Here is a 72089-nt window from a genome sequence, read left to right as displayed (position 1 = left end):
CAAACCTCCCTGCAGGGATGCTCAAGACCAGCAGGGGGCGGAAAGGACACATGGAGCACAAGGGACCAATTTTGAAGCAGTTGAGAAATATTAAAGGGTTTTCTTTCATGTGTTTGTCATCAATGGGGCGTGGAGTTTCCAGGAACTCTCCTGTCTATGAACTTACAATATTGTGTATTCATAGAGGAAGTCATTTCATTTCTTAACATCTAGCTCAAGACAAAATGCACTTAGTATTTTTCAGTGAAATCCATGTTTAAGCCCCGGGGTCTACACCGTGTGACTCACGGTTTGGTCTAGAAATACTTAATGGTTAATGACCCCCCACCCTGTTAAGTGCATCTCCGCCATCCAACATCAGCCACATCTCCATGCCATCCAGTCCTGGTTCATGCAGAGCCCTGTTGCTCAGCACGTTGTGTAACAGTCTCTGTGCTCCATGTCTGCCCACACACGGCTGTAGGTGCTTTACCTTCCCCTGAGGCCTTGACAGGGGACACCGAGCACCCTACTGAGGCAGTTCACCTGCTGCCTCAGGAGCATCTTCCCTGCCCTTCCCGAGCTCTCTCTGCTTCCTGCCTCCTTCCCTGAGTCCTGCTCCTCCTCAGCCTGCTGTTCAGCAGTGAGAGTGTGGAGCCCGCTCCATCTGCTCCTGGCCCCACTGCCCTGTGCTCATGGTCAGCACTGGAGGGGAATCATCCAGACTCTCCCTCCACGGCACATGCATGGGGGAGGACGACAGTCATTTCAAGTTAATTCAAAATTGAAGCAAACTTCAAAATGTCGGTGTATTTCCAAGTGTGGTTCACTGCAAGAAGAGAAAACAATAAGACAAAAAATTTCAAGCAGCATGAATTTCATGAAGAGGATCGGCCTGAATTTGTGACCCCAGAGCCGATGTGAAGCTGCAGCTGCTGTCTGGGGCAGGTGCACAGACCGAGCTCGGGTAGAGAGCATCTGGGAGCCAGGGCTGTGTGTCAGAGAGGGCAGTGGGTTGAAAGGCTGCTTCTGATGGCAGGGTGGGGTCTGCATCGGCACGGTGAGGCCTTGTGGACCAGGGTTACACTTGTGCTGCTGCCATAGGGCTGGGTATGGTGGGCATGACAACAGCAGCGTCATCTTGTTCCCTGTCCCTTCAGAGAAACAGATGGAGACGTGTGTGTTTCACGGTGAGGATCTCCTCCCCAGGTGCCTTTCTGAGGAGAGCTGTAGGAGCCAGGCCCTGGGTAGGATGTATATGTTTTAATACTTTCTCTTTTTTCCATTTTTCCATTAGAATCATACAGGTATCACCTCAAAGAACATGTGATGACTCCTAGATGTTAGTTCCATAATCTCCTGATTTATGACCTGTGACTAGAGGGGCACAGAAAGGCTGAATGACAGGATGAAGTTCACAGGCCCTTCAGATGCAGAGCTAAAGTATCCAGTGCAGGTACTGCGGACACAGATCTGCCCAGAGTGTCTGGATTAGTCTGCTGTTTACACCTTTATTCTGCAGGGGACTTGGTATGTCCACTAATTCCCATTCACAGTTCCTTAGTAATGAATAGAGAAAACATTAAAAAAAATTCCTGTGTTATAGAGATGGGCCAAAAACACAAACAAACTTATCGATAAGAGGGCAGAGCAGGGTGTGATCCATGGTTATGTTTGTGGAAGAGGAAATGGAATAATCTGTTCCTACAGAGTCACTCCTTGTGGCCAAACATCCTCTTGATACTGTTAGTAGATTTCCTCTTGGTTATATTACTGAAATGGAAACATAGATTAATGAGCAAGAAATGCACTAACACGTGATTTCAAAGAAAACCATAGAGGACAAAGGGCAGCATAAGAGAGGGACAAACTTGGGTGTTACAGTTGCAGATCTCCCACAGGAAGCCCATCTCACCCACCGAGGACCTGTGGAGCTGAACAAGCTCCAGGATTTTAGACTTGAGAACAGGGGCTGGGCTTTCACCCCACTCCGATCCCCCACTCTCACCACCAGGGACCGATGTCAGACTGAGCGGGACATGAACATTGGGCGGCTCCCTCAGCCTGTGCATTGTCCCCAAGGGGATTCACTGGAGATTTCCTGTCCTGACACAGCGCATATCCTGGTGGTTCCTGGACACAAGGGCAGTACTCAAGGCCCCTCACTGTGTCTGCTGTGCTCCGAACTGGATATGGCAATGGCACTGTGAGTGTTCTTCATGTTCTTCTGGAAGGAAACAGCAGAGACTTCCATGGAAATTGGCTGAAATAAGGCTCTGACCACTTAGCTTTGAGTCAGAAGTTATATGAATCTTAATAGTGAGAGTCTTGTCCTGGAATTTCTTGGATGTGCTGACCGCTGTTTGTCTTGTTTTCAGAAATTCATTAACTGGCTCTCGGATCTCCATCCCTGATGAAGAATAATTTTGTAAGGTTTGTCACAAATCCTGACGATGTTAAAAATGGAATAGAAAATATGGAACATAAAAAATTAAAATCAGAGGAAGGTCTCTGCAGTCTGGAACTAAATTTCTAAGCATGGGTAAAAGAAGAGGGTCACATACCAAGGACGCCAAGGAGATTTAAATTATATACATTTTTTTTGTTTTTTGTGTTGTACTAGGAATCAAACTTGGGCCCATGTGAGGCAGGCCGCAGAATCACTGAGCTAAATCCACAGCCCACAGATACTTTGATATTTGCTGCAAATGATTAAGGAACAACCAAAGCATATGTGGATAAGCACAACATTGAAAACACAGGACAATTTAAATCCACTCTTCGCAGGTTTGCAAGGCAAGAGCATTCTGACCTTGGGGACACTGAGCCTGCATTGTTCATATATTTCATTTTGAAAACTCAAAGAATTGGTAAAATAATTTTTAACTTCAACTTCCAAAAATATGATCTTTCCTCAGTTGACTTTAGACAAGCTCTCTGCAGAAAAAAATTGAACTACACAGTGTAAATATTCCTGCGTGAGACACAGTGAAGGGTCATCAACACTTTTCTTCCTCTAGACCTCATCAGGTCCTTGCCCTGCTTTTCATGTTTCATGTGCTTCTTTTCTTTTTAATTAATATTTACTTGCAATACATAAAATTAAATTCAATGGTGGGAACTGGTCTATTTACACATTGAGTCTTAATCATTTCTCGGCCCTTCTCCCCCAAACTTCTCTGCTACCTTCTTCTTCAGACACCCTTTCCACCTAATGGAATCTATCTTGTGATATCTAAAATCTCTATGCATTTTGCTTTTTCAATTATTTATATTACTGGTCTCTCAAATTAAAGATACTATGTGATATTTAACTTTTTGTGCCTGATTTATTTAACCTGAGTATTACAATCTCAAGATGCATCCATTTTTCAAAGATGATGCAAGTTTTTCTTTCTATAAGGCTGAGTAGTACTTCACTGCACACACGTACAGGTGTGTGTGTGCACACACACGTGTACATTTTCTTTTCCCACCCCTGTGTTGGTGGCCACATAGGCCACTTACATTATTCAGCTATCGCGAATTGCACTGCTATAAACATGGGCACATACGTGTCACTAATACAATGACATTAACTCTTATAAAGATATCCAGAAGAGATGAATCTGAGTCAAATGGAATTTATATCTTTTTTGTTGATGTTCTAAATATACATTTTATAATTATAAATATCATAATGACTATTCATTGTATTCACACCACTGACTTTGATTCTTTCTGCTTTTCTTCTACCAGTTAGAAGCATTTTTCAAGTGTTAAATCAAGGAACTTCATCATGACCTTTACCCGTTGTTTGCTGTGAAACCCAAACCCTGGACTCTCTCTTAAACTGTTAGTTGCTCTGAAGTCCCATTCTCCTTTGTCCAAATGCAAGAAGTGGAAAAGAAAACCTAAGGTTGGATTCCTTAGTTTCTCTACACAGCGTCCTCTCCCTGGGAAGGGAGACATGATCTTTGGATTTCACACACGAAACAAGACAGCAAATGGTTCATATTATTCCCAGATTTATCAGACGCAGACCTGAATTGTCGAAACCAAATCCCTATCAGGACACAGCTCTGATCAGCATGGTTGGATTAACATTGCGTTTACACCACTCATTCCCCCGGGGGTGTTGACATGTCTCCTAAATTCACATTTCACAATGTCCTAGTTACATACAGGAGAAGGATTAAGATGTCACCTGTGTCACAATGATGCTGAGTACGTATGTGGAGTGACCCAGGTAAAGAAGAAGAGCAGGGTGACATCCATGCTCAGATGTATTAGATGAAATAGTGTTGATTTTGGCCTTGTTCTTCATGACTTTGACTTCATGGGGAACCCCAACAGAAGGCAACATTTTGGGATTCTAGAGAGGAAGAGGGCCCAAGAGATCCTGTGTAGCAGAATCTCCTCCTCTCCTGCTTGGGGGGAGCCTGGTGGAACACACACAAGTCTAAACTGTGGTTGGTCTCCATGTTGCATCACTAGAGTAAAATGACCCTTTTCACGTAGCCAGTACCACCAGTCAGCTCTCCCCTCTGTCAGTGGCTTCATATCCTTGTATATTCCTCATAGGTGAGTTTGAGATGTGTATTAACATACAAATAGCATATACCATGATAAGACTTTCTCTGACAGAATTTTTTTCATTGAGTTTATTGGTACATTTTAGGTGTACAGTACAGTTATATTCATTATGGGGATCTTGTACCTTTACATGACAGTCTTGGTTCTCATTTTTTCCCCTTGTCCCTGCCCTCCCTTCACCCCCTCTTCTCCTCCCCATTTACCAACACTTTATATTCATTTTCTCATATTTTTTTCTTTTCCAACAGAGTATTTTAAAGACACAAAGGCAGCAATTCACACATAGAGAAGAAGGCTGACACAAGCACGACCACTGCAAATTCTAAGATAGCAGCCCCATTGCGCTCACAGAGGAACTCTGGAGACTCACATTCTCAGTATTACCTAGGATAGCGAAGTTGGATTTCACTCACCTGGACTCACAGGATAATTGCTCATCCTGGGCAGGTCATTAACCACAGTACTCCTGGTTTGCCAGGACCGGTAGGCTCACACTTAGATTTTCTGCGGTTTCTCTACCAAGAATATCATGGCTATTGGTCAGCTTTCCTTTCACTGAGACAGACTATCCAATAATCTCATTTTGATGGAGGAAAAGTTTATTCTGGTGCATAGTTTTAGAGGATTCAGTCTGCATAGTTGTCTCTATAGCAAAAATAACATGACAGAAGGGATTGTAGAAGACAACCCTGCCCAGTACTAGCAGGCTATGAGGGGCCCATGCGACTTGGTTTTTGTAATTTGGCTATACTGTTTTATATCAGGAGTTAGACGGAAGCCCTATGTGACTCAAATGCGCATGTCAGCTAGCAGAGTTGGACTGGTATTGGTAATGGCTGTCACTGAGGCCTAAGTCCTTGTCTGTGAAATGGCAGGGCCCTGCTGAATTACATGCAGCTGAAGTCTGTGTGACCCCAATTAAAATCCTTTCCCCTGAATTATCGCTTCTCACTGACCTTGTGGATTTCTTGATTATTGTGGGCGGTCCCAGTATGGGATTCTTCTATCCTAGCAAGATAAGTAGTGCTGATCCCTGACAGCCCTGCCTGGCCCCATCATGCCAGGTGTTTGGCAATAATTCACGAGATAACTTTATATCTCCCTAGCTCCCTATTCCTTCTCACGATTGTATTCAGTAAATACTGGATGTGCTTGGGGACCTTGGTCTTTGCTGCCATCAGCAGCACTGATCAGGACCCAAGACTCAGCTTCTTCACTCTAAGTCTCGTTTCTATCTGTTTTTAAATTCGCCTCGGGCTGTGGTGGTTCACAGGCCAGGACCCCAGGCAGAGATGTGGATACTATCCCCTTCCCTAATCCCTGCAGCGCATGGCTTAGGGAATCTGCTCATCTCATGGCAACCACAAAGCACAGAACAGAGTAAGAACATAATGAGAAGGAGTTAGGACCCAGATAATGTTCCTAAATCCATTCCATTATGACATCAACCACTTCCTCCTACTTCATCCCACATCCTGTTAGATATTAGTGATGATATCAGCAGCAGCAGCTTAACTCATTTGTTAAATGAGCATTCCTAGAGTCTGTTAACCTCCTCAAGAAGCCTGTTACCTATCAAAGTGATGATCAACATTAACTGGCACAAGTCTACCACTTGTCAACTTGGTATCTAAAGACATTCCTATAAGCCACACTTAACCTGTTAATAAACAGGATAACAAGATCATTAATCTGTATTTCAAGATAGAACTATCCTATGTCTAAAAAATGTAATACTCCCTTCCTCAAAATCTCAATAGCTCCTGCATTGATAAAAGAATATAATTCTGTTAAGTGCTCATAGGCCCCAGCCAGAAGCCTGCCTGGTCATCAGCAGTGTGGGTGGGCAGGCCTCAGCTAGGATCCATCCTGGACAACAGCTTCTCAGGTGAGCAGGCCCCATTCACGGCCTGCCCAGACACCACTGATAAGTGTATGCAGTCCTCTGCAAGAATCCTGCCTGGATATTGAACAGGAGCGGTGATAGTGGACATCTTTGTCTTGTTCCTGATTTTAGCGTGAAGGATTTCAGTATTTGAACATTGTTACGATATTGGCTGTTAGTTTATCATAGATGGCTTTTATCAGGCTGAGATGACAATTGATTCCAATTTTCTGTAGGGGTTTTTTTTTTTTTTGGTACCAGGGATTTCTGTAGGGTTTTTGTCATGAATGGGTGTTATATTTTGTCGAATGCTTTTTCTGCCTCTATTGAGATGATCATATGGTTTTTGTCCTTGGCTCTGTTGATTTAATGTATTATATTTGTAATTTGCATGTGTTGAAATATCCCTGTATCCCTGGGATGAATCCCACTTGGTCAGAGTGTAGGATCTTCTTGATGATCTTCTGCATTCTGTATAGCAATATCTTTTTGAGGATTTTTGTGTTTATATTCACTGGGGAGATCGGCCTATAGTTGTCTTTTTGGTTGGGTCTTTCTCTGCTTTAGGGATCAAGGTGATGCTAGCTTCCAAGAATGAGTTTGAGAGTATTGCTTCACTTTCAATTTTATTGAAGAGTTAAACAGTAGTGACAACAGTTTTTCTCTAAATATCTTGTAGAATTTAGTAGAAACCCTTAGCCAATCTCACAAAAAAAGGAAGAAAAGGCCCAGATCCATGAAATTAAGAATGAAAAGGTTGAAACTAAAAGAGAACCAGCAGAAATCCAGAGGATTATCAGTACTTACTTTGAGAACCTATATGTCAATAAGATGAAAACCCCAGAAGGAATGAACAGATTTCTAGATACATGTGATTACCACAATTGAATGAAGACCTATTAATCCTAAATAACCCAGTATCAATCAATGAAATTAAAAATGTAATTAAAAACATTTATTCTAGATGTTAGTCCATCGTTTGAGGAATAGCTGGGAAAAGTATCCATATTCTGTAAGTGAAATAAATCTATCACAAAAGTTTAAACATATTTATTCATTTATTTATTTTGATACTGTTGATTGAATTCGGGACCTTGCGCTTGTGGCGCAGGCGGCGGAACCACTGAACTGAGTCCTCCGCAGTATGATTCGTTTTAGCGGGCAATATTTTTTTTTTGTCTCACTATACAGCCCAGGCTGGTCTGGAACTCACAGCGATCCTCCTGCCTCTGCCTCCCGAGTGTTGGGATTACAGGTTTACGCCACCACGCCTGGCCTCGGCAGTATGATTCTTTTTATATGAAAAAATTAGAAGTATATTAAAAGATGAGAGATAATTTTGCAAAAGAAAGAGAGGCCACGCCTGCTATTAGAGGATTGTTCCTCGTCACTCAGCGGGGGGAGGGGCTGGCAATGGAGCAGGAGCCAATCAGCGATGAAGGAAGGCGGGGCTGACTGAACCATCCAATCAGGTGGGCTGAGGGAGCCTGGCGGGCTCTTCCTGTGTCATGGCGTTGAAGTGTGCGTCGTGAATGGGCCGCCGAGATTCCCCAGCTAACTAAACCGCCTGTCTCTGTAATTTCTACTGGCTGCGAGCTGCATTCAAAGGACCCCGTGGGACCCACAGGCCAGGCAATGGTGATGTTGTGGGACGGAAGCTGAGAATGGGATGGAATCGGGTGGGTTTTGAAAGAAAGTACCCAGAAGCAGCTGTGAGAATCTACAGCCTCCCTGCTTAGTTCCAGTCACCGAGGTCTTTCTAGTCTTTGGTTCTGCATCATCTGTCCCTTTTCCCTTTTATTCCGGCAGGGACAGTTTGAAGTCCCCAGCATCTTGTAACTGTGACACTGCCAGCGCAGAGTGCTTCCTTAAGCAGCCTCAGGCAGAGCTGTTTCTCCACCAGTCTGAGGAGAACAGGGGCTTTGGGGAAACCTTGGGTTCCATGCTCAGCAATAAAAACTGTCGCTTTAATTATTTACGTCAGACCTCTGCTCACAGTGGCATCACTGCATGAACAGAGCTCGTGGTCTGGTCACACATATAGAAGAATGAGGTCCTGAACCAAAAGAAAGATATTAGAGATTTTATTAGAAATAAGAATAGCTTGGGCCGGGGATTTAGCTCAGCGGTTCAGTGGCCTGCCTTGCAAGCGCAAGGACCCGAGTTCAATCCCCGGTACCAAAACAAAGAAAAACAAAACAAAAAAAGAAATAAGAATAGCTCCCAGATTGCCAGGAAGCTTCCCAAGAAGGTAGCCTTGTAGCTGCTCAGTCGAGAGATAATCATAAACAGGTGGAACACAGTTCTAGCTGAATTGTTTAGAGGTCACCTATCACAGGTGGGTCTGTGGATTTAAAACAGACACTTCAAACTCAGGCTCTAACCCATTTCCTTAGCATACAGGGTTCAAAGGAAACTGGGATTTTAGAGAGACCCTTGTTATTTTTTATTTTAAGTTCCTCGAAACTCAGGAGCTTAGGAGTGGCTGTAACTCCTTTTATTTGGGGGCGAGGCTGCATTCTCTATAATGCAGAAATTTCACTCTCATTCCTAAATCCTAGGTAATTGTCTGTTTTCATTTTAATTCCTTGTATGTATGTGTGTTTTCTGAGACAGACAGGGTCTCACTGTTACTGTGTAGCTCAGGCAAGCCTTGAGCTCTATGTAGCCCAGGATGGGCTCAAACCTATGGTGGTTGATCCTTGTGCCTCAGATTCCCAAGTAATACAGGTACACTCAAGTTCACCTGGCTTCTCATTTTAATTGTTCTCAAATGACTAATTACCCAACTATATCTCGTGCCCTTTCACTAGCTAGGTGCTTTCTTTATATGGTAACTAAGTATAATATTTTTTACCATGAGACTGTTTAAATTAGGCCCTCCATAGAATGTAGAATTCTGAGAACGTTGGAGGGGAGGATAATGTGCTAGCAAGGGAGGGAAAATTGTTCTAAGAACAACTTTCTACAGAGGGTGCACAGTGAGCCCACATTGAGAAATGCATTGAAGTAGGGGACCTGCAGGGACATGCATGAGTACTGGTGTGATTCTAAATGGAAATGTGTGTCATCTTTGAAATAATTGTGATTCTAAATGGAAATGTGTGTCATCTTTGAAATAATTGCTGTAATCCATGGGCTATGTCTAGACTTTGTTTTAAAAATTAAAACCCTGATTGAGACGGACCTTGTATAAAACAAGTACTGAAGTAGGGGTCAATTCCCATGGTTAAGGTCTTTGAGCATAGGAATGAATACAATAGAAGGGTTTTTTGAATAGGCAAGAGCAAAGGGGAGTAAAAAGGCAATGTGAGAACGGGGGATTTTGGAGGGAGGCAAAATCAGCAAATACAACAGGAAACTTCTCCGGAAGTCAGAGAGTGCTTAGTGTGACCGTCAGTGAAGCACTGACTGCAGGCTGGGTCTGAGAGAGGGTGAAAGGTCACAGGCCTGAAGAAAGGAAGGGGACTTTGTAACACATAAATATTTCTTCTGTTACCTCTGATCAGCCCACCTCGTCACTTCTGAGGGATAATTGGAAATTAGGAATTGATCTTTTTCATTGTATAGGGACTGAACTCTGGAATTTTGCCCTGAGCTTTTTTTGTTTTTTTAAATTTTTGTGCCTAGATCTTCCTAAGTTTTGCAGGCTTGTTAGAAGTTCAGATACTGTTTCCACCTCCTTGATAGTTGAACACACAGGCATGTGCTATCTTACTGGTTAAAGATTGGGGTTCTGACTCACCATAATTTACCAAGATTTCAGTGCTTGGGTAAAGTAAAATCACTGAGGCGTTGTGTTGTAAACCTCTAATTCCAGCCACTTGTTAGACAGACAGGAGTGTCAAGTCTTCAAGTCCCACCTGAATAAGATCCTTTTTCATTGTGAAATAAATATCATGAGTATACATCCACTTCAACCTAACTTGTCTAAAGTGCATGAGGCCTTGTATTAGGTCTCTAGAAATGAAAAGGAAAAAAAATTTTTTTTAAACCTTACATTTAATTTTAAATTTCACTCATTTTTCACACTAGTGGTCCATGGCACAATATAACGTATTTGTTCCTCATGATGAATCCTGGTAATGAGTCACTGCTTTCTTAGTAACAGGATGATCAGCCAGTGATTTACAGTATACTGTATTAAATAAGGTACATGCTTTGTTTTGTGTTCTATTTTAAATTTGGCTTAGTGTCCCATTAGAGTTCCTAAATACAGATCAAGGTATGTGTGGTGAGCAGGTTTAAAGGATCCAGGGCTTAGCGATGATGTTTGCTTAATTGCGTATGTTTTCTGCATTTCCACTACTTTTTGTCTTCAGATATGTTTTGGTTGATCAAGATGTTTTCCTTTTCAAACTCAAGTAGTATCCATTTACTCCTTTATTCCACTCTTCGTGTAGTCCTCTATAGTATAGGACTCACCCACCAGATTGTTTCTTGTTTGTCATGCTGTATTAATCTGTTTCCTCTGAGCAACTGAATCAGGAGAACAGTATAATACTGTTTGGAGAAGGGAATGCTACTTTTTTCTTTACTTGTTTGCTTGAATTTTTATTATTATTAAGAAGTGCCATACTCATAGTATTTGGCTTCTATCAGCAGGAAAAGGGGATAGAATGGAAATCTTTAATTAGCAGACAAAGGTGTGAATAGTTACATTTTGGGTTAGGGTTAGGGTTAGCACCACCAAGTTTGTAGTATACATCTCAAATGTCAGTATAGGTCCTGTAAAACAGCTTTAAATTTGTAATTTCAACTGAGTGGTGTGATTCAGCCCCAGAAGAATAAAACTTAGAGCAGTTACACTTTTTGAAAGGGAGAGGAACTTCTATGGTGCTTAGTTAGGATTTATTATAGGACTGACTGCATGCATTAATTGTGTGGGTGTACAGAAATGGTTTTACAAAGATGACTAGAATGTGTGAATCAACTGGGAATGGAGCTGCTGGGGTCTGTACTAAACTGGAGTGGTAAGGGAGGCAATGTCCAGAAAAAAAACGGACTATTCACATTTGATATTTTTGGATAAATTTTGTCTTTTAAAAATAAGTTTTTGACATCTTTGATTTATCATGACAAAAATTATTTAATGTTTTAGATCCTGGATCAGCGTGAAGTACTCTTGACTATGACAAGCTGCAGAGTGTAGGAAAGCAGGAGTCTCACATACAGATTATTTTGTGTGTGTTTTCTGTCTGAGGATGAGTCTGTTTGCCATAGGGCTCTTATTGGAAAATGTTTTCATTTTCATCTGCAAAGATTTGATGAGATCAGAAACTAATTACTATAAATGAAGAATATCTGTGAAGGCCATGTTTAGCAAAAACAAAACAAAACAAAAAGCAGTATTTTGCGATGATTAATTGTGGTATGAACCCTTGATGAGTAAGAACCTAGCCATTTGTAAAGCTTTGCGTTTCTCTGTGGAAGACTGGTGTGTAGAACAGGAGGGATGGCCCACCCTGTGTGTGGTTGACAACAACCCATAGGGTTGTACCCTAGATGGAATAAAAAGGGAAAAGTCTTATTTTTCTGTGGATGAGCTCTGGTATTTGCCATTGCCTTTGGATGCTGGTCTCAAGTTTCTTCAGGCTCCTACCATAAAGTCTTCAGCCTTCCAGTGGAGAGGCTGCAGCAGAAAAAGAGGGTGAGGGGAACAGGCCATGCACCTGATGTCATCTCATAGTCATGAATGCTTCCTTGCCTCTGCCAGACACTTTCAGACATGTCTTTACTAACAATCTAGGTATCTCTCTAGCCGACCAATGTGACAATCAAAGTCATCCATCAGGTGACATCAGGTTTGACTATTACTTTGGTGAAATGAATATGCCAAAGGAGAAATACTTTCATGCTGTGAGGAGGAAAGAACCTATTTTGGAAAATTTACTGCATTAAGTTTTTACCTTTCTTTGCCTCATCACAGAGAAGTAATTGAGGGAGGTGCTATATTACAGAAATCATTCTAGGCTTCTTGCTATGATTACTGTTCAAATATCTGGATTCTGGATTTCCTTGTAACTTATGTTAAAGTCCCTTGGCTGTCTGAGGCACTTGAACATTTGAATTTCATCTTGATTCCTTTGTGTAATACTACTAACATATTATGCCAATTTGTTCATTCAGTAAATACTTACATTCCCTGTTGGCATGCTTTTGTTTTCTTTATTGATGATGATTAGATTAAGAGATAATGTGTGAGAAAGTCTGTGCCATGCAGTAGAATGTCTCCTTCTATTTTCTACCCTCTGATGACCTTAGTACTTCTATTGTATTGTGTTCAACCTTTACCTGGGCACAGATTCTTTGGGCTTGGTGGTTTTCTCTACGTGTCATTGAATCTGGAAGTACAGTCACAGAGATGTGATGCCATCGTCTAGGACAAGAAATTGATCCCCCAGAGTACAGTAAGTAAACAGACTTAAGGAGTTCTACAAAGCTAGGAGCAAATCCTACTTCAAGTCACTGATCCAACAGGCTGGGTCAAGTCAGTGATCCAGGAGAAGCTTGGGCGGGCAAGTGTTTTGTTTCCAGTCTATCATTTGTACACTATTAAGCAGGTAGTGTTTTCCCTTTGGCTCAATCAGCAGAACATGGGGCAGCCTTGTATCAGTGAAGAAGAGTTTGGGTTGTGTGAGCTGTCAAATGAGACATCTTGCTGGCCAGAGAATAGAATCCTCCTTTGTCAGCTCCCAGTATGTGGCTGAGAGACTCTCAAGCTGGGTCAGGCTGACTTGCTCTGTGGGTTCTACAGACTGGTTACGTGGGAAGGTCCTGGGAGACCTCACTCCCCCAGAAGGTGATTGCAGGACCAAATGCCCAAAGACAGAAGTAGAATTTGTGTTAGAGGCATAAGTTCTGGGTGGAAGTGGACAGAACCAGTTTTGGCACGTTGTGGGCCTCTCCACATGAGTGGAGAAATCTTTGTTTTTATATGTCAGTTTTTACTGGTACATACAGGTTGGGTCCTTTCTAGCCCTGTGGGTGGGGCTGAGACTTAAGCATCCTTTCCTATACAGGGATGGTACTTTTAATTTGACCAGAACCTCGATGTTCTCAGCTCAGTTTCTACAGCTCCACTGCTCACCGTGCTGTGCGGTGAGCGGGATTTTTGGAAGGAGACTCAGGACTTACGTGAGGTTCTTGGGTGGGCTTTGTTGCTTGCCATGTTTTCTTTCAGCAGCACACCATACATGATTGTGCAGTGTCCCCTAAATTTTTCTTAAGTATGAAAGTTGGTTTTTTGCGGGCCTTGTACTTCGGTAGATTTGCTCGGAGATATTTTAAGTGCCTGACTGTGCTGTTAGCAGGTGGGGTTGCTGCAGACAAGTCACTAGAGCCATGTCTGTAGCTGCGTCCACCTTTCCCTCTTCTCTGGATGCCATGGTTTGAATACATTTTCCTCCATGTTGCACAGTCCCATCCAGTTTCTACCTTGGAACCAGGAGAACATGAACTAAAACTGAGTCAACATAAAACCTACTCCTCTTAGTTGAGGTTTTGTCTCAGTGACAGGAAAGTGGTTAAGACATCTAATTAGGCTAAGTGTGTAATAAGCTTAAATTGGAGTTCTCAAACACACAAGTTATAGGCTCCACTCTGGGCTTTATTGTGAAGATGGTAAATTCCAAAATTAACATTCATTTTCCCACAGTTCCAAAGTCAGTATAGGGTGTTTAAAAATCACTTAAAAATGAAAAGAAAATGAACATTTCCTATGGTTAAAATCAGTGTTAGATCACTTGCAAACTCATGTGTATACCTCTGTCTTATATTCAGAAGAGCAGTGAAATTAATGAATAATCAATAAATGAAATTTTATAAAGTGTCATGCCAAAAATTAGAAATGTTAGCATTTTAAATAAGAGAAGTAGAAATCATGCTGTGAAGGACAGCTTCCAGAAAGACTGCCTGTCAAACTCACACTTTTTTCCTGAAGTAGCTATTTACTTATATGAGCAATTCCTGTAGGAGTACAAATAGAAACACCATTGGCCACATTATTGTTATAGTTCATTGCTATTTTGGAGACGCTATTCAAGATAAGACATGCTGAATGAGGTAGGACTGATTAAAAACCGTATTGCGGCCGGTGATGAATACCCTACCTGTCACAAGTTATTGATGACTACTCTTCTCCTTTGACAGCTTTTCCAAAATTTGCCATGTGTCATTTTTCCATGAGTAGTGTTCTTTTACCTTCCTTCCTTTATATTTTCAGTAGTAGTATGGTATTGCACAGAGAAATGTTTTGTGACAGTTTTTTGTATTTATTTGTTTTTTATATTTGTCTCACTATTATTCATAAGTACTGAATGGAGGGAAAAGTATTTCTCATCCATTTCACTGGTCACGAAGTTCCTGATTTTTCAGTTTTGCTGGAAAAGAGTCACATTTATTCCCAGACATAACAGCACAATCTATTTTCTAGATATTGGAAAGAAGTCACTGGCCTGTGGATTTTGGTAACTGCTAAGTAAAGGAGATGAGTATGAAGCTTAGTAGCTGATTCTCCATTTTTGCATAAGTCTACTGATTGTGTTTTTTCACACTCATTTTTCTTTAGTGATATTCTCAAGAGTTGAATCTTGTTCTATATTCAGTGTTTCTCTAGAATCAGATGTGTTGTAGTTACTTTTTAGATTAATCTTTATTCTCTATGCAAAGTTGTTATGTGGTGTACCCAGCAAATATTTTTTTTTTTGTTTATCTCTAATGATTTTCAGTGAGTCCTTTTTTTTTTCTTTTTTGTACCAGGGATCAAACTCCCTTGAGCTTGTTAGGCAGGCAGTAGAACCACTGAACTAAATCCCTGGCCTTCTTATTATTTTTTGTAGATTTCAGTATCTTCTTCTACTTCTGATGTCTTACCTTTTTTTTTTTTTAATGAGGAAATACTTTTTCCTCTCTGAATGTTTTTTCCACTATAAATTCTTAAGACATTCAAGTTTATTTTTCCCATTTTAATATGTAACCTATGTACATAGAATAGAAGAGTATACAATCCAGATTTCCAAGTACATACCTAGGTCTCCTAGAACATGAGTGAAACACATTGTGATTTCCTCCAGGGATGTGTAACACCAGCTCCATCATGAATCAATATTCTATTTACCTGTGGATCCACTGAAGACTGTCTTACATTCCTGAGGTCCATTTCTCATTCCCTCTACTCGTGATACACTTACATGAAAGGAGGAATTTGAATGTCTTTCATGTACATTATACAATCTATCTACCTTGCTCATAAGGTGTTGAATGTTATTCTCTTATTGTACTCTTTAGCTGTAATTTTTTTTTTAACAAATCAAAGATGTGAGTAATATGTGAAAGAATTTTTTTTTAGTGCTCCCTTTTTGGGAGGAATTTGAGGTAGGGTGTTACGTTGTACCCTTGGCTGTCCTTAAACTATCTTTGTAGCCCAGGCTGGACATTAAACTCAGGGCAATCCTCAGATTCATTGCAATTCTCCTATATGACCCTCCCAAGTGCAGGGATCACAGGCACATTCCACCATAGCTGGATGGAGTTTTCCTTTTGTATTTAATGACAAATTACTTTGTGATATCTTGGTTTTCATTGAATTTAATATATCATTAATATTTGTCCTCTCATTACTTTCATGTATACCATCCTTATATTTCTTATATCTGAGTGTAAGGTGACCATTTGGTGTCACTGAGCTATAAGATAATGTGCTACCTTCTCCTGTTTCACTGTTCATACATAGACTTGCTCTAGAAGAAGCTGTGTTTCCTTTAGCATTTTAATTATTCATAAACCTTAATATTCAATTAATTTTTTTATGAAACCAGATTCAAATTTCAAAATTCTCCATAAGTACAAAGAAAAATGGAGTGAATGCTGTGAATATTCATATTTGAAAAGAGATGTAATCAGTGGTATATCGGAACCATTCATTAGATATTTATGTGCCCCTGTGTTTTTTGGATTGTGATTAGCAGGCTTCTTCTATCAGCTCAAATTAAGAGACAATGCATAAATACAAAGTGGGCAATCCCGCAGGAGAACCAGTGCTATTACTCCACTGTTACTTTAGCAGTGTGGTGTGAATTAACATCAGAATTACTGTATGAATATATTTACATATACATGGGTTTGATGACCAAGACGTAGAATTAATATTGAAGGAATCATCTTCAGATCGGCTTTTTATGAGAGAAGTTGAGATATCTCAGGGTGTGCATCTGAACACATGTCATTATTTAGGAAAAATGTCATTATTTAGGAGTCAGTAACCTTTGAGGATGTAGCTGTGAACTTCACCAAGGCAGAATGGGCTTTGCTGAAACCACCCCAGAAGAAACTCTATAGAGATGTGATGTGGGAAACATGTATGCATTTGACCGCTATAGGTAAGACTAACATCCTTTTCTTATACAAGCTTGTTCCGTGATGGTTTTTTCTTTCCCTTTTACAATTTATTTATTTTTATGAGTTTTATTTATTTTTGAAACAGAGACTTGCTATGTGTAGTTCAGGCTGGGCTCAAACTCGCTGGGTAGACCAGCATGGCCTTAAACTTGTTCTTTAGCCACCCAGGTGCTGGGATTTTAGGTGTGCCACCACACCACTCAATGATGTACTTTAATTAAATGCAGTGTTATAACAGTTGAAGAATGTCTCAGGCCTGGTTATATTATACCATAAATCTAACTGGAATCTGTTAATTTTTATACGATGATATAGTGACTAGTTATATTTCTATGTCTGTAATTCAGGAAAAACCTGTTGTAACCAGCAAATGGAAGAACAACACAAAAATTGTTCAAGAAATCTAAGGTAATTTTCACACACAAGACAGAAGAATATTCCTCCAGAGTCAATGTGGGAGCAGAAATATTTCAACCAAGGAAACTGAAGAAACGAGGCGGTGTTCCAATTTATTTAATTTCACAAAAATTTCTAGAGATGCATAAAGGTTCATTTTGTATAATCCTACAATCGAATGCAGAAATATTCCAATTTAGGAAACTAAAATAGTGTGGATATTATGCAACAAGTGATACTATTTGTTCTGTTAGTATAAAAAATTATTTCATAGTCAACTTCACAGAAATGTGAGAGATTGTATTTAGGTGTTGTGTATAGCCAGATATGAAATGAGTAAGTTTTGAACTTTGACAGGAATTTATCTTTAAAATATTCGCATATACATGTGAATGAGATTTATTTTCTAGTAAACTGCTAACATTGAATCAGTATTCAAACTGCATATGAGTGCTAGTGTTATTGTAATAGATGTTTTCAAAACATCCTCCAGAATATTGAGCTGTCCATGTTTGAAAAGTTTTTGAAATCAGCTTCATACATTGTTGATGGAAATGTAAAATGGAACCATCATGATAATAAATATACAGATGTCTCAAAATATGTTTTCATTTGAAACAAGTGTACGTCCCTGGGTATATTCTGAAATGAATTAAAATCATCAAATGTTAGTGATGCATGCATCCAGTGTTCAAAGGACATCACCCATAGGTAATCACGTTATCTAAGTGTTGGAAGCAATTCAGAACAGCCAGCACCTGGGAAGAGCCTGATGCCCAGCACTGGATTCCTCGCTGATGAAAATGTGGGATAGGCTCAGCATGGTGGTGCATTCTTACAATCCCTGTACTATGGGAAGCTGAGTCAGTAGGGTGACAAATTGAAGTTCAGCCTGAACAAATTAATGACCAATAAGAAACTCTTTCAAAATCAGAAAGAATAAAGCTGGAAATATAGTTCCCTGCTAAGAACTGTGTTTAATTCTCACCACTGAAAAAAAATTGTTATGTAATCAGCCAAAAACAACAATTTATATCATTTGCCAAAAAATGAAATTAGATGGGCCTCCATCTCACAGTGTTAAATGAAACAAATTTTTAAATGAGAAACTAAAAATATTTGGGGGGAGTAAAATAAAGGAAAGATGGCAGAAAACAGAAAGGCTGACTTTTGGCAGAAGGGAAAGATGATTAGGGTAAGGAGAGAACTGGAGAGTGATGAGTGAAGATATAAAAAATGGCCAATATGATACAAATATGTACCCATCCCCTAAATTGAAACGTGATAGTATGCTTTGGAAACATATACCAATTGAATATTTCCACATGAGAACCGTTCTTTTGAGAATGGGTGTTTTGGAGGCATGCTGCCTTTAAGTCAACTTATCATCCGAATTTCTTAGGTATCAAACCACAACTTGTCCTGATCAGTTATTATGAAAACCGTTTTCATTGTGGTGGATATTTTTGTCCTTTTTCCTTTACAGAAATGATGCAGACAAGTATTTGAGATTTGAAGAGACACTGTATAAAAGTAGTAAACATGGAGAAACCTGCAGTGATTTCCAGTCCTTTCAGAAACATGAAATGAGAAAGACTGTAGAGAAACAATGTCAGCATGAGCAATGTGCGAAAGCCTATTCTGATCTTAGTGAACAGACTCAGCCTGCAGAGAAAACATTTCTAGGTAAGAAAAATGTGAAAGCCTCCAGCACACCCAGTGGTGTTCAAATCCAGGAAAGAAATCAGGGTGTGGGCAGTTCTTATGTGTACAAACAACAAGAGAATACTTTTATGCCTTCAAACTATTTTCAAATAAATGAAACAATGCATGCTGGAGAGAAGCCCTATGTAACTAAGGAATGTGTGAAAACATTATCCCATAGTCATTCCTTTCAAAAACATAAAATAATTTACACTGGATGGAAACCTTATGTATGTAAACAACATGGAAAAGCATTCACTACACAGAATTGCAATGAGATACATGAAGAAAATCAAACTAGAGATGAACCTTATGTATTTAAACAGTGTGGGAAATCATTCAGCACACACAGTCAGTGTCATAGTCATCAAAGAATTCACACCAGGGAGAAACCTAGTGTATGTAAGCAAAGTGGAGAAGGATTTGCTGATAAGTACTCATTTGAAAGACATAGAAGCTCTCATACTGGGGAGAAGTCCTATGAATGTGAACAATTTGTGAAAGTTTTCAGTACACACAGTCGCTGTCAAAGTCATGAAACAACTCACCTAGAGGAGAAATCGTATGCATGTAAGAATTGTGGGAAATCTTTTAATGAAAAAAAAAATTGTCAAGTACATGAAAGAATTCACACTGGAGAAAAACCCTATGTATGTAATAATTGTGGGAAATCTTTCACCCGAAAGAGGAATTTTCAAATACATGAAAGAATTCACACTGGAGAGAAACCCCATGTATGTAAGCATTGTGGGAAAGCTTTTAATGAACGAAGACGTTGTCGAATACATGAAAGAATTCACACTGGAGAGAGACCGTATATATGTAACCATTGTGGGAAATCTTTTAATGAAAAGAAAGATTGTCGAGTACATGAAAGAATTCACACTGGAGAGAGACCCTATGTATGTAAGCATTGTGGAAAATCTTTTCTCCGAAATAGTCTTTGTCAGTTACATGAAAGAATTCACACTGGAGAAAAACCCTATGTATGTAAGAATTGTGGGAAATCATTCAGCCGAAAGACAAACTTTCAAATACATGAAAGAATTCACACTGGGAAGAAACCCTATGTATGTAAGCATTGTGGGAAATCATTCAACCGAAAGAGTTATTGTGAAAGCCATGAAAGAATTCACAGTAGGGAGAAACCCTATGTGTGTAAGGATGGTGGAAAAGCATTCACTACACAGAGTTGTTATGAAATACATGAAAAAAATGACACTAGAAATCAATCATATATATGTAAACAATGTGGGAAAACATTCAGCACACACAGTCACTGTCAAATTCATGAGAGAACTCACACTGTGGAGAAACCCTATGTATGTAAGCATTGTGGGAAATGTTTTCATGAAAAGAATGGTTGTCAAGTACATGAAAGAATACACACTGCAGAGAGACCCTATGTATGTAAGTATTGTGGAAAATCTTTCTACCGAAAGAGTCATTGTCAAGTACATGAAAGAATTCACACTGAAGAAAAACCCTATGTATGTAAAAATTGTGGGAAGTCTTTCACCCGAAAGACAAATCTTCAAATACATGAAAGAATTCACACTGGGGAGAAACCCTATGTATGTAAGCATTGTTGGAAGTCATTCAACCAAAAGACAAATTGTCAAAACCATGAAAGAATTCACACTGGGGAGAAACCCTATGTATGTAAGCATTGTGGGAAATCTTTCAGCTATAAGAGTAGTTGTCAAATGCATGAAAAAATTCACACTGGGGAGAAACCATATGTATGTAATTGTGGGAAATCTTTCCTGCGAAGGTATGTTTGTAAAGCACATGAAAGAATTCACACTAGGGAGAAACTATGTCTGTAAGTATTGTGGGAAATCTTTTAACCAACAAAGAAATTGTTAAATACATGAAATAATAAGTGTAAGAAACTTTATGTATGTAACCAGTGTGAAAAAGCACAAAATACAGAGTTGTTATGAAATGGATTAAACAAATCACACTAGAGATTAACATTATATATACAAATAACGTGGGAAAGTATTTAGCACACACAGTGTCATAATGATGAAACCTCACACCAGGGAAAAACCCTATGTATGTAAGCAAGGTGGAAAAGGATTTACCGATTAACCCTCATTTGAAAGCAGATCTCACAATGGCAAGAAACCCTATGTATATAAGAATTGTGGGAAATCTTTCAGCTTAATTGGTCACTTTGGAGCACATAAAAGTATTCACACAGGTGAGAAACCTTATTATGTAAGCAGTGTGGAAACTCAGTACACGGTTGTGAAATACATGATATCATACCTAGAGATAAATCTTATGTATAATGTGGGCAAGCATTCAGCACAGTCATTGTGAAAGACACGAAAATATTCACACCGTGGGAACCCTATGTATGTAAACAATGTGGGAAAACACCCTACACAAAAATATTTTCTAATGAATGAAAGAAGACATAAGAAAAACTATTTGTATCAGTAATGTGAGAAATCTTCATCCAACAAAGTACTGGTCTAACTTGAAGAAATTCACACTGGGAACCTTATATATATGTAAGTAACATGGGAAAAGAGTACACCAAAGTGCCATCAAATATATGAAAGGGCACACTAAGAAACTATGCAGTGTGGGAGAAGATTTCATGCAATCTGATTTTGTAGACAAAAAATTGCATTTCAGAAATGTATGGAAAAGTTCATCTGATACACTATCAAACACATGAACAAGGTGCCATGGGGAAAAGTCTATGTAAGCAATGTAGGAAAGCATTCAGCACACACAGGTATTATTAAATATGTGAAAGAAGTCCCATGGGGGAGAAGTATATATTTCTTTGAAAATACCCTATGCAATTAAAACCTGTAGAAATAATATATATATTTTGTTATTAATTTCCTAGAAAATATTTTCCCAAATGGAAATAGTCTAAATTGGATTTATTCTGTGTTTTTCAGTAAATTACTTGTAAATACCTCATGTATGTATCTGTGGTCATTAGTATGCAAAAAAAATGGGGCTGACATAACTATATGTTTTTGTGTATGCCAACATTTTTAAATTTAACATATAGTGATTCTTAAGGTGAATTGAAGTCCAGTTTTCACTTCCAAGTAGGGTTAATATTTATGTAGCGTTTGTTTTGTTTTTACAATTGGGAGGAATAGACCATGAAGAAGTAAATTTGGGTAATTGATTTTGAATTGTTGGGATTTTCCAGTAGCTTTGATTTGAATTTTGTTGATGTGTACATTCCATATTCTGTGTAACAAGATATTTCTTTATTTGATGCTATATTTCACAGAGAGAGGCTTATGAATGTGTTTTTGAGAAAGGTCCATTGTTTTCACACAACATGTATATTAGCAATATTGTGTTTTTACATCCTGACCAAACACCTGCATATATCCTGACATGATTGTATATTATATTAAGTACATGGTTTTGCCTAGTTGCTTTCTTGTTGGAATCAATATTATGATTTACATAAAATTTTGTCTTCTTTCCATGAAAATTTTGCTTTTCATGCCTATATTATGATAACTTAATTTTGTGGTGATTTTTCCAACACCTCTAAAAACAAACCATACTGCTGTGAGTTTCTGTTTGCCACAGGTCAGCAAAAACATAACTTGTCTGCAAATGGATATCAGGAATTACAGAAATCTCTTCAAAAGGTATAAATGATGAAATGATTTATCAGCAATAATGTAAAAAAATTTTGTTTACCGTGATGTTTTGGGAAGCATAATGTGATGATGCAAATGCCTTTATTCTCTGATGCTGAGGTTTACATTCTCTTTGGTAATCCGTATTGCTTTAACTAAGAAGATGAGATAAGGCCATGATGAAAAAGAAACTGTTTAATAAAAAGAGGAAATTTACTACTTTATGATTCAGATTGTGTTGTTTTACCAATTTTAGAGATAAATTTATACAGTGTCTTTTTATCCATAAGGAACATTGTCTGATATTTGAGATATGTGCAAACATGTTAAAACACATAGACTTATACAAACAGGCTCAGTTGGTTTCCTTTTCTGGTTTTTTTTCTTGCCTTTCTTTTTAACAGCAAAATATTTTTGAAGTATTTTATACACTGTTTTTAAATATCAATAGTGCTCAATTTCTGATGGAGTTTCATTGTGATAAACTTGTGATAACCTGAAAATACAATTGAGGAATGAACACCTGTAGTGCAGTGAATATTATATGGTTTAGTCTAGCCTTAATCATGCTTAGACAGATAAACTACTCACCATTTCAGTAGTATCTGAAATTGTGTCTGTGTACCTGAAAGATACAATGTAATTCATGGAATGTAATTCACTGCAGATTACCATGTCAATTATTTACACCTTAGAACATATGGCTGAATTCCCAGTGGCTCACTTCTGCCTTTTACCAGCACCAGGAAGATATCCAGGGTATATCACTATTCCAGCCAGTGATGGGATTTTCACAGTATAGGACATTTTACTCTGAGCATTTTTACTTTTCCATCATCTTAGTTGCTGGTGATGTAGGCCTGTAATTCCACCATGTCGGGAGGAAGACTTGGGAGGAAAATAAAATGGAGGCAACTTGGGCGTCTCAGTGAGACCCTATCTCAGTACATAAAAAAGTTCTGGAGAGCTGGTCAGTGCTTTAGTACTATTCTCACTCCACAGTATCAAAATTATTTTAATGTAAAGCATTACACATCAGTGTTTTCCTTTTAGTCACAACATGTAAAAGTCTAAGCCAGATGTGATGGTGCATTCCTCTAGTCCCAGCATCAAGAGAGGCGAAGACAGGATGATCATGGCTTTGAAGTCAGTGGGGGGCAACTTGGCTTGTTTTAGCAAACTATGTAAGAGCTCTCTTTGTATCTGCATCTTTAATTTCAGGAAAGAAATGTTTAAATTAAAATATAAACCTGTGATAGAAAATGTTGCTATGGCAAATCATGATTTTGTTCTTCCAGAAATATTTTCATGGTCAATATTTGTACAGCAGTCATAAGCCTTCATCATAGATTAAAACATAATGAAACATGAAATCAGGCATTCCGTGTGCTGAACCTAGAGACTTGAAAAATTAGTTGAATCAATACTTGTACTGGGGAAAGAATTTTACCAGGTACTCCTCAGTGGATGAATATGTGGAATATATAAAGAACTCTAAAAATTATGCACCCCAAATGAAAGGGCCAGTTGAAAAAACTGGCAAAGTAAGTACATACTTCTCAGGAAATTTTCAATATTTGTGTCCATTAGAGAAATGTAAAGTTAAATATCTTCACACTAAGCAACATCTACTATGAAGGACTCAAGAAAAAAAAAGGCAGCAGACTACAAGGGAAAAGGGGAACATTCAGCATTGATTGGAATGTAAACTAGTTCAATCACTGTGGAAGTTAGTGTAGAGAGTTCACAAAAAAAGGAAAAATAGTAATCCTACTCAATGTAGCTGCTCATCTTATGGTGTTGTGAATAAATTTCCCAATGAGATAAAGACATCATATTTCAGTGATACCAGCATATTCATTTTTATAGCAGAAATGAATACTTGTTCTGGGTAGCATCAGTGAGCCCTTCTCTGCCACCAGATGCCAAGTGTGAAAAACAAATAATCTGCTTAATGTGATGCACACCTGTCATTCCATCACTCAGGAGACTGAGCAGTAGGATAGCCATCACTTCAAGACCAGCTTGAATTACTCAGTGACACTCTGTTTTAAACCCAAAACTCCAAGCGACTCTTCAGTTAATTTAATTTAATATGTTAATAAATTATATATGATATTATATATTTTGTTATGAATCAGGTTCTATACCATATAATTTCTACTGACTACAGTTAACATAAAGATGATAAGCATTTTAATGTAGTAAGGGCTTATTTATAATGTTCATTAGATTCAGTATGTTAAATGCATATATAGAGTTTGTTTTATTTCAAAATGTTTTATTCACGTATTTCCTCCCTCCCTCCCTCCCTTCCTCCCTTTCCTTCCTTCTTTTGGTATTGGGGATCGAACTCCAGGACCTCATGTTAGCAAGGCAGGCGGCGGAACCACTGAGATAAATCCCCAGCTCCTAAGTGTATTTCTTATATGTAGCACATTGACAGATCTTGCTTCTTGACCCATTCTGCCAGTCTTTCTTTTGTTGGGGATCGAACGTGGGACCTTACACTTTCAAGGCAAGTGGTGGAACCACTGAGCTGAATCCCTGGCCCTAGACTATTTCTTTTAATTGGTGAATTTATACTGTTAACATTGATGTTTATAACTGGTATGTGTTGACTTATTCTTGTCATGATTTTTTCTTTTTGCTGGACTCTTTTTGCATTTGATTTCTTGTCATGCCTGATGGATTCATTCTTTTGGGCTTTCTGGGTTGTAATCCTCGTCTTTTCCTAGGATATTGCTTAAAAAATTTTGGAGTGCTGGTTTACTATTCATGAAGTCATGAAGTTCCTAAGGTGCTCTTTGTAATGAAAGTATCTTATTTCTCCATCAACTTTGAAATATAGTTTTTGCAGGGTACATCAATCTGGATTGGAGGTTGTTTTTCTTTAGGGCTTGAAATACATCATTCCAAGCTCTTCTTGCCTGTGTGTTTGTTTTGAGAAGTCTGCTGTGATTATCATGGGCTTTCCTTTGTATGTCATTTGTTTCTCTTAACTGCTTGTAGAATTTTGTACTTTTATTGGGTTTCTGGAATCTTAACTATTATATGCCAATGTGTTGATTTTTTTAATCACAGATTGTTGGAGTTCTATAAGCTTCACTTATCTGCCTGTCAAGTTCTTTTTCCCCATTTGGGAAGTTTTCTTTTACCATATGCAGGGCTGACATTACTTCTGTGAATAGTTTTTTATGTCATCTGCACTCTTTCCTGTTTCTGCATTGACTGTGATTAGTCTTAGGTTATTCTTCTTTGAATTGTCTAGCAGCTGCTGGATTGATCTCTCATGGTCCCTTACTATTTTTAAGAGAGTTTTCTTTTCCTATTCATTGCAATCCTATTTCTGTATCTGAAATTGTGCCCTCACATTGGCTCATTCAGCTGCATAAATATTCAGAGACGTTTTTAATCTCCTGGAAATTTGCTTGCATCTGTTTTATGGATTCCATTTCTTTCCTATGTTGGGATCCCATCACATTTTTCAGCTTCTGTATTTTTTAAAAATCTGTGTCCACTGTAGATGTATTAGTCATGTCTTCTACTATGGGTACAATCTCTGCTGTTATCTGAGAAATTATTTGTTATTGCCTTTTTTCCAGGTCCTCTTTCGTTGTCAGTTCAGGGAGTCCAGGTGGTTGAGTATCAGATTGTTCCATTTTGTTTCTGTTTGGGGTTTCCTTAGGTGATGTGGAAGTCTGGTTTTGAGATGTATTTCTTTGTTGTCGCATTTCAACAGATGCAGCCTGCTGTGCCTTTGTTGAGGCAACTTTTTGCTCACCCAGTAGTCTTCAGTTTTCAGCAAGCCACCAAGCAGCCTTTACTCTGCTTCTCCCTAGTAGACCAATTCCTGGATTTAGAGTGGTGGCCTTCTATATCCGTCAGCTGATCTGTTGTCTGGGCAGGCTTCTGGCTGGGGCCTTTGCACACTTGAGATGCTGAGTGTGCCTCTTGCTGGGGCCCTTATGTATCTGTTGTCTGAGAGGGCATTTGGCTGGGGACTGTGTACCCCAGTTCCTGTTGTCTGTGTTGGCTTCTAGCTAGGGTTTCCAGGCACTATCAGTGGTATGGGGGTAGGCCTCTGGCTGTTGCTTTTGTGTCATTTTCTGGTGGGCCCTTGGCTGTGGCCAATGGTATGGCGGTAATCGGGATGAAGCCTTTGTACCTCTTTTCTAGGTGGGCCATGGCCTGGGCACGTGTGCCTTCTCCTCTGGGGTGAGGGAGGGGCCCTGGCTGGTATCGGCCTGCAGGTATGCCACTCTGGTCCACACAGCTGCTCCTTGGGATGTGCGTGTACTTACTTTGAAAAAGAAATTTGAACAAATTGTCAGATGAAAATTATGGGCTAGGATATTGGGAAGCAGAAGAAAATTTATCTATGGTATAATGGAAAAGGAGAGTTTTCATGCACAAGTACATTGTAAAGGTGGAAAATTAAGAACCATATACCAGGATATATTGCAGAATACATCTTCACGTAGTGTGTTGAAGGTTTGGAATTTGTTTTCTTGATTGCTTAGCAGAAAATGTAAGAAGATATAGGTGGAAAACAAAACCATTGGGAAAGAAAACTGGCTATGTTTTGAATAATGCAAATATTTTGGAAAGAAAACAAAGGTGCTGTAGGGATTACCCTGGGTAGAAGGAAGCTGGCTGTTGTCCACCAGGTAAATGATAGAACAAAAATTAAATCAAAGGCTGCCATTCCCATTCCCACTGCACTTCCAGAATGAAGGCAGGTGACAGCAGGACACTGTCATGGATGGCTGAGGGCACCGCTGTGACCTCTAGTCTCAGTTCTGAGTGCTGCTTCAAGTTTATGCCTTACACATCCTAAGGTGGCTGTGGTGGTCCAGCCGTCACAACACTAACAGTTGGGGAGTGAGGATTGAGAAAGGAAAGAACACTCAAGCCTGAGTGGAGACCAAGAGAAGTCTGATTTATTTCACAGAAACAGCTCCTTTTATAGGTTCACATCAACAGGAAGCACCAAGCAACTATTTGTATCTTTTATGCAAAGACCGGATTTTCTAACTCTTTGCAAAGAACATCAGATCTATGGCTGTCTCTTTGAGTTTCTTCCATTGCAGCAACAAGTTTAACAAGCAGAGTCCTAGAATGTTACAGATTGTATCACTGCCTTGAGTGTAGAGGTGAAGAAGTTTCCTTTTAAATGTCAAACTCCTAGAGGGCCATGGCCGGGCTCCCACAGGTGGCTGCACAATTCTTGGGTGGAATTTTGCCTTGGGATTGTCCCCCTTGAGGGCACAGACCACCAAAACCAGTGTCGTCAATGTGGTGCTCAATCTTTAGGTACAGGATCCAGGGGGCCATATTCATTCCATCACACTTTCAAAGAATGCTGAGATAGAGAGAGGGGGGGAGAGAGAGAGGAAAGAGAGAGGGAGGGGGGGAAGGAGGGGCGGAGAACAAGGAGGACTGGCAGAACCCCCAGAAGAAGAAACATTAGAATAGCCTTCATTAGGGCAATGCCAGCACAACTGTGGGGGAACAGTCTCCAAAATTACAATGCACAGCAAACCTGTGCAATGGGTCTGTCCCAGTACCTTAGGTCTGTAGAGCCACCAGCATAGGAAGTCAGCAGGAGACATCTGTGGGCACTCATCGCACATGCATGGGGACACTTGTATCACTGCATCAGGCAGAACAAGAAGACGGAGTGCCAGGGACACTTTTGCCCAGTCTACACCCCAACATGGAAGTGAGGACATTGCCTTAAAGAAAAATATTCTGGATTTTCAAATGTAAGAGTTTTCCAGCTGAATTTTGGATTTGACTGGGACTCATTCTTTTCTGTGCTCCTATTACCACTTTTGGAATGGAAATGTCCACCATATGCAGGGCCAACAACTGTAATTTAGAACCAGTTAACGATTAATTTCATCAGTTCAAATCTGGGAGAATCAGACCTAACAGTCTCACCTATAATTTATTCAGGAGTTATTCATATCAGACTTGAGACTTAGAATTAAAAACTGACAATAGAGATCCAGAGAACTTTGGTGCAATTATGATGGTAAAAGTTATAGAAAGGCATGAAATGGGAGGACAAGATAGAAAGCTACAATCTGAATGAATGAGCCCTCGATGTTCATGTACTGGAACTCACCCCAGCTGATATCATTAACACATGTACCATTTGTCAGGAAATTTGTCCAGAAATGAAGTAAATTCATAGAAGAGATTAGTGTTCATAAAAAGGCTTGAAGAATGAGTTGATATCCTGTAAAGGATATCCATTCACTGTAAAGGCACAGTGGGAATCTCTTCTGACACATGAGGTTGCAGAAACAGGAAAGCAAGATCTGGAAACAACTTGATTGAGAAGTTAACACTGAGAAAGGACACAGTTGCCCTCCTGCCAGACAGCCACTCTGCCAGTGCCTGTTCTTGAAAGTACAAATCTCCAAAAAATATGAAAAAATTAACCTGTTCTTATAGCTTGTATTTAGACCCCCCCAAGGCTTCATGCCATCCTAGGTGTAGAGTTTCAGACCCGGTTGAATCTAAGGTATGTGATGCTGGGATTAAGTGTCTGATGCTGGAATAAAGGGTGCCCCACCCTAGGTGTAGGTGGCACCACCCAAAGGGTGGGTTGTGTGGATGAAATATAAAGGCAGGCTTGGTTGCTGCTACTGCTACTTCACTGCTTGCTGCTTCCCTGCCCTCTGTGTGTCATGCCATGAACTGCTTTTCATCTGCTGTGCCCCTCTGCCATGCTCCCCTGCCTTGGAGCCAGCCAACTACAAACTTAAATCCCTACAAACTCTGAGCTGAGGTAAACTCCTTTAATTTGTGGGGGTCAGACATTTTGTCTCTGCAACAAGAACAGAAACTAATACACGTGTCTATATAAGTTCCCCATTGTCGGTATTTTTATAGCAGAAATAATGGAATACACAATTCCCTCAGTTTGTGCACCCTGTCATGTTCACATTCTGATTCATCGCTATTTAGTAATCCATGAATTGTTTCCAGTTTAATCTTCTAGTAATGTGACATAGGGTGACCTCTTTCCCAGGCAGCAAAAGCTCATCTCTGTTCCTCTGATGTAGGCCCTGCAGCTCCAGATTTCATATTTTCATTTGCTTTGCAACTTCAATTGTTTGATGGAATTAAGAAACTTTATTAATTTGCAGTTCAGTTTTTCTGTTATGTTCTTACCTTTGTTTTAAAAAACATGGAGACCAACTCTTTTCCCTGTACTTACATTTGCAAGATGATGGGCAGCTTTCTTTGCAATAAGCTGAAACTTAGGACATTTAATTACCCATTAAAAAACAACTGAAAAATTTAACCTTAAGGGTCTTAGCTTGTTTGTTTGTTTTTACGACATCTGGAATCAAAACCAGGGCCTCACATATGATAAGGAAGCATTCTACCACTGAGCTACATCCCCACTCTGTTTTATATATTGAGAAATTAGTCAATATAAATATCCAAAAGTTCTGATTCACACATTCATGAAGAATTTCAAATAAAAATTCCTAGTTAAACATAACCAACTTAATAGTGTGTGTTCTGTTTACAAAATGATGAGATAGAGTTCATTCAAAGGAACACAAAGAAGGACATGCACAGGGAAGCAGTGAGAGAGACAAAGTGCAGAGGAGCCACAGGCATCACTGCACGATGACACCTGTGCTCAACTCTTTGATTGTGTGGATGTGAGTGTGCACGTGTCCACCACTTCTCAGGTGCACACTTGATATATGGGAAGTTTATATGTATAATTTGGATGTCATAGATAAGCATATGCAAGTACCATCTCAGTGTTATTTTAATTTTAATTTTTCTGAAGGCCAGAGTTATTAAAATTTTTTTGACATATTTACTGGCTATTTATGCATCTATTCCTGAGAGGTGTCCATTCATTTCAATTACACATTTTTAATTTATATTTTATTTTTATTTAATATTATTGATACATTGAAGTGTACAATATAAGAACATTTATCATTGGAAGTTTGCTCACTTACATAATCTATCTTGGTTCTTATTTTTTTCCCATTCTGCCTTCCCTTCAATCCCTCCATCCCTCCCTATTTACAAAGACTGTTTCCATTTTTTCATTTTCTCATATTAGTTCCATTCCCATCTTTCCTTTCCCCTACCTCTCCCACTTCCCTTTCCCCTTTGCCCCTTTTTTTCCTATTTCACATTATCGATTATAACTTTTAGTCCTTATTTACAATTTCAGTTTCTCAAACCAAAATATTCAGTATTTAAACATGTGTCCAGTTATTTCACTTAATAATGAAATTAATTATTCACCTCAATGTGCATCCATTTCACCACAAATTTCTCTAATTTTTTATTCTTTATTATGGAGTAGTATTCCATTTTATTAACAAAAACACATTTCTTTTAACCAGTCTGCAGTTGATGGGCAGTTGGGTTTCTTATACCTCAAAGAACTAGGATTGGAAGTCCCATTTGACCCAACTACTCCTCTGCTGGGTATCGTCCCCAAAGAATTAAAAGAATCATACCACAGCGGTATATGTGCACCCATGTTCATAGCAGCACAATTTGTAATACCCATTTTTTATTTTGAGGGTATCTAGTTTTTTGAATACTCTGTTCAGTATATTCTTGTTATTAGATCACTGTCAAAGGAATACCTGGTGAAAATTTCGCATTCTGGAGGTGAAATAAAGCAGAGATGAAAGCTGAAATATCACAAGGTTTAATTTATGCAAAACACCACAAATATATAAATAAAAGACAAAATAAAAAACAGTAAGAAACAAAGATAAATATTTTGCAAAATAAAGGGAACTAAGAGATGGAGGAATGTGGGAGGGAAGTGGGTGAAAAAAATTAAGGTTTCATGTATGTGTATCAATGATAAATGTTCCTATTATCAACTGTAAACTCAATTGATAAAAATTAATAATAACTAAAAATATGGAGCCAGTAAAAGAATGACAGCTAGATAATGACAGGTGAAAATGAGAAACTCATGAATAGGCGTCCACATCAACACTGGTCTTTTGGAAAAGAGCAGAACACAGCAAAGTCACCTGCACTCTCATTACAAGAAAGATGGATCTGCAGACCTCAACCGGAATGTCCAGGAGCTGGATGAGGAAGCAATCTGCTCACAAATGAGGAGAACAAAGGCCTGCACGATGGGGATAACATTTATGCAGCATCAGATCCTATATGGATAACACTACTGTTCATGACACTATACATTTTACATGTTTACAGAGCAAGCATCATTCATACAAAAAAGCATGATCTGTGCACATGGACAAAAATGGAAGGTGATGAAGAGTTAAAAACACAGCAGAGCACTATCACAGGCGCTGTATTTTCTTGAATACGTCTTGGTTACCGAACTTCCCTAGTGCACTCACATCAGATGCAAATACTGCCATCTCTGAGGGTCCAACCACACAGCTGTCTGTATAGCAGGAGGCCATGCAAATAGGGCCTCCCCATGCTGATGAAAACCAGCCCTGCCCTGACCCTGCAGCTCTGCAGAGAGCCCAGCCCTGGATGCCCAGGTGTTTCTACTCAGTGATCAGGACTGAGCACAGATGGCTCACTACGGATTTGGGGCTGAGTTCGGTTTTTCTGTATGCAATTATGAAAAGGTAAATTATTGAGAAAAAATGCTATAGAATGGGGGAGTGGACATGAGTGAGATAAACTGTGGACATGTGTGACAGTCTCCTGAGCAGGATGTCTCTGTGTTTGCAGGTCTCCAATGTGAGCTGCAGCTGGTGAAGTCCGGGGGAAACTTGGTGCAGCCTCAGGGGTCCCTGAGACTCTCCTGTGCAGGCTTGGGATTCACTTTCTGTGATTACTACATGAACTAGGTCCATTAGGCCCCAGGGAACAGGCTGGAGTGTGTCTTATACATCAAGTACGGTAGTAGTTACATTACCTACGTAGACTCTGTGAAAGGTCGATTCATCATCTCAAGAGACAACGCCAAGAACACGCTGTATCTGCAAATGAGCAGCCTGAGGGCTGAGGACACAGCAGTGTATTACTGTGGTAGAGACACAGTGAGGGAACCTCAGGGAGAGCCTGACACAAACTGCCCGGCTGAAGCACTCAGGACCAGCAGGCGGAGCTGTGTTCCCTGGAGAAGCAGGGTCCCAGGAGCTGGGGCAGAAAAGGAAGATGACAAGTAAGGGCTTCCTGTTGGCCCCTGGGGTTTCCTCCCTGTCTTCACATCATATGACCCGAGGGGAACCCAAAATACATAGGTTTCAGATGGCTTATGAAGTATCCAAGTTCAAGTAAATATTCTGTTAAATTTAATTACATAAATATATATTTATGTATTGACATTTTTTATTTTCTATACATGGATTTCACTTGAGGAGTAAACATGACTTGTTTTGAAGAAACATGCAGTTGTGAAATTAGGTTTCTTTTAAATGTCAAATAATCATCATCTAAAAATGAATCTGACTTTATCCTCTCAGATGTTCCTACTAATACAGGCTTCATCATTAGATAATATGACTTTATCCTGTTGTCTCATAAATGCTTTCGATTAGGAAATTAAATCATTCACATCCCTATTTACAGGCTGTGAAAACATCCAACTCTCTCCTCTCCTTGGCCATCGCAGGAGACGGGTCCTCAGGATCAGCTCCGGTACCACATGGAGCCTGGTGCTCAGGGAGGAGGGAAGAGAGGCAGCAGTGCTGGACCTGAGGTGAACTCCACTGGCTTCAGTGTGCTTTTTCTGTCCAAAGGTGCTTTTGGACCTTAGAAATTAAAATACGATATAGTACAGTGTAACCATCTCTCTCCCCCTTTCCCTCCCCCCATTCAATTAAATTATGAAGAATATTTAAGTTCAAATACTCCAGTTTCATTATATTCACTATTTTCTTTTTTTAAAAATTTTATTGAGTTTATTGGTACATTTTAGGGATACAGTACAGTTACATTCATTGTTGGGATCATGTACCTCTACATGGCAAGTCTTGATTCTCATTTTTTCCCCTTACCTCTGCCGTCCCTTCACCCCCTCCTCCCCTCCCCATCTACAAACACTTTATTTTCATCTTTTCATTATCTCACATTTTTTTCTTTTCCCTTTTTGTTCTTCCCCTACGCATCACACCTTCCCTACACCTTTAGCTCCTTTCTTCAAATTTCTAAATGTCAGTAATCTTATTAGAATCTTATGCATTGTTGCAGAATATTCACACCAGGGAAACTATTTGGTATTTACACATGTGTGACTTATTTATTTCACTTAGGAGTATATCTTCAATATGTATCCATTTTCCTATGAATGAATCTATTCTCTCACTCTTTATGGCTGAGTAATATTCCATTTTATAGAAAAACCACAACTTCTTTATCCAGTTTCCAACGGATGGGCAAATAGGTTGTTTCCAAGATTTAGCTATTACAAACTGTGCCGCTATAAACATGGGTGCACATACTTCTCTGTGATATGATTCTTTTAGTTCTCTTGGAAAGATACCCAACAGAGGGATGGCTGGGTCAAATGGAACCTCCAGTCCAAGCTCTTTGAGGTATCTCCATATTGATTTCCATAGTGGTTGCACTAGTCTGCACTCCCACCAACAATGGAGGAGGGTTCCTTTCTCCCCACAACCCCGCCAACATTTGTTATTGTGTGATTTCTTGATAGCAGCCATTCTTTGTGGGGTGAGGTGGAATCTCAGTGTTGTTTTCATCTGCATCTCTCGAATGACCAGTGATGTGGAACATTTTTTCATATATTTTCTTGCTGCTTTCACTTCTTTGTATGAGAAATGTCTGTTCATTTCGGATGCCCATTTTTGGATCGGGTCTTTATATTTGGGGGGACTGATTGTTTTGAGTTCTTTATATATCCTTGATAATAGTCCTTTGTCTGAGGTACAGCTGGTAAAAATTTTTTCCCACATTGTAGATTGTCTCTTAGTTCTGCTAATGGTTTCTTTTGAAGTACAGAAGCTTTTTAGTAAGATGAGATCCCAGTTGTTGATTCTTTCTGCTAGTTCCCGTGCTACTGAGGATTTGTTCATAAAGTCTTTTCCTATACCAATGTCTTCCAGAGTTCTGCCTAACTTACTTTCCAGCAAGTTTAATGTTTCTGTTTTAATATTTAGATCTTTAATCCATTTGGATTTTAATTTAGTGCATGGCGAAAGATAAGGGTCTAATTTTAATCTGTGACAGGTTGATATCCAGTTTTTCCAACACCATTTATTAAAGAGGCTATCTTTCCTCCACTGAGGATGGTCAGTATCACTTTGATTCCCAAACCAGGAAAAGATACAACCAAAAAGGAGAACTACAGACCAATCTCCTTAATGAATATAGATGCAAAAATCCTTAATAAGATACTAGCAAACAGAATACAGAGGATTATTAAGAAGATCATCCATCATGAGCAAGTCGGATTTATTCCAGAGATGCAAGGGTGGTTCAACATACGAAAGTCAGTAAATGTAATACATTATATTAACAAAGTCAAAGACAAAAACCATGTGATCCTCTCAATAGATGCAGAAAAAGCATTTGATAAAATTCAACACCCATTCATATTCACTATTTTCTAAAGAAATTCTCGTAATTCTGTTTTTCACATTGTCATTATTATCTCAGTTTCTAGACTTAGTTAATTCTGTATCAGTTATATATACCTAAATTTTCATAAAATAATAAAATGTATCTGTACCCTCAATATTATTGTTAGGGTTATAGTTTCTTTGCACACACATCCCCCACATATACCTTTTTCTTGAAGGCAGAGCTGAGATGACATTCTCTCACATAGCCCCCATCCCGCAGCTGTGACCAAGGACCTCACAGTCACGCTCATCATGGGAAGACAAATTCACCTCTACCTTGTCACCCTGCTCTTTCCTTCTCCAGGACCAGCAGCATCACTGACGTGTCCTGTGTTTGAGGACTTAGATTTCCTGTTCCTGATTTGTGATGTCCCAGGTGCATGTGTTATTTCAAGTCCAAGAAGAGGGCATCTTTCAGAAAATATCATCACCTGAGATATAGTCAGCCCCTCTCTGGTGAACCTTCTGAATTCCACCTAACTGTAGATCCCTGAAATCTCTAAAACTTTGCATGAGTTTCCTTTGCTGTTACTGAGTGTGCAGTCATGATTGTACAAATGTAATTTTCAACTATTGATTTCAGAGTCCTGGCCCAAGTAAGAGTTCCAATTTGCCAACTGAAGAGGCTCCTGGCTTTTACTCCAACTTGTAAATTCATAGAAAACCATTGCCCACATATTCAAATCTACAAAAATCTAGCTAAAATAAACATCACTGTCTTTCAAGGAGTCCATGAAAGAAATTAAATTGCAGATCGAATGATCACGAAGAAACCCGGAGAGACTGGATATCCACCATCACGGGTGAGCCCTGCTTTCTAGTGCAGAAGGAGCCAGAGCCACACAGTGGAGGGAGCGAGGGGGAAAGGAAGAAGGACTGGAGAAGAGAAGGGGACCGGGATGAGCTCACATTGGGTACCTGCGGGCCACACAGCCCAGATGTTATCTTCAGAACCCTCAGGATTTCGAGGGAAAGATTTCAAAAGATGACACGGCCTTCTGACAGGGGAAGGGAGGACTGATCACTGAGAAATGGATCCAGATTCTGGTGCAGACAGAAGACAGCCAGGGAAGAACATTTACCCTACAGAAAGGTATCCTACAGGGTGAAAAATTACGCTGCCTCCAGAACCATCACCCATCCTTGAAATGTGATGTTTAAGGAGTCAACATCTTCTATAGGAGAAGTGAATGAAAGGAAATGCACTGTCCCACAGAAAAGAGTTGATGTTAGAGGAGAATGAGAACAATCCCTAGACTGTCCTTGTGGGTGATACACGGACAGGAAATCATAGAGGACACAGAATCCCACGCTGTCACCCACACCAGTGTGATGAGAGTAGATGAGAGCTGAAGGAGCTGCAGGAACCAGGTTCATCTGAGAGGAGAACTTAGTGAAGCTGCAGACAGCAAAAGAGGCTGCAGCGAGGAGAGGACAGCCTTGTGCAGCCTCTGCCTCCACCACCTGCCAGACCATGCTCAGAGCCCCCAGAGCCTTAGGTTCATCTCTCCCTTTCTGCTTGGTGTTCATTGCAAGGGTTATTTGCTCCTGGGTATTTGGGACATCCAGGTATGCCATCAGGTGCTGCTGAGTCACAGACTCAGAATGACAACCATGTTTCTGCAGGGAACTAGCCACAAACCTGGGTGACTCATGAATAAGTTTGTGTCCATGTCTGCCCTGGGGTCTGAGGTCATGACTGGAAAAGACCAGTAACTGCAGCCCACCAGGCCAACACTGTGTCCTTCCTGGTGAAAATGTGTCCTGCAGAACCTGAGTGTCTTTCATGGAGGTGAGCCTGTCTACCAGGTAGCTGCTGTACCAAACAGGTGACCCTGACATCACATCACCAGGGTCAGTAGGCAATGGTACTGGATCCACTTCTGTCTTCTCCAGGTTCCTGAACTGAAATCAGCCTGATTCTGCTACCAGAGTTTCTGTGCAATGTTTCAAGGATCCTGACTGGACGCACAGCTTCCTATAAATGTGCCCAACTGCAGTGCTGTCTCCTGTTCCTGGTGATGTCTGCACCATGGGATCGTGATTTACAGTCATATCCACTTTGTGGCAGTGAGGTCCAGGGCCAAGCCAGAGTGCACACACACACACACGCACACACACACACGCACACACACACATACACACAAACACCACAGGATGTTCAGCACCAGCAGGGGGCACTCAGATCCAGCAATGAGCGCACCTGACCTGCAGGTGGCGCGCGCGAACTGCAAGTGAGCTCAGGACCCGCCTCTGGTGTTGGGATTCACACAGCACCAGAAAGAAGACACAGGCGCCGAGGATGAGGCTGGGAAGACCATGAAGCTAGATGCCTTTCTGTCAGTTCCCGGGGTTTCCTCTCTTTTGCCACTGTATAAACTTCAGAGATCTTGGAGTAAATTTACCGCAGTAAATGTGTGGTATATCCAAGTTCCAATGAAGTTTTGTTAAAGTTCATTATATACAGATGGATATATGTATATGTATATATACATGTCCGTATGTGTCTGCATACTATCTTGTTTCCTTTGTGTACGGTCAAGAAATTTCGCTGGAAGGACAAATACAATTTGGATACACCTAAAAATAAAAGGTAAATATTCAGGATTTACATGTCCTTGGAATATCCAGTTATCATCCCCATCGTCCTCTAAAAATCAACCTGTCAATGTTTTCTTCTCTTTCCATATGAGCAAAATACTTTCATTATTTTTATAACGATAAAACAAGGAAAGCAATGGCTTGTTTTTGGTGTATACCAAAGTTAAGGGAAGTAGAAGGATAAAGGGAGTAATGGGATTTTTATGTGCATCTGGTGACCATAAAAAGTTAACAGGACTAAATGACTGCCATAAAACTTATCAACAGCTCCCCCCAAAACAGATATATAAAGGATCATAGTTTTAAAATCTATAAAAGTAAAAAGAATACAGTTGAAAGCTCAAATGCTTATGCTATCTTCAGTATAAAATTGCAAACATCTATTTACACAAAGCACGTGCATACAACTTGAGTCTGAGCACCCTTCTGAGTTGTGGCTCAGGGAAGATGGCGATGTGCGTGGAGGCAGCCATCTCCTCCCCTGACTCCCCAAAGCCAGATTCATAAGTAAAGGCAGAGGTAGCTCCCTGGAGGACCCCGAGAGTCACATTTTATTGCTATGACACTGCAGCTCAGTCCTAGATGCCAAGGTGTCCCCCGTGGTGACTGAGACTGAATACAAATGGAGTTTAGGCTCACCCAGCGTATCCTTGAGGCTTTTTAAAGGGAGTTTTGTGGAGAACAAGAGATACTGAGTTGTGAGGAGACCTGGATATGAGTGACAGTTTCCTGAGCAGGGCATCTGTGTTTGCAGCTGTCCAGTGAGAGGCACAGCTGGTGGAGCCAGTCCCTCAGACTCGGTGGTGCAGCCTGTCGATTCAACTTCAGTACCTACTGTATGAACTGTGTTCTCCAGGCTCTGGAAAAAACACCTCAAAAAGGTCTCACGTATTGATAGGGTAGAACTATGTAAACTCCATGGAGACCCAATTCACCACCTCTGAAAACAATGACAAAAACATGCAGTATCTAGAAATGAACAGCCTGAGAACCAGGGACACAGCCTTATGTCACTATATAAGAGACATGGTGAGGGGTCATCAGTGTGAGCTCAGACACAAGCTGCATGAACTCTTAGGGCCAGCATGGGGCACTGTGGATCCACTGAATACCAGAAATGTCCCCAGGAACAGGCAGAAAGAAAGAAGCGGGAAGCGAGAGCTTCTTGTTAGCCTCTGTGGGTGTTTCTCTGTGTTGACATCACATAACCTGGAGAGACCTAGAGGTGAGAGATTAGGACATTGGAACATGACCTGTCAATCATGAAGCCAAATCATGGCTGGCATGTAAGTCCAGAGTGGCTTTCACTCACTCTTTGGAATAGCCCAGATTTGACTTCTAAAGAAGATCTAAAAAATGGCAGCAATTGATTTCATTGTCACTTCCCCCTTGTTCTTGCAATGGCCCACTCCGTAAGCAGGCAAATATTCTCTTTTCTTTGGAGCATTTATTCCTCTTGAGAACTTCCTTCTGTACTCCTTTTTCACTTTTTTAAAAATATCAAATAGACCTTGAGCTTTTACACTCATCAGTTGTCCTATTCAATTGCTGAAGGAACCACTGGGAACCTCTTTGTTTCTGGTGTGATGTTGCAGGTGTACCTTTTACGTCCAGTGCAGGATGAGGATGTCTCCCAAAATGTGACACAACTGGAGATGTTGCCAGATCTTCACTTGGACTTTCTGAACTCAGGCTTCCTGAGAGCCTTCAAATCTCTGATACTTGTCAGGAGTTTCCTTGTTTCCTTCTTATGAATAGTTGAGTGTGCAGGCTTCATTGTGGAGGCGTCACATACGATTAGAGATCTTAGACCCCTAACTCAAAGAAGAAATTAAAGTTAGACTCTGATGGTGCTTCTGGTTTCTTCTCCAAACTGTAAAGTTACAGAAAATGATTATTTAGGTGTGTAAATCTATAAAACATATGGAAAATGTAAACACCTATATCTTTTTATGGGGCCATGAATAAAATAAAATTGCAGATTGAACAATCACATAGAAATCTGGAGACAGGAAGATCCTGGATCCTAGCACAGAAGGAGATCAAGAAACAGTAGAGGGAACAGTAAGGGGGAGATGATGAATGGCTACAGGATAGGAGAGGACCAGGGAGAAGGTGAGAGCTCCTAGGAGACACACACCAATAATGTTACCTCTGGAAGCCACCAGCAACTCAAGGTGAGAATCCAAATAGATTCTTCAGTGCTGGGATAGGAGGAAGTGAGGAATGATGAGTAAAAAAATGGACCCAGATCCTGGTCTAGACAGATACTCGGGAAATAACTTTTCCAGGAATATCCTACCTGGAGGAAAATTATTGTCCTAGATTCAAACCAACTGTTCATTCTTTGAGCGTGACCTCAAGGACTCAAAACAGTCCAGAGAAGACACAAATGAAAGGAAATGCACCCTCTCCTAGAAAGGAGCAGAGGTCATGGTAAAATATGCCAAATACCTGGAAGGTCATGAACACAGGAAATTATAGACGTCAGCATGAGAATTCCCCATGGTCTTGCACACCAGTGTGGTGAGTGCGTTTGAGCTCAATGAGCTGCAGGAACCAGGTGCATCTGAGAGGAACAGTGTGTAAAACTACAGACAGCAGAAGAGAGAGAGGAGAGGAGAGGACAGTCCTGTTCAGCCTCTGTGTTTCCAACCTGCATAACCCTGCCGAGGGCCCAAAGGGCCTCAGGGTCATTTATCCCTCTCCTCTTGGTGTCCTTTACAAGATAGGTTTTCTGGTTCCTACAGGTTTGTCCACGAGGGCATAGGTTTGCATAACCAGGAAGACATTATCAAGAAGACATGCACATCCTTGCAGGAAACTGACGTTACACTTGGGGAGACTTAGTACTGAATTTACCCTTGTCCGACCCTGTGTGTGAGATCAGAAGAGGAAGAGACCAGCATCTGTAGCCCACTAGGATGGCACCTTTTCCTTCCTGGTGTCAAGGTGTCCTGCAGAAGCTCATGCTGAGTGAAGATAAACCAATTCACTATGAGATTGCCGTCCCCAACAGGTGACCCACACCACATGATCATCAGTGGGCAATGGTGCTGTCTCTCAAACTGTCTTCTCCATGCTTGCCATCATACACAGAGGGTTTCAAGGAACTCTGAGGGGGCCAACAGCCTCCTACTAGTGTCCTTTGATTTCCAGGCAGATCATTTGGTGGAGATGAAGCTCAGTAATGTGGGGAGGCCCATAGACACTACCTCTTATGGGAGGTGCAGGAGTCCACAGTGCAAAGGATCCATCTCTCTGGTGCAGGATCAGGACCTCGTTGGGGTTCTCCTCACCCTTCTCAGGTCACATGCTGCCCATGCTGGCCTTATGTGATCCAAAGACAATTCTCAATGGCAACACCGATGAGCCTGCAGCCACACTGAACCCGCCACAAAGCTGGTTTCTCCTACAGCCTCAATAACTGACATAAAGAGTGGTTCTCACTATGAAGCCCAGCTGTCTGGAGAGCAGGGACAGGTTCATACAGGGGCACCAACTATGAGGTTCAGTTCCAGGCCACACATACACATCCCCATGGACTTTTACCTTGGTCCAGCTCCTGTATCATGCAGATTTTGCCCCTGTAGACTATATGCAGTGTTCCTTGCTTATGGCTTTAGCAGGTTGTGCCTCTGAGTGTGGCAGCGTGTGGGAAGGCTCCAGTCCACCCTTCCATGCATATGGCACAGGGTCATTTACTGACCCACATAAGGGGGGATGGCCCAGGGGCATTGTCAGAAGCTCACGATTTTCCTGAAGGAGCCTCTCAACCCAGCTCAGCCCTTTCCTGTTGTCTGAGGACACCATAGGAATCATCTTGTTAACCAGACATGAATGGTATACAGAGTGGTGAGCAGCAGAGGAGCTCAGGATGCATTCTGCATAGTTGCAGCCCAGTAACAGCTGGTTTCCTGGGGCAGGATCCTCCTGGGCTTGAGACTTCCTCTTTCAAAAATTGTGATGCAACATTGGAAAATATAAAAGTTTATAAAGTGTGCACATAGTTGAGAAATGTCCTGTTTGATGGGTGGAGTTTACCTAATTAAAAATGCAAGGAGAGCCACTTACAGTGGATTTTTAGTGCACTGAATCTATAAACATTAAGGTGATGGAACACAGAAAGGAGTTTTCTTAAATGATGCAGCATGTTGGGAGTCACACTTGTCTCAGTGTCTCAGCATAGATTTTCCCTCGGGTGTTGGTGTTGGCAGCGCTGCTGAGTGAGTGGCACAGTGGTGGAGGGTGAGAGAGAGTGGCAGGTGAGTGGTCCGTGTGGATGAGCTCAATGAATAATGATAAGAGCAAAGGACATATGTCAGTGTGCAGCTGTGGATGTGTAGAGAATGAAATAGATTACTCTGCCGTGAAACTTTACTTCAGTAACCCAGAGGACCCAGAGGCGCTGCTGCTTCAACGTAAGAGTTTCAGGTAAATAGCAGTGAACTCAGACCTCTGTAGTTATGTATTTGTAACTCAAGGACATGAGAACAAACGTGTAGAAGAAAAACATTTGCACCATGTTATATAGGGGTTTGGTCAGAAGACAGGGCTGGGATGTGATGATTTGTTACATGCACAGTTTACATAGTTTATGCAATCTTATCAATTTAGAGGGGACACAATAGTCAAAGCAAACATCTCCAGGAACAAACTACTTTCAATTATGCTGACCACTGTCCTGCTGATTCTGCTATAAACCATGCACCCCTGAAACCCTGAACTCTTGTTCAACAAGTCCCTTCCTTTTTCTAATTCACTTCAAACAATACCTTGGCTGGAGTCTCCAGACATATACAAAGTGAAATTCTGTAAAATCTATAATATCATATTCTGCGAACTTGGGAATGAGATCCAAGCATAATCAAAACAAAGCCTTAGATGAGATTCTAGGAATTGAGCCATCCACCTCTTCATTCAAGTCCTAGTCTGCTTAGGGTCAAGTCTAGAACCCTGGACGGCACATCACAGTTCTGCTCTGAGCACCAAGGGTCTTCCTGTGGAGCAGCTGAGATCTCTGCCACCCAGACAGGTGCTGTGGAAACCATCCCAGGAGGCCAGGCTGATATCAGAGATTCGGTGGCTCCTTTTGGGTACACATGTGGTAGAGACAGTGTCCCTTTCTTCCTGTCGGCAGTGGGCTTTGCTGGTACTTGATGGAAGCAACATGGGGTCAGTGCACCAGCTCTGCATCACAGACAATCATGGTTCACAACAGGATCAGAGTCTAGGGACCACTAAAATTTGGATTTGCTCTGCAGATTTTGTTCTGTGCAAAAATGATTCTCAGTGGTATGAGTTCTGTCTGCACAGGGTGCAGAGAGGTGCACAGGATGTATTTCCTCAGCTATGATTTGGACATGGTCTCCAGCACCCCACTGTTGCACGCTCTCTATGTCATCTAGGTCCTCCTTCTCACTCTCTATTAGGTCTTGAGCTAAGAAGATCCCTGTCTTATGAATATGCAAATAACCTGAATCTTCTCCAGTAAATACAGATATATCTGTGCCCCAGAGTATCCCCAAACCACAAACATCCTCTGCAGAATCCCCCAGAGCACAGCTCCACACCATGGACTGGACCTGGAAAATCCTCTTCTTGGTAGTCGCTGTGAAAGGTAAGGGGATCTTCAATCTCAGGGCTGAGCAGGGGACCAGAGCCTGTCAGGGGGCACTGCCTTCAACTCCTGTCTCCTTTTCATAGGTGCCCATGGCCAGGTGCAGCTGGTTCAGTCTGGGGCTGAGGTGAGGAGTCCTGGAACCTCAGTGAAAGTCTCCTGCAAGGCTTCTGGCTACACCTTCACCAGTTACTGGATCAACTGGGTGCGCCAGGGTCCTGGACAGGGACTGGAGTGGATTGCAAGGATCTACCCTGGTGATGGTGATACTAATTATGCTCAGAAGTTCCAAGGAAAGGTCACCCTCACTGCCGACACCTCCTCCAGCACAGCCTACATGGAGCTGAGCAATCTGAAGTCTGAGGACACAGCCGTGTATTACTGTGCGAGACACACAGTGTGGTGACCACATCCTGAGTCTGTCAGAAACCCTGAGGGAGGAGCAGCTGCAGTGCCGCTGAAATGACTAAGATGATGAGACTGAGGAGTTACTTAGAAAACTGATGTATTAATTGAGGATAGGAACCATAGAAACAGATATGCACCCTAATTGTATGGGTGTCAGCCACAGTCACCCCTGGTGCAAAATACAGAGAGCAAAGAAAACTCTCTAATAAGGTAGATACGAACAATGCCAAAAAGGTATTTGTCATAACACATATTTCAAAATATTTGGAGAAATATGCAGTAGCAAAGGTTTTCAATCATAACTCAACATTCTGTATATTTTCTGAAACATGGCCAAAATGTTTCTGCCATTTCTGTTTAGCAGAATTTACTTATAGGGTAAGTTTAGGTTCACAGTAAAATTGATTAGAAAGTAGTGAGATTTCCCATGAATCTCCCCCCACCACACACCATATGTGCACAGCCTGCCCCTCTAACACCGCCCCGTCCTGCAGTCCTTCTGTGTTCCAGCTATTGGAGCCACAGTGAGACACCATTGACTCCCACAGTCAGTTCTTGTATGGGTTGATGGCTGGTGCTCTGTATTCTGCGGGTTTAGACAAGTGTCTCATGACATGTCCCCACAAGTCTTTCACTGGTGTCCAAATTATTCGGGTGATTACCATGAACAGGCTCGTTGTACCCTGTGGTTATAGGGGTCCATTCCAGCAGGCAGAGGGTGCAGGTGCTGACAGAGGAGTCTGCATGCAGAGCACCTGTGAAGAGTCCAGTTGGCCTTCCTGCTTTTTGAGCAATTATGGAATTGTCAGATCCCTGAGGAATCTCTGGGGTTGTCCACTGCACAAGTGGCTAATGATGATGGTTCACATCTTTCTTCATCCTTTCAAGCTCGCTGTAGATGTTCCTTTCCAACTGTCCTATAATCAGTCTTCATTCCCTGGGGAGAGCTGAAGGAGGGAAGCTGATGAAAGCACCCTCATGAGGTAGGAGAGAACATCTTGTTCAGATCAGATTATATTGCTCCTTCATCATCTTCACCTCCATAAGAAACTCCCAAAGAGCCTTCACCATGTAAGAAACATTTTCCACTCTCATCAGCAGGGATTCCTCTTACAATCCTCAGGATTTTATTTGGTCAGTGTTTGTTTCTTGGCATTTCAATCACATGGTTGTATAAATATGTATTTTTCTATTGTTGTCTGTTTGTTTTTGTCTTTTTGGTACCAGGGATTGAATTCAGAACCTTGCTGAGGCAGGCAGCAGAACAACTGAGCTAAATCCCTGGATATGTATTTATACACATACACACACACACACACGCATGCCATATTGGACATTTTATGGAGCCCTAAATAAGTTTTTTTTTTTTTGAGACAGGATCTCACTATGTAGTTGAGACTGACCTGGAACTCAGGCTGGCCTCAAACTCACAGGGATCCTCCTGCCTCAGCCTCCTGAGTGCTGGGATTACAGGCATGTGCCGCCATGCCCATCTGACTCCTAAATAAGTTTTGAAATTTTTATTTTATTTTGAGTGTTTTTGTTTGCTTCAGCCTTAAATGTTTTTGGTTATTTTCTCTATAGGTCCTTTAACAACTTTGCAATTATCAGTATATTTTCTGAGTCTATGGCTCATCTTTTCATTTTTTTACTTCAGTTTTCTCAAAAAAAAGTCAACTTCTTAGTGCGAAAATATTCAGCACTTTTATTTTTCAGATGTCAAGCGATATGTAATTGTGATTTTCAATCCTGTTTCCTTCTCATGAACCTGTATGCCTTTTGCATGTTTCTGTTGAGAAATGCTATTCAGGCCTTTTGCAGTTTTAAATAGATATCATCTCTTTATTCATTTATTGCATCCAAAATGTAAAGTTTTCTTAGCATTTTAGATTTTTAATTTCATCAGGTATATCATGTGCAAATATTTTCCCCCTTTCAATAGTAGGCTTACCATTCTGCAAATTACTGGCTTTTCAGTAAAAATCAGTTATGTATGATATTTGTTTAGTCAATTTTTGCTTTTGTTGCCTCTACATTTGGAAACAAATTCAAAATTCATTGGCTAGACCAATTAAAGGACCATTTCTTCCTGTTTTCCTTTAGAAGCCTTACAATTTGTGTGTTATATTTTGCTCCATTTTTATTTGGATTTTGTAGTTTGAGATATGTGGCCAATGCCTTGGACAGTTTGGGCTGATTCCACTGTGGCGAGGCTGCTCCTGGCATCTAGTTGTTTAAGACCCTGAATGCTGTTACACATCTTAAAATTTTGGTAGTTTAGTTTAGTTATTAAGAGACTGCCTGTCACTTCTTTCAACTTCCTGCTCCTCTTCTGCACCAGACAGAGGCTGGTAACTCTCTCAGGGAAGTGGGGCTGCACCCACACCAGCCCCAGGCCTGTACATCCTGAGCTCACCTCCTGTGCACCTGTTGGAGCAGAGAGGATGGAGAATAAGCCCAGCACTCGCTATGACAGCTGTTGCTGCCCACTGTGCATGTGGAGATGGCCAAGGGCCATGAGACCCTGCCCTGAGATGGACACAGACATGGGCACATGAGAGAGGGCACAGTCACGATGGGCCTGGAGCCCCCACAGCCCCACAGCAACACCCACTAAACACCTGTCTTTTGGCTCATCAGCAACAAAGCAGCGATGGCCCTAACTGATCGTTAGTATTCATTCAGACTGCTCTACTGCAGATTGTATCCACCAAAGGGAACACGCAATGAACCAACAAAACAATAAGAATGAAGTAAATTAATAAACCTATCACAATGTTGTATCCAAAAACTGAAAATAAATAATAGCAGTAATTACAGAACAGATGAACAAAAAGTACACATATTCAGGAAAATCATTCCATCTTTGAAAAGAATAGAATTTTTTTGTGATAATGATCTTCAATGAAAATGGATTAAAATTTTCAAGCAAAAGGGAGAGTTTGGCTAAAACACAAAGATAACAAAATACAGCTATCAGTGCTCTACAAGACAGAAACTTTTAAATTCAATGTCACAAATATTTTGAAGGTTAATAATAGGATCATGTTTCTTGCATAGCTAAATTAAGGTCAGGCAGAATGATGAAGATATTGGCAGATAAAATGGTCATTTGTATATAAGACTTGTCATTATATATGTTGTATATGATATTAAATATTGATTTCAAGGGCCGGGGATTTAGCTCAGTGGTTTGGATGGCTGCCTTGTAAGTGCAAGGACCTGAGTTCAATCCCCAGTACCAAAAAAAAAAAAAAAAAAAAAATAAAAAAAAAAAAAAAAAAAAAAAAAAAAGAAAATTAAAAAAATATATATTGATTTCAATGTCAAATTACTACACTTAAAACAGTTGATCTGAGTGAGTCATTCCCCTGACTCCATTTGATTCTACACAGTACCCATTCTTATTCCTGACTCCACTGTCCTAAGAGAGGTGGAGAGTAAAATAACAAGATCTTAGGAAATCACCAATGCTGTATGCTAGACTCCAGGCCTGTTAGATCTAGCCTGAGCTTCTGGTCACCTTTACCCTACCCCATCTCATTACATGTCCAGAAACATGCATTACATGCCATAAATCTAATTAAGATCACAGTGAATTCTGAGACAATCACACACGTTGAGAGCCCATAGGATGACTCAGCACCCTGTCAATCATTCCTGTCAATCGTACCTAGAGATTCACTGGGAGGCACCTAAGGATGAACCGGGAGCGTGTTTCTCTGCAGTTAAAGCCAAACTTACTTGTGGAAAAGTTTTCCCCTATTCCCTTAGTATGTCTGGACTTCTGGACATTCCCTCTCAAGCATCTCAGGAATTTTCCCTGTTCTCAGTTTTATTACGTCCATCTCCCTGCCAAATGCAAATGAGATGTGGTTCTGTGCACGGAGCTTGCTGTCTGCAATATCTGATAACCAGTTAATTCCCTGGGCCCAAATGACTTGTGCTGTTTGTAACCAAGGCAGAGTGCTTAGCTCCTGCAAGCCGGCCTGCTCCCTAAGTATAACCTTCCCTGCTAAACCCCTGGTGGTGGGGGGGTCAGTATCTTTGTGGAGAAGTCCTACACTGATTCGCTGGTATTAAAAATAAAACCATACACTTTGCCTCCAGAACTTCTGGGTATGTTTTGGCTGGCACTCTGCTGCTACAGATAGACCTATCTGGTCTTTAATTTCTAAAATCCTGATTCATCCACCCTTTTTGTTGTTGCTGTTGCTATCTTTTCCTTAGTGGACCTGTGTGCAGCACTTTTCTGTCACCCAGGACCTCTGTCTGTCAGTCACTTATCCTATGGTGGCACAGACTTGGCCTGAGCACAACTTCCCTTGCTTGTTTCTACTGAGTGTACACTTGGCAGTTCTTTCATAGTCCTCACAAGATCCTGGACTACTATAGGCCCATTGCGCTGTGACAAAATCATTAAGAAAAAATAACAACTATAACCATATGTTTCTGTTACAGTGGGTCCCAGGCTTATGGCTCTGCAAAACACTGAAAAATGAAGTTGCCAACCATGAAGGACAATAGGAAAGTTTTATTGATAATGGTTCCTTGGTGTTCAGGAGGATTCGTGACTGGAATGCCATGTAGCCCCTTGATTTAGAATTCTTTGTAGGTAAACAGGGCACAGGAATTGCTTCATTGTCCAGTGGATCCCTATCACAGGCCTCTCTGTGAAGTCAAAAAATGACCAATTGGAATTCATGCCCGATTCCTTACATAGCATTTATAGTAAATGGGACCTAGAAGGAACTAGTTATTTTACATTATAATTTCTTCAAAATCATCAGGAAGGGATGGGCTGCATTCCATGTTACAGAGTAAATTTGTTGTACTTTAAATCACTCAAAATTCAGGAGTTCAGCACGTAGTGATACCTCTCTTTAAGAGGGACGGCCTGTATTTCAGGCTGCATTTCATTCCTGGCCAAAGTCCTTGTATACCTTTTATTATTTTTATTCTCATTAATATGGCATAGTTCTGCATTTTCTCTGGCCCTTCCCTTAGCTAGCTGCCTCATTTATATGCTAACAAAACAAACTATATTCTACATTTCCATATGAGAGCCCCAGATATGTGAATTTAACATTAACTGATTTGAAGTGAGAAAGAAAAGATTGTAGAAAAACAGTGGCAAGTTTTAATACACCAGTTCCATGAGGAAGGCCACAAACAGAATAGACAGGTAGTATAATAAAGGTTGTTAAAACATCACCATAAGGTAACTGGTCTTTATAGAGGTGAATAGAAATTTCCAAACAATATCAACAGAAGACACATTTTTATCAAGTAACTGTCTAATACGTATCGGCATAGGTTTTTCTTTTTAAATGATTTTTAGTACCTGTCTGCATTATGTAATGATTACACTCCACGTGGGCGTCGATGGATGAATATAACACATCTGAACTTTTTTATTGCCTCCCCAGTCTCTTGCTCCCATTTCCATTTGAAACACATCTACCTGCTTATTTCCTGTTTTCTGTCTTTAATTTGCTCTTTATTATATTTTGGGTTTTCATATTTAAGAAAATGTGCATTAGTATCTTTTTTTTTTTCAGTACATAGTATTTACTGCCACTTTCGAAGTAGGTGTACGTACTTATCACATCTTGATTCTTTTTATTCCCTTTATCCTCTATTCCGTGCTCCATATTTGGTCACAGACAAAAACACCCTCACATGCACTGTGTACACCTCTGCATATATAAAATGAACAGAATAATACAAAGAATCTATTTCAAAGGAAATGCAGCATGAAGTCAATAACAGAAAATAATAAAATTCAGTAAATGCAATGTTGTGTCTGGAGAGAGACCAACAAAACTGTCTTGCCTTTCTTTACCTTTGTTGATGAATGAAGATGTAAAGGACAATGAAATTAAAAAATCTAAATTGAAATGGAACATTCCTTCCATTTCTACACCAAAAACCTCTTGATAAACAATACAAAATGGAAAAATAATTAAACACACTGGACTCAAACAGATGTGTGAAGAAACTGAAAATTCACAATGATTTAGATGGTACATGTCCTTTACAGCTAGTGCTACAAAGGAATACTCAGTAATTTGGGTTACTGCTCTCATTGTCCCTGGCTTGTCTGGAGGGCTACATTGGATGAGGTTCTCCAGAGCAGCAGAGATAAACAAGACACATAGTGACAGCACACAGAAAGAGGCATTTCCTCGGGAACTGGCTCACAGGACCATGGAGGCTGGAAAGACCCAGCTCTGCCCTGTGGGCTGCAGGTGGAGACCAGGGAACTGGAGGTGCAGGCACAGTTGCAGGCTGTCCGCTGGGGAATCCCTGCGGAATGGTGACACTGGTGGTTTGTTCTGTACAGGCTCTCCTGGTTAATGAACCTCACACACATGATGGAGGGGAACCTGCTCTTCTCAGAGTTCATTCACTTAAGTTTTGATCAAAGCAAGGTGACATATAATCCAGAGGACCAACGGGCTGATGGAACACAGAATTAACACAGCAAAATGTCTAACTTTTGTGCACAGCCCTACTATCTGGAGCCACACAGTGGCATAGGTTTAGACTGGACACAGTCATTTTACCAACATCATATGGTCCCTCAGTAGAAGAATAGAGTAATTTTTTAAATCATAGAAATAAAAAAGAATATGTGACTTTGAATGGAAAAAAATCCTATGTTTTCTTCTTCAGTGTTTTACAGCACAGTCTATGCCATGCATGTAATAATAAGAAATAGAGCCAAGATGTCATAAGCACATGTACTGGGCACGAGGTGTGAAGGGAACACACACACTGTCACCATCATGGAGGACACACTGATAGGACAGGGATACACAGTAAACACTCTGAAGCCTCAAAGTTAAAATTGAAAGGGAAAGGCCAGCCGAAACCATGGGCTACAACACAAATATATCTGCACATCTGAGCTCTGGTGTGGAGAATTCTGGGACATTTTTTAAAAGAGACATTGATGCGCCTTTGCTGTCCAGAAACCTGGGAAGTTAGGTTTGCTCGATCTTACAGATCAGGAGGAATTCACAGAACTTCTGCCAATGGACTCTGAGTATTTCATACTCTATTTTAAAAACATAGCTCACTTACTGTTTTATTTATGACTTGCTCTCTATGTGCTCTAAACTGTTGCTTCTCGGGTCCTATTCTGTCTTTCACATAAAGATTTCTCCTGATGAGAATTTTGAACATTTTCCCTGGTTAGAGTATCTAATGTGTGTGTTGGTTGAGACAGCCTGTAGTCCAGACGGGCTTTGGACTCTCAATGTAGCCTGGGCTGTCCTCCAGCTCTGAGTGATCCTTTTGCCTCAGGATCCTGAGTGCTGAGTTTATCAGGTGTACAACACCATGTTCGGCTGGACCTCACATTCCTAAAAATACAATGTATGGAGAAATTTGTTTAGCTTTTTAATTGATCAAGGAGAGAATATATTCACAGAGCTTTTCAAATACAAACAAAATAGTGCTTTATAGTTTTTACAAAATGAATATTGAAATAAATGTGGTACAGCACATTCCAATAAGGGACAAAAGAAACCAAGATCTAATGACTGGAAAATGACTCTCATTTCCATGAATTCATTTCCATGAATTCTCTCCTCCAGCAGACAGAAAGTTGTCCCTTGCTTTCATAATAATATTATAACAGAAGCTACTCAGAGAAATATTGCATATCTTTGAATAATATTGAAGTAGGAGGGCTTAACCCTAAGTGCCTGTATGAACACTGGAAATATGACCAGCATATGAAGTTTATGCAGGATACACAAAATACTGATAGAGTGGCTTATTGCTCCATTTATTGGGTTTAAAGGATGCTTTATAAAGTGATAATACTGTATTTTTAATGCATTTTAAAGTACTGAGGAGTAGTACACTGCTAACATTTCACTGCGGTCCGTGTGATGGTCTAGGCATGTGAGGGAGGGGTGTGTTTGTCTATGAAGACCACACCTAAGGAGACACAAACATTTTAGAAAAGGCAGCCATGGAGAAGTGGACAGGTGTTACACCAAGAAGAAAGAAAGATTAGTCATACAATTAAACATTTTTCTCATCTCCAGCATGATCCCCACAAATACTTTTCTGCCCCACTACAAACTCTCCCCTGGAAAAGTCGGGCATTAGTAAATGCAGTCAGCATATCAGAAACTGTCCAGGACATAGACACATTAATGTTAAAGATTCCAACATAGACTGCTAACTATCAACAAAATCCTTCCCCCAGCTCAATTTTACTGTGTGTGGAAGTATGACTATCACAGAAAATATAGAAAAATATCTCTAGGGTGTCTCTGCTCCCTGTGCAATTGATCATTTTTCTGGGAAGGACCAGAACACCCTGCCCTCTGTCCACCTCTTATAGCCTCACTGCCTCCTCCATGCAAAGCAGCCCCAGGCTCAGGATGAAAAGCCAGACCTGGCTGAGCAACCCCAGTCTCCCCTCACAGGAGCCTTCATACAGCATGGAGTCCTTGGTGCTGCTCCTCTGCCTGGTGGCGGCTCCCTGCTGTGAGTGTCTCTGAGTTTCAGGAGAGCGAGGGGGGAACAGGGTGTGTGGTGCATTTGGTTGATGGTGATGCTTCTTGTCCCCAGGTGTCCTGTCCCAGGTGCAGCTGCAGGAGTCAGGACCTGGCCTGGTGAAGCCTTCAGAGACCCTGTCCCTCACCTGCACAGTCTCTGGATTCTCTTTAACTAGTTATAATGTGCACTGGGTCCGTCAGGCTCCAGGGAAGGGACTGGAGTGGATCGGTGTGATGTGGAGCGGTGGAGGTACAATTTCTAACTCAGCCTTTCAATCTCGAGTGAGCATCGGCAGGGACACTTCCAAGAGCCAAGTCTCACTATCATTGAGCAGCCTGAGATCTGAGGACACAGCCATGTATTACTGTGCAAGAGACACAGTGATGGGAAATCAGTGTGAGCCCTGACGCAAACCTCCCTGCAGGGGCTCCCAGGACAACAGGGGGCAGGCAGGACACACTGAGCTCTTGTCAGGCCCAGGACCAGGTGCAGGATCCTGGGTCTGCTTTGCTGTTAGAGTCTGTGGTTTTCTCTTCCTGTCCCCAACTTTGGTAACGACTCTCCAGTGCTGGCTTCTACAAAGTTGTTTTACTTTTTAAATTTAATTTCTTTGTATCAGTACATTTGCAGCACAATTTCGAGTCATCTTGGAGAGTGAGTATGCATATATAATACAGACTGGTTCTTTTTAAATGTCCTTCCTCTTCCATTCTGCCTCTCTTTCTGCTCTTCTTCATCTCATTTACCCATTTTCATTCAGGTTGATATTATTGACCTTATCTCACATTTGTGACATATAATGTTTATATTCACTTAGGTTATTAGGCTCACAGACATGGCATATCTACAGTCTACTTATTTTTTCTCTTCTCATCCCCCTCATTTCTCACTTGTGTTCTCTTGGATTCTTTCGCATTTGCAAGAAATCTATAGTCTTGTCTCTTTTTAGCCGTCCTTTTTGTGCTCTTTCTATTTTACCTTACTCAAATGAGAAGTACTATATGTTATTTAGACTTTTGTGTCTGGTCTATTTTATGCAATGTTATACTTTCCAGGTGCATCCATTTTCCTGCAGATATCTCAAATCTAACCTTCTTTATAGCTGAGTAACATGCCATTAAATACAGATACCACATCCATCATCTGCTAAATCACTCTGCAGGCTGCTTCCAGGATTTAGCTATTAGGCATTGTGCTGCTATAAATATAGGTGTGTGCACATATCGCTGCAGAAGGAGGTCCTTAGCTCTTCAGGGAAGGTAACTGGGAGGATGGTATTTGGGCCATATCAAATTTCTAATTCCACGCTGAGTACCATGGTGGTTGTACAAGTTTACATTCTGACAAAAAATGTAGGCACGTCCCCTTTGACTGCAGGCATGGCAGAATTTGTCGTTGAGTTTACTGATGATTGCGGTTCTTTCTAGTGCAAGATGGATTCTTATCATAGTATTCATTTGCATTTTGCTTAGGCCAGGAATATTCAACCTCTTTAAAATTCATTTGTTGGCCATTTGCATTTCTCCCTCTGAGAAGGGCCTATATATACTTACCTCCCCATGTCTTTCATTGGATGTTTTATGTTAGGTGATCATTTTTTTACTTTGAGTTCCTCAGATATTCTGTGTAGTATTCTCTTGTATCAGGAATAGCTGGAAAAATTTTCCCTTTCTGTAGGTTGTTTCTTCACTCTGCTAATTTATTTCTTTGCTAAGCAGAAGAGTTATGATTTTATGTAATCTCATTTGTTGATCTTGCTGTTATTTATTTTGCAAGTATGGTTCTGCTTAGGAAGTCTCTTTTACACGTACGACTTCAAGTGTTTTACCTACTGTATCCTCCAGTAGCAGCTCCCTTTTAATATTTAATTGATTAATTTTGATTTAGCTCTCTTCCAATCTTCAGGCAAACAGATATCCAGTTTTCCCAGTATCTTTTTTGAATAAGGTCTCTTTTCTGCAATGTATGCTTTTGACTCCTTTGTCTAAGATCAAAGAGGTGAATGTATCTGGCTGTGTTTCTCTATCCTCTATTCTGTTCCACCAATCCATGGTTGTTTTGTTTTGCTATGTTTCATTTTTGTTTCAATGCCACTACATTTTATTACTGTCGTTTTGTAGTATATCTTACGTGTCAGGTAACATGATGCTTTCTGCTCTTCTCATGTTGCTTAATGCTTTTGCTATTCTGGATCGCTTTGAGTTCCCTATGAAGTTCAGGATTGTTTTTACTAGGTCTGTGAAGTACATTAGATTTTGCCTGTGACTGTGTTAAATTTGTATTATAACTTTTGAAGTCTAACTATATTTTACAATATTGCTTCTGCCCATATAGGAGAAAGGGACATTTTCCCATTTTATGATATTTTCTTTAATCTCCATTTCAGAGTAGTTTATTTTTCTTCCTAGATGTCTTTCACTTGTTTGGTTAAGGTAATTTCAGGATATTTCACTTTTATTGATGTTGTCATGCATGGTATTGTTTTTATAATTTTTTTTCATTGAGTGAATTATTGATGTGTGCAAATGCTATTGATATTTTTGTTGATTTTGTGGCCCACTATGTTGCTGAAGTTGTTATTAAGTCTAATAATTTTTTGGTGGAGTTCTTTGGGTCTTTTATCTAGAGTAACAGGTCATCCAAAATAATGATAATTTGAATTCTTCCCTTTGCATGTTTCTCTTTTATCTATTTCTCTTGTCTGATTGCTCTAGCTATTTCTGCATTTTGAGTACCATGTTAAAGACAAATTGTGACAGTGGGCATCTTTGTCTCATGCTTGATTTTAGAGGGAATGCTTTAAATTTTTATCCTTTTAATGTGGTGTTCATCATTGGCTTATCATAAATAGCTTTCAATAAATTCAAGTATGATCCTTCTATTCCAATTTTCTTCAAGGTTCTAATCATGAAGGCGCATTGGATTTTGTCAAAGCCTTTTCTGCATCTATTGCTGTGACTGTGTGGTTTTTGATCTTGCTTCTGTTTATGTGACATATTACATTTGTGTCTGAGATATCTGTATGGCGAACCACCCTTTTATCTCTGGAATGGAACTTACCTGATCATCATGTATGATCTTTTTGATGATGTGCCACATTATATTTGCTAGTAACTTGCTGAAGATTTTTCCATCTGTGTTCATTAAAGAAACTGTCCTGTAGTTTTGTGTTTTAGTTGGAGCTTTTCCTGATTTTGGACTCAATGTGATGCTGGACTCCATAAAGGGTTTGGAAGAAGTCGGTTGCTTCCACTTTCTTTGAAATCTTGATGACTATGGGTGGTATAACGTTTTTAATGGATTTTTCAGAATTCATCAGTCACTCCATCAGGTCCTGGGATTTTTCGTTAGTAGATTCTTTATTACTATGTTAATTTCAGAGTTTTATTGGATTTTTCAGCATTTTTCTGCCCTATTGGCTTAGACTTGATAAGGCTTATGAGTCTAGGAATCTGTCCCTTTTTTCAAAATTTTCCAATTTACTGGAAAACAATTTTTCATACTAGTTACTCTCTTCTGTATTTGATGGTGTTGTGAGTTCGCTTTTTCTCTGGTTATTGCATTCATCTGAACCTTTCTTTCTGTTGACAGGTTTGTGTAAGAGTTTATTTTATTTATTCTTTCAAAGAACCAGATCTTCCATTTGATGATTATTTTTATTGTTTTTATAGTTTGTTTAATTCACTCCTACTCTAATCTTTATAATTTCCTTCTATATTTTGGTTTGGGCCATGATTGTTGTTTTTTTCTCTAGAATCATAGTAAGGTTCCTGTTAAAGTTACATATTTGAGTTCACTCTTTTCCTAATGTAGTCAGGGATTACAATGCGTTTCCTCAATTCAGTGTGTTTCCTCTCAGGACTGCTTTCATATTGTCCTTGAGGTTCTGGTGAGTTGCACAGGCATTGTCATTAACTTCTATATATTTTAAAATTTCTTCCTTGATTCCTTCTGTGACCCACTGATTGTTAAGGAGTGTGGTATTGATTTTCCAGGTATTTCTACATTTCTCACTATTTCTTCTGGAAATTGATTTCTAGTTTTATTGCACGATGATCCGATGGTACATGTGGGATATTTGTGATTCTTGAGTGTTTATTCAAGCAGGCATTGTGAACTAGTAGTGATCTATTTTGGAGAAAATACCCTGTGCTGCAGAAGAGAATGTGTATGCCCTTGAATTATAGTTGAACACTCTGTAGATATCTATGAAGTCCATATGTTCAACGGTGTTGTTTATCTCTGATTTTTCTTTATTAGTTTTAGGGTAGTTAATCTACCTCCATGAAATTTAATATCTCCCATTATGATGGGCCTAATATTTATTTGACCTTGATGCTCAGAAATATTGAATTTGTTTTAGAAATATGGGGGCTTCAGTATTCAGTGCATGAATATCTGTATGTATTATTACTTTTTGCTGACCATTCTCTTCTTTGTCTCTTCTAATCGGTTTTAACTTGAAATTTAGCATGATTGAGATTAAAATTCCCACCTTGTCTTTTTTCCCCCTCTCATATAGCACTAGATTGTTTTCCCCTTCAGAACCAGCCCTCTTGACAATTTCACCCAGCAGACCTAGCTCCCCACAGAGTAATACAGGCCCCATGAGCTTCCCGCCCTGATGCTGAGCCTCATGAGGAACCTTAGGAGGCCTCTATTTAGCAATCCCTCTCTCCAAACCTAGCTCCCCAGCTGTCACTCTGTGTGTAGGGCAAAACTATAGCCCTGGTGTGAAACTCTCCTCTTGGGTGTTGGTTTCTTCTTCAATCAGGTTGAATTATCGGTTGTCATCTCTGTTACCCTGAGTTTGGGAAAAGCCAAGAGGAGAGGTGGAGTCAGCTGGACTAGGGATGTGGTCAGTCCTGGGCTCCTTCCTGGCTCTAAGCACAGGGTCCACTGCAAGCAGTGCAGGCATCACCATTGGCTGGCGGTGGGGACTGCAATTTTGATGTAATCTCATCTCTGAGGACTTATTTTCCATGCAGAACATACATTTTTTTCTGGTTTTCCTCTTATGCAAAGGTGATAATTATTGAAGTTTTAGCATATGAGTCAAAATGAGTCTCCAATTCTCAATCACAGTGACTCTTGGAGAATTGAGCAGACCAAGTGTCCTGGAATAAGAGTAAACCTGCAAGTATAGAACAGTGAATAAAATTACAGGTTTCTAGTGAAAGTGTGCTCTGACTCTGGCTCTGATTGTTTACAGACTCCATTTTGCAAATTCATATAACTGGTAAGATTATTTTTGACTTAGAAATCCAAAAATATGATTATTTTCTAGATTCATTTTAGATAACCTCATTGCAGAACAAAATGTGCCATATAGTGCACACGTTCTCAGTTTGGGACAACAAAACTGTGTTAGTTCCAGATCTCATCAGGTCCTTTCCATGGGCTATAAACTCCCCTGCTTTTCATGTTTTTGTATTTTTGCTTTTTAATTAGCATACATTTGCAATCAATAAGGATTAAATTTAACAAGCAGAATTATTACAGAGTTTTTCATCTTGATAATTTTTACTTCACCTCCTTCCCATCCCACCCCACCCCCTTGCCCAAGGCTATCTCTGCAGACTCTGATTCTCTGTATCTTACCAAGTCGCCATAATTTGTTTTTGAATTATGTATATTTTTGCTCTCATATTAGACAACCGTGCAGTATTTATACTTCTACGTTTGATTGACAACTTAGCATTATGGTTTAAAGATACATCCATTGCATAGTGAGGTCATACTCTTAAGTGACATAAATAAGACACACAAGTGTAAATACCAAATAGTTTCTCTGGTGTGAAAAACAAAGTGTAAAGAAGGATCAAAATGTATAATTGATATTGTGTAATAGGAAGGAAAGATGTAAAAGAGTAGAGGAATTGGGAGGGGTAGGGGAAATGTAAATGGGGAAAAGGAAAAGCATGTGAAAAGGAAAAAATATGGAAACAACGTCACTGTATACAAGGGAGGGTAGGGGGGGTGCAGGGAGGGCTGGGGAAGGGGGGAAAAATGAGAACCAAGACCTGTCATGTAAAGGTACAAGATCTCAATGATGACTGTAACTGCACTGTATACCTAAAATGTACCAATAAACTTAATAAAAAAGAAAGAATATGATAAAATGATGGGTACTTCACATTTTCATAGGAATAATTATACACCTGTGCTGTGATACTGAAAATGGCATGACTGATGCGTGTAACTTTCCATATGCAAGGCTCTGTTGCTCACAAGTCCATAAGGCTTGCTTCCTTCAAATTGTTGGATGAAGTGAGACTCAGGAAGCAATCAGTCTATCACATTTTGTATCAAAATATACAAGGACATAATACACACAAGTTCTAATGGGGGTTGGGCCCAATAGACACATTTACTTTGATATTCTTGTCATTGCTGTAGGACTAATTTTTTATACATGTTTGCCATGATTGTTTTCCTTTATTATTTTAATTTCAGAATTACAATTTACTTGCTCTAAGCTGTTGCCATTGAGGTCATACTCTGTCTTTTACATGATGATTTATCTTGAATAATATTTAACATTCTTAGATATTTTAAGTATATAATCTGTGTGAAACATATTAGTTATTAAAAAGTCTATTTTGTATAAAAATTATAGAGAAATTTATTATCCTAGGAAAACATTTTCCTTGAAAAAATAGACAAAATTGTTACATATATTACAAAGAATATTTGGGGTTTTCCATTTTAGAATCCATAACCATGAGCAGTGTGGTAGAATATGGAAAGTAGGATTGAAAAAATGGCAGAGAGGTGAGTAATAACAATTAAGCTTGTCTGAGATTTAGAACCCAGATATTGGAATACAACATCATGGGGAAGAAAAGAAAAGTAAAAATAGATTGCAGGAGCCAGGATGGATGTGCAAAAGAAAAGTAAATCTACAAAGTAATTGAGAAGACAAAACACAACACAAAGGATTTAAAAGACAGTGGGAACTTTTCTCCCTAGCTGTGGCTCATGGTTGAAGGAGACTAAACCTGTCAAGAAGGAGGAGGTGATTCCCAGGAGAGCTCAGGGAAAAACTTGGCAACAGAAGGGACCAGTGTTTGCTGGGACAGTGTGAGATTCTGCTCCCACAAGACTCCCCTCACGGACAATTGCTGGTGAGTGACTCTACCACAATTACTCACCATGTATATGCAGAGTGATGCTTGGAAACCATTTGGGGGAATGGTTGATAGTCTGATCCTGAAACTCAGAGCAGCCACCGGATGGCTTTTCTACAGGACTCCCCGTGTTATCTTATCACAGTGACTATGTGAATGACATCCATCAGACACTGCTGAGCTCAGGCATTCAGCTGGAAAGACACCCACAGCCTGAGTTGCTCTGGATTTGAAATCATAGCAATGGCATCCTCCCTTTACTCCTGCTGCCTACTGAAGCCTGAACCAGGGACGGATCTGGAGTCCGCCTGCATTCTTTTTCTATCAGCATAAACAAGAACACACCTTCACATGGGTCCTGCCCACAAATTGTGGATCCTTGAAGAAAGCCAGGCATCCAAAATCACAGTGAAATTTATTTCTTTTCTTTTCTTTTTAAAGTGTATGTTGTTCACACCATTCCTCTTCTTCACTAAATTATCAGGGTTTAAGAAGTTTTCCTTGTTGCTTTTTCTCTATATCCTTTTTCTTTATTTTTACTTTTTTGCTCATTGAATTTTCCTCCCTTCAAATTTACTCTTATTTTATTCTCTATATAATTTTTTCTCCATTTTATCACATATTTCTCAGTTTTTTTTATGTTCCATTAATGTAATTCTATATGAATCCATTGACACCTGAATGGGATCCTTTGCCATAATTCTACCTCATCCTTCTCTTATGTATATTTTAAAGTTTCAAGTTTTCTTCCTGTTCTACCTGTTCCCAATGTACTCTATTGCTAATAGTATAAATATTATGGCTTTTACATGGGTAATTAACTATAAAATTTACTGTTGTATTTATTTTGACCATTAGTAGAGACAGAGTCATCACATTTAGTACATGTCAGTTATGGATGAATACATGGCTTAAGGTGATGTTTATAGTATAATTGTGGCTTTCTTCCCCAGGGTTAGAGGTGGTATGAAAATGGTTCTGACAATATGTTAATATTCATTTTGTGCACTATAGCTGATTTGATTGATATTACCAAGGGAGCAAAATTGTTGCTATTGATAGATTTTCTTTGTATGCTATTTTAGTTACATTAAACATGGCTAAGACAAAGTAACCAATACCCAAATTCAAAGGAGGAAAGGTTTATTACAAATTATCTTTCACTGAGGATTCAGTTCATAGTTGCCTAGGTACAAGAACCAATAGCATGGTATAGGGGCACTTTTAATTAGAAATAGTCCATGCCAAAGCAGGCAGGAGGCAATGAAGCAGAAAGCAGCAGCAGGAAGCCTTTCTTCCCACACTCTGTTTTTATACCATTCTGACTGCAACCCTATAGGTTGTTTCCACCCACATCCAAGGTGAGTCTTTCATTATCCCCACCCAAAACTGTGATAGACCCATTTAGTTATCACAAACTCTTAATCCCAGTATCACAAACCCCAAATTCAGTCACCTCTGAAAATACCATCTACAAATACATGAGGCTATAGGGGGACATCTAGATACTAAGTGTAACATATGCCAACACACAGATTACATTCAGCACATTAACAATATTTGGGTATATTCCCATAAAATTTGATATTGTCCAACTACACTTCATCCTCCCTTCCCAAATTAACTAAGGTGGTTAGATCTTGGAGCAGAGGTAAGGAAATATAGGTATGCATGCTCAAAATACATCACTAAATGCAAGCAATAAAACAAATGTATATAATAGGGTCATACTCTTTACACTAAAACCATGCACAAACCTCAGCACAAAACAAAACAAAAAATAATAACATTAGAAATTCAAGGCAACAAAATGCCTCCCAAGTTTTCCAGCTACCCCAAAGCCAACCAAGTGGGCACTGAGGGGGAGAATACCATAAGCCACTCAGCCTAGTAACTTGAAAATATGATGATGAAGGTTGGAAAGTAGATGAAAGAGGTACTCTACTGAATCATAGACATTACTACAGACTAGAAATAATAATCAAAGTTGTCAGATGACACTAATAAAATGCTAACTGAGCAAAACAAAATGATACAAACCATGAATTACCAGCTTAGCAAAAAGTCAGAGTTGTTAAATAGGTTTCACTTAGAAATACAAGAGATGAAATATTACGTTGAAAATATAGGCAAAAAACCAACCAATGCTAGGGCATAATTTTGAGTCTAAAATACAATGACACCTCCAAAAACCAACTACTAAAAAAAACTTGAGAGAACATAAAAATAAATCCAATAGGTGCTAAAAGATGCAAAGACCAACTTAACAGTAATTGAAATAAATGAAAAATCAGAAAACAACCCAAATGATATTAAAAATCTATTCACAGCAGTAATGGCATAAATTCCCCCAATATGCATACAGATAAGTAAGATATATAGAGCCCCACATAACCACTACCAAAAGACAATCTCTCCACAGCACACAATACTCAAAGTGCCAGAAGTTCATCACAGGGACAAAAAATATGACAGCTCTTAGAGAAAAGCAACAAATCACATATAAAGCTAAAACCATTAGAATTACACCAGAATTCTCAACACAAGGAGTGTTTGTAGGCCAGGAGGGCTTGCAGTGAAACATTACAAGCCATAGAATATAGCTTCCAGTCCTAACTTTTATATCATCCAAAACCTTCTCTCAAAATTTATGGAAATGATGGTATTGCAATGACTAGAGCACCTCAAAATTCATGACCACCAAACTAGCATTATGAAAAATTCTCAAAGATATGTTAGAAAGAAGCAATGAAGCAAAAGTGCCTTTGAGTCAAAAGCATAAATGAACCTGGTAAGACAGGCAGCTCAGAAAACAAAAGGAAATCAACAACAGGAAACTTACACAATGGCAGTAATAAGTCAATACTTTCCAGTAACAATTATGAGAGTGAATAATCTTCAGCCCTCTATGAAAAGACACAGATTGGCAGATTGGATTGACTTAAAAGGCACAATAGTATGCAGTATACAACAAATATGTTTAGTCAAAAGAGAAATGAATGGATTTAAAATCAAAGATGAAGCACAATATTCCATGTAACAGGAACCTGGCAAAAAAGAATAAGTGCCCATACGAAATTCAGATAAAGTCACTGTTAAGCCAAAACAGATCAGAAGAGTCAAAGAAGGTCATCACATACTAAAGGAACAATTAATCAGGAAGCAAAGCCAATTATAAACATATTTACACCAAATTCTGATGTTCCCAGTATCATAAAGCAAACCCTATTGGACATGAAAAGTTAGACAGCCTCCAATACAATTATAGTGGGGGAATTCAACACCCCACTGTCACAAATACACACAGCACCTGGAAAAAATCAGGAAAGAAAGATCAGAGATAAACAAAACATTTGAACAAATAGACTAACAGCAATCACCTCAGCTCTGAAGGGTCCAGTGTATGTTTCTGCCAGGACACAGTTCTAGCCAGGGACCTTGCATAATCTCCTCTCTGTTTCGCTTATTCTGAAGGGATCTTGGCATATCCACAAGTTCACACCGCATAATTTTCTACTAATATATAGATGAGACATTAAAATGATTCCTGTGCATAGGGATCACCAGAAAATATGAGTTTTGTTTTAAGATAAAAGCAAGACCAGTGAGTGACCCCTTGTTATCTCTGTTGGAGAGCAAACAAGAGTAACCCTTTCTTATAATCCCATTCTCAACAGCCAAACTGCCTTTCCTACTGTTAACAGTTTTGAGTAGTCTGTATATTCCTGAAATAGAAATTTAGATTACTTTGCCAGAGATGCACTGAGATATACTTTTTTTTCCCTCATTGAGTTTACTGGTACTTTTTAGGTTACATTCATCATTGGGACCTTTTACCTTTACATGACAGGTCTTGGTTCTCATTTTTTCCCCATACTCCTGTACTCCCTTCACCCCCTCCTCCCTTCCCTATTTACAAAAACTTTTTTTCCATTTTTTCATTTTTTCGTATTTTTTCTTTTCCCTTATTTCCTTTCCCCTACCCTTCCTACTTCCCCTACCTGAGATATACTTTCAAGTGAAGCTGTGAAAGACACCAGAGCATCAGGTGGGAATGGGAAATAAGCCCGGCATGATGTCACCTCCACAGATCCCATCGAGAAAACATGCCCTGCCCACAGACGACCTGCAGAAGTGACCCCACCTTAGAGATGTGGTCCTGAGACAGAGGCCTGGGATATCATCCCCCTCCTCTTGAAGCCATGGAAAAAAATGACTGCCATGGCCGGTCATGAGTCCTGGTCCTCCTGGGTCTCCAGGACAAGTTGGGAAATCTCCTCACTCTGAGCAAGTTTCTCCAAGGGCTTCTTAGGTTCTCTTCCCCAAAGGCATAATATTCTCCTGTAGCTTTGCTGCTTCTTGGGCCAGAATCCTAGTGCTGTCTTCCTTATGTGCTCTGAAGAGAGATAAGGGTGAGACATGGGAGCATCCCTCATGTTGTCCTAGAAACAACCATTCTATAGGTCTCTGAAAAGATGTAGAAATTAAGGCAGAATCTGACCATTGTGATTAGTTTTAGAAGTTACCTTAATATAAAGAGTGAGTCTCTAATCATATCAGTTAAGTCGTTCAGTCTTGTTTGAAAAGCACTAACTACTCATCTCGCCAGACTTCCCTGTGGGAGAACTGTCTGTGTCGTGCTCCTCCTCAGTCCTTGTGAGGCCACAATGGAACGGAATGGGCACACTTGAAAATGAGTGCAGAGGTAGCAAGTTGGTCTCAACAGAGGATTCTAAGTTTGATGGCAGGGAAAGAAATGGGACAGAATCTGACCAAGTGGGTGCCTGGTTAAGATTTACATAATGACTGTAGACCTGGTGATAATTCTGAATGATTTTCTAAACCTATCATCCATGATGAGGTGGGGATGTTAAACTCAGGAATATCTTCTGTAGACATAGAGGAAATTGAATGTAAAATAGGAATAATCAGTTATGATCAGCACAACGATTGGAGCATTTACATCAAATGTCTCCTTCTCTTTAGAAAATGCTTCAAATCATCATTGTAACTTTATATAACAGTACATAAACCAGTTTTCCAGTATCTGTTTGTTAGATCTGAAATAGGAGTGACTTGGGTCCAGCATTTCTTAGAGCAGAAACCAGGCTGCACCACATATAACAACAGCGATGGGATGGCATAACCAGTGTCACATGGGAGTCGCTCATCAGACAGGACATCAGAAGAGAAATCAGGAAGTGTGCAAGGACCAGCACTGAGGAACCAAGGCCTGGGGCTTAGGAGCTGAGAAGAATGAACTGGGACCTAAGGGAAAAGATGTTTGCAGGATGATAACTCAGGAAACCGAGATCTTCCTTAGAGAAGCTTCCAAACTCCAGTTAGGCCAATTGCTTTCTTATTACGGACCTAAATACCACCTACTTTAAGAGTATAGATACCTCAGAGTGCACAGAATGTCTGAGGCCAACCTAACTTTGATCTTTCATCACATATAAAAGAACTCCTCATATGGAAATTATTATTTAAGCTCCGGATTCAAATTCCCCCCTTGGGCTGTGGGAACTCACAGCTCTCTCCTCAGACAGGGATGAGGTCTCTTGAGAAGACAGAGGTCTGGTCAAGAAGATGAGACTGTGGGTCTTCTCTTGTCTGGTGGCAGCTCCACAAGGTGTGGCTGATGTCTGGCGTGGGTACGAGGGGGAGGATGAGAATGCAAGTAACTGACAGTGATGCTCCTTGTCCCCAGGTGTCTTGCCCCAGGTGCAGCTGCAGGAGTGGAGACCTGGCCTGGTGAAGCTCGCACAGCCCCTATCCCTCACCTGCTCAATCTCTGGATTCTCCTTCATAACCAGTGGTTACTGCTCGCATTGGATCTGACAGGCCTCAGGGAAGGGCCTGGAGTAGATTGGAATCGTGTGTTATGATGGTAGCAAAACTACAACCCATCCCTCAAGAGTTGAGTTGGCATCTCACAGACCCATCCAAGGACCAGTTCATCCTGCACCTGAACTCTGTTACCACTGAGGACCCTGCCATGTATTACTGTGTAAGAGACACAGCAAGGGGACTTCGATGTGAGTCCAAACACAAACCTCCCTGCAGGGACGCTCAAGACCAGTAGTGGGCGCTCAGGACACACAGCACAGTGTCCGCCCAAGGAGCAGGTGCACAGGAGGCCAAGAACAACTTCTCTTAGAGATGTGTTTTTTTGTCTATGCCACACATCCCTTGCCAGCACCAGGCATTAATTCTAATGATCTCTCTTGTCTCAGAATATCAGAATTCTTTGTGAAGTTAGTATTTTTCTAGCATTCCATGTCTCAGTAGATTGTTTTCAAAATAATATTTGTAGATGACCCCTTTGTTTGCAGTGAGGTTTACCACACAATGCTGTTAGTTTTGTCAGTTTTTTGGTTTAAGAAATGTATTTTGTATTTTTCTGAATGACCCTCCTCCATTCTCAGAAAGAGCTCCCTTTCCTGAGTCCTTCCCAGTCCTGGTCCACCCCACACCCTCCTCTTGTACTGTTGTTGGCAAAGTTGCGTACTTTGTAGTTGTGTACTTTGTAGTAGCCTTCACCTATTATTAGAAATTTCCACCCTTTCAGCAACTTGGATAGTATCTGGAGACAGTTGAGATTGTATCAATTAAGGGTTCGTCTTAGTGATATCCAGTTGTTAGACATGAGATGCTGGCAAACAGCCAACTTCCTGCAATCACAGGACAGTGTCTGCAGCATGGGATCATCACAAATATCAAGAGGAGTGAGACAGAGAAATGCTAACATAAAGCACAAAAACTGGTGAAGATACAGAGAAAATAACTTTACAATGAGATTTGTATCTTTAAGCTATCACTCAGTATTGCAGTTTTAAAACACATACACTGAAACACACACACACAACACATTAGCCCTAGTTTTTCAAAGGCAGAGCTGCCCACTTCCCATGCAGGCCATACGTGCAGTGGGTGGTGGGTTCCAAGATCACGGTCCTAGGGAAGCATGGGCCCCCTTGACTGCAACCCAGGATGGGGCAGGTGTTCAGAGTGTGCAGGAACTGTGGACGCTGGGGCTCAGCTCTGTCTGTGTCTGGCCTCGCTCCACTCAAGATCAGCTGTGGCCAAATCTGGATTCTACCTGCTGTGAGATGAGCTGGAACCTTGGAAACCACAGGACACACGTGTGATGGGAAGGTGAGGCTTGGAAGGCTCCCTGTGTTTTCAGTCCAGTGTGACAGGAATCCTAAGAAGAAAAGAAAACCGAAAGCATGGAAATTCTTAATTCCAATATTTATACTATTTTTGATGCAGAGCATTTTCTAAGTGCTAAAACTATCTTGCCCGTGTGTCAGCTTTTGTTGTTCTTGTAAATTCTACAGTATTACTAAGGTATCTTTATAGCTTTGCACATAAGTCAGTTGAAAACTTTTATACTGAAAAATTATTTTTTTGTGTGTGGTTTTGTTTGAAGTACTGAAGACCGAACCCAGAGCTTTCCCACTGAGCTACACCTTCAGTCCATTTATAAATTTATTTTTATTTTGAGACCATCTAAACAAAATTGCTACATTCCACAGGCAGGGCTCAGCTTCCCATCCTTCCATCCCAGCCTCTCAGAGTTCTGGGTTTTACAGTCATGAGCCACCAGCCTGGCTGAAAACTTGATTTCTACACCAAAGATTCTATTCTTCAAATATAGAAGATAACACAGCTTGAAATATTGAATTTCATGGTAGCTTCTGCCTCTTTTATTTCTGTCCATGATAGTTCTAAAATAAAATTAGTCCTATTTATTTAATATATTTACTTGATCTGTATTTTGTAATTCACAATATGTTTCTTATTTTAATGTAATGCTTGTATATATTTATGAATAAAATATAAAAAGCCTCTTTCTATGTAAACTTCATTAGAAATTATAAAATAACATTAATCAGTACATGGTGTAGCATAATCTTAAGAGAAGGGCACAAATATATTCAGAGTTCAATTTATAGACAAAAAGGACTGTCACAAAAGGAAACACATATTTGGAGATAAAATTAGTCCTATTTATTTGACACATATTTTACAATTTACTATCTTTTTATTTTAATTTAATTTAATTTAATTTTTTTTGTACTGGGGATCGAACTCAGATCCTAGCACTTTGAGGTAGGCAGGCAGAGCCATTCAGCTAAATCCCCGGCCTCCATCTTTTTATTTTAATGTAATATATGTAAACATTAATAAAGAAAATCTAAAAACACTATTTCTATGAACATTTCAACACAGATTATTTTTGGAATAACATTAGTTAATGCATGGTGTATCGTAACCTTAAAAGAAGATACAAACATTACTCAGAGTACAATTCATAGACAAAAATGACTCTCCCTTACAAATGGAAACAAAGAGGTAATGGCACGAAACTTCTTTTCAATATACTAAGAGAAACCAGTATAAAAGAATCAAATTCATGTACTGAAATATTTTTGAAACAATGGATATTTGGAGACTTATTTTAACTTCTCTATACTTTATATTTCTTCTCTGTTGTCTATAGTGCTTTTTATCTATATATGTATATGTTTTTCTTGGTGATTTGTACCAAAATTTCCATTTTTCTATCCATACGTGGAAATTTCTAGTAGTTTATTAATAATTACAGATTTTATAATTATTTATTAATGAAGAGAAAAATTACACTCGAACAATGATTTTGCCTCAAGATTTTCATTTTATGTTCACTAAACTCAGGAATTTGTTATCCAGTCATACTATTTCTAAGTAATGTGTATTCATTTCTTTTGCCTAATTTTTATTGTATCTTTTTTTTTTTTTTTTTTTTTTTTTTTTTTTTAGTGAACTCGGGTCCTTGCTCTTGCAAGGCAGGCCACCGAACCGCTGAGCTAAATCCCCAGCCCTTTACTGTATCTTTTATGTTGGGAATCTAATTTTTTGTGATCTTGATACCTAGTTGATATTAGTTATCTGTCCAAGGATAGCTGTATAAATACTCTGTTATGTACGTGAAATAAATCAAACACAAAAGCTTAAATATCATATCGTTTCTCTTACCTGAGAAACAAAATTAAACAAAAAGAAAACTAAAAATATAGAAAATAGGAAATTAGGTCATACACCTTTTGTAAAAAGGAAAGGGATAGAGAAATGGAGAAGAGGGGACGGGGAAAGGAAGAGAATTTGATTTAAAAATAATCAAATGGGTTATATTCACTTACTGACTCCTCACAATAAATGTAACCATTTAATGCTGCAAACTGTACTTATAATAAAAACGGAAAAAATTAAAAATGAACTCCACAAAAGACCAATTGAGAATCTCCAGAGACAAAACCAAGAGCATCCTGTATCTACAAAATTATCAATCTGAGAACAGAGAGGCAACATCAACACAGGCCAGTCACAAACCTCCCTTTGGGGCGCCCACGAACAGCAGAGGGCGCTAAGGATCCACTGAACACTAGGAAAGGTCCTAGGAGCAGGTGCAGAGAAGGAAGCTGAGTGAGGGCTTCCTGTCAGCCCCTGTGGTTTCCTCTGTCTTAACATCATCTGAGGAGACCCTGCAGCACATACGCTGCAGACGACGTAGGAAGTAACCAAGTTCCAAGTAAAGACTAAAACTCAATTTAAACATATAAGTTTATATTTACACAATTACTTTTCAGCTCCTAAACTTGGGTTTTCCTAGATGATTAAATATGACTTGCATGCACTTCAAAGTATCTTGTATATTTTGAGTTTTTGGATGCCGACTCTTCATCATCTAAAAATGAATCTGATAATTTTATCATCATGACAAGGACTTGTTTCATGCTAAAAGAAATGTTTTAGATTCGGGAATTAAATCCACCACATCCCTCTCCACAGCTCTCTCTTATGTAGCCAGTTCAGGAGGCCTTGTCCAGGATCAGCACCAGCACCATGTGGACCACTGTGTTCAGAGCTGCAGGACACAGAGACAGCCTGACTGGACTCAGGGTAGGGTCAAAGGACTCAGGGAACTCTTCTGTTCAGAATTTCTGAAGAGGAGTAGGGACTGCACTTTATTTATGGAACTTAGAAACAGGGATGTGTAACATTTCATCTTTTGGATATTTTGTTGTCTCTCCTCCTCCTCCTCCCCCTCCTCATTCCTCATTCTATGATTCTCAAGTTTCAACCTATGTATCAGTAAAGTAATGCACAATATTTCAGATGAAATATTCCTTTTTCATAATAATCATTTCCATTAACCAATTCCCAAGACTCTGACTTTATGTATTTTCTTTATCTCTATAATTCTGTATTGATCAGTCACATTTCTATTCCCAAACTTTCCTTGAATACTCAGACATAACAATGTAGTTCATAATGTCATTCATGTGTTTATGGATTTCTGTAAAGTGTGTGTACAGTGAGCAGAAGGACACTCAGGCCCCACAGAGTTACAGTTCCTGAAGTCAGAGCTGAGGAGAAGCCTTCACACATAGACCTCTACACTGCAGGTGTTACCATGGCTTCATGAACGCTCATCCTGGGAATCAAATGCATTTCCCCCTCCTCAGACAGCTCTGCTCCACACCTGGAGCCCAAACATGACTGATGTGTCCTGTACTTAATGACTGAGCATTCCTGTATGAAATGATGGCCCTGTTCTTTCTAGCTCACTTGAGCTCATCTTCCAGAATATGCATCACTCGACTTGAGGCCAGATCTTCACCTGAGATCTCTAAATCTATTCTCACGAGTTTCCTTCCATGTCCTTCATCAGTGTCATTGTGTGCTCAGTCTTGAGTGTCTAAATGTCATTTTCAATGAGTGATCTTTAAAGCTTGACATAAGAAAGAGTGAATATTTGGCCACTGAAGGTGCTTCTGGATTTTACTGAAACCTGTGAATACATAGAAAATTATTACCCACATATTCAAATCTACAAAATTCTTGAAAAAGTAAACACTTTTATGTTTTCATTTCAATGAAATTGCAGATTGAAAAAAAAAACCACTAAGAAACCTGGAGACAGGTTCCAAATAGATCCCTCAGGACTCTGCGAAGGGGAAGGGAAAAACGACCACTGCGAAATGAAACCAGAGCATTTCCTGCTCGGATACTCAGAGAAGGACTTTTCCACAACTTTATCCTTCTTGGAGAAAAGGAATTTTTATTGGACAGTATCTACTTGGATCCTCCCCTTGAGATTCTCAGGGTTCTGTAGGTAACACATGTGGTGTTTGCCCCAGAGCACTTATTGTCAACTTAGTCCTGTTCGGTCCCACGGCCACCCATCATATCTCCAGCAGTGTTCCCTCTATGTGTTCCCTGAACTCCTGAGCCAGGAAGAAGGGCTCATCTGTGACTGGGGATTTTCCTCTCTCCGAGTCGACAGTGAGCTATGCTGATACCTGACAGAAACAGACAGGGATCAATGCACTTGCTTAGCATCAGAGACACTGATGGCCAAGAAGAGGTTCAGGTGTCTTATGAACCATTCAAGGTGGGTTCAGAGAGCAGAGCCTTCCTGTGGTGGCTTGGTTCTCAGTGAGGCTAGGTCGCTATGCACAGAGTTTAAGGAAGTGACAGGAGATGCATTTCCTCAGACAGGATTAGGGCATAGACCCCAGCACCACATTGCTGCATGGCCCATGTGTAACTGCTTTATCCTTCTCAGGCTATATCAGGTCTGGAGCTCAGAAGTTTTCTGCCTCATGAATATGCAAAGAACCAGCATCTGCTGAGGTAAATATGGGTACATCTGTGCCCCAGAGTTCCACAGCCATCACCCTCTTCTGAAGAATCCCCAGAGTACAGCTTCTCACCATGGACTGGACCTGGAGAATCCTCTTCTTGGTGGCAGCTGTAAAAAGTAAGGTGACACCCAGTCCTAGGGCTACAGAAGGGACCAGAGCCTGTCAGGGGTCCTGCATCCAACTCCTATCTTCTCTCCACAGGTGTCCATGGCCAGGTGCAGTTGGTGCAGTCTGGGTCTGAGGTGAGGAGGCCCACGGAGTCTGTGAAGATCTCCTGCAAGGCTTCTGGCTACGCCTTCACAGGCTACTACATGCACTGGGTGCGACAGGGCCCTGGACAGGGTCTGGAGTGGATTGGTCGAATCGATCCAGAGGATGGAAATACTAAATATGCTCAGAAGTTCCAGGACAGGGTCAGCCTCACTGCAGACACCTCTTCCAGCACAGCCTACATGGAGCTGAGCAGTCTGAAGTCTGAGGACACAGCCGTGTATTACTGTGCGAGACACAGTGTGGTGACCACATCCTGAGTCTGTCAGAAATCCTGAGGCAGGAGCAGCTGCCTTCGGGTTGAGAGCTAAAGACTGGAGTGAAGTAACTAAGGGTAGGAATGATACAAATGTGCACGCACTCTACTTTTATAGGGAAACATCCATACCACAGACAGCCTATATGCAAACTATAAGACTCAGAGAAATTTTTGTGCAGACATACATTTCCAATCAATTGGAGAAGTAACTAAAAACAAAGTTCTTGTACCTTATGCCAATGTCCTTTTTAACTTGTGAAAAGTGGTAAGACTTTCTCCAGGATGTCTTGGCTATTTCTGTTCAGCAGATTCTACTTATGCTGCAGGTTTATGTTCACAAAATGTGAAGGAGAGGGTCCAGAGATTTCCCCTGAGTCTCTGCTGCATACGCACAATCTGTCCCAGCAGCACCCTCAC

At 40.1% G+C, this 72089-nt stretch overlaps 1 protein-coding gene, 1 long non-coding RNA gene, 1 pseudogene and 3 gene segments (V, D, J or C); 5 read left to right on the top strand and 1 right to left on the bottom strand.

Moving 5' to 3' along the window:
- LOC117283352 overlaps window positions 1–94 on the top strand; it is a 604-nt pseudogene extending 510 nt beyond the window's left edge.
- Window positions 95–1572: 1478 nt separating this feature from the next.
- On the bottom strand, window positions 1573–4095 carry LOC104852961. Its single transcript, XR_777622.1, has 3 exons — window positions 4003–4095; window positions 1988–2206; window positions 1573–1752 (listed from the first exon to the last, which is right to left on the bottom strand). It is a non-coding gene; the product is annotated as an uncharacterized LOC104852961 (long non-coding RNA).
- A 3765-nt stretch (window positions 4096–7860) lies between these two features.
- Window positions 7861–22300, top strand: LOC104852960 (zinc finger protein 709-like). 2 transcript variants are annotated; one of them, XM_010610799.2, is made up of 4 exons: window positions 7861–8077; window positions 16692–16818; window positions 17185–17245; window positions 18720–22300. In XM_010610799.2, exons 1-4 carry the CDS (start codon window positions 8075–8077, stop codon window positions 20764–20766), a joined length of 2238 nt encoding a protein of 745 aa, XP_010609101.1. In that variant the 5' UTR covers window positions 7861–8074; the 3' UTR covers window positions 20767–22300. The 2 variants fall into 2 exon arrangements, with proteins under 2 accessions (XP_010609101.1, XP_033611973.1); XM_033756082.1 differs by having other exon boundaries at window positions 7861–8118.
- Window positions 22301–43304: 21004 nt separating this feature from the next.
- Window positions 43305–43792, top strand: LOC104852975. The segment is given in 2 exon segments: window positions 43305–43386; window positions 43473–43792. Coding segments are annotated over 2 exon segments (366 nt in total).
- Window positions 43793–52220: 8428 nt separating this feature from the next.
- On the top strand, window positions 52221–52724 carry LOC104852973. The segment is given in 2 exon segments: window positions 52221–52305; window positions 52390–52724. Coding segments are annotated over 2 exon segments (381 nt in total).
- Window positions 52725–71179: 18455 nt separating this feature from the next.
- On the top strand, window positions 71180–71699 carry LOC104852959. The segment is given in 2 exon segments: window positions 71180–71259; window positions 71345–71699. Coding segments are annotated over 2 exon segments (375 nt in total).
- The last annotated feature ends 390 nt before the right edge of the window (window positions 71700–72089 follow it).

Source organism: Fukomys damarensis, unplaced genomic scaffold, assembly GCF_012274545.1.
Source record: "Fukomys damarensis isolate Sample0158 unplaced genomic scaffold, DMR_v1.0_HiC HiC_scaffold_25, whole genome shotgun sequence".
Classification (NCBI taxonomy): domain Eukaryota; kingdom Metazoa; phylum Chordata; class Mammalia; order Rodentia; family Bathyergidae; genus Fukomys; species Fukomys damarensis.
Note: the sequence above shows the minus strand (reverse complement) of the source record. Positions and strands in the feature narration are given on the sequence as shown.

Coding starts and splice junctions, on each gene's coding strand:
- LOC104852960 (XM_033756082.1), top strand. Junction 16,819..17,184: donor TATGCATTTGACCGCTATAG/GTAAGACTAACA, acceptor TCTGTAATTCAG/GAAAAACCTGTTGTAACCAG. Junction 17,246..18,719: donor AATTGTTCAAGAAATCTAAG/GTAATTTTCACA, acceptor TTTCCTTTACAG/AAATGATGCAGACAAGTATT.